Genomic DNA, 72,089 nt, shown 5'->3' with positions numbered 1-72,089 from the left:
AACATCTACTGTGCAAGTTGTGTTTTGCTAATATATCGCGCCTAATACTAATTTTTTATTATTAGCTCACAAGCTTCAGATGAAAATTTTACAATTTTTAGAACTTTTTAAACTCAAACACAATTGAATAGGTTTACAGGTTTTTATTAGTCATGATTTTAATGCATGTATTTCACATTGTAACAACTAAAGGGAAACAATGTTTTTTATGCCAATATTTTACTCATTTTTATTAAGATTTCTCATGTGGTGGAAGATGTGTTATTTTACAAACTGCATCATTCTTCAAATTTTAAGTAATCGTTCTCAGGATTGAGCAGGACGGTTTCTTGGGACGGGCGACCACCCACCCCCCCCCCCTTGGTTCTTCTTCTTTTTTTTTATAATCTGTATGCTTAATGAGTGCAAGGTGTGAGGGGTGACTGCTAGGTTGGTGGGTGCAGTTGTTTGATTTAACGTGCTTATGGTTGTTGGATGAATGAGGAGTGTGCTATGAATGTGAATGTGAATGCTTTTTTTTTTTTTTTTTTTTGTAAGAGATTGTTTGTCGGCCCTATTAATGCATAGCTCCAGTGGGGTTAGCTGACCCTAAGTTCCGCCTGAGCGATGGATTTGAATAACCAATTCCATTGCCCAGGTTGAATTGTGTTGTTGAGGGGTTGGCATTCCCTGGCTGGAGCTGCGCATTGAACTTGACTGCTCGCTCGTCCCCAGACACCCTCCTGTCTTTAGTTCTCTTGTTACTTGCTTAAATCTATGTTTTTATTGTTTGAATTCGAGTGGCGATGTTTGTCAATAAGCATTCTTCCACCACCACCACCTTTCAGTCTTCTATCTGTTCTTTTGTTAAGTTGCATTATATTCTCTTAATCATTTCAAGTTTTGATGTTTTTAAATCACCTATTTATACATGTATATACCTGTAAATTGTACACAATTCAGCCTTTTGGCTGCAACGTGCAATGATTTTGAATAAAACCTTTTCAATTCAATTCAATTCAAATCAATTTCCGCCACGTGAACTTTGAACTCTGTACATATTCAAAGTCCACGTAGCGGAAGCGCCATCTGAACGGTGCATAGAATAGTGACGCAGTAAGGACCTTCTAACAGCTCCATCGACGTAGCATTGACGTAGCGGACATGAAAATAACGTGACAAAACTGTACACATATCTACTGTACAGCCATTACGCGACTATACTCCGCAGCCATCACGCACATCACTTCGGCGCTACGTCCGAATAGACCAAGGTACAAAAATCGTGCAATATGTTGGATGTAGTCAGAACGTAATGGAGACCGTTTCGACGCGCAAAATAAACCTAGTGGAAACTGCACAAGGACGTGGCGCAACAGAGTTGTTACTACGTCTACAAACAGCTCCAACGACGCGTCGTTGGAGCTGTTTGAGTTCCGAAGAAGGTCATTACTATGCACTGTTTAGACGGCGGTCCTACGTGTATTTTCGACATGTATAAAGTCCAGTTATATATTGGTCTCCGGGTGTTATGCAGACTTTGCCAGGTCAATAACATGTTTCGCTACGCTCTTGGTGCGATGTTATACCCCCATTACACCAACGATACGTCCATGCAGTTCTCGCTACGTCAAAGAAAAATTGCCATGACGCAGTGGGAACTGCTGCAGCGTACTGAGAGCGTAGAGAGAACTGTTATTGACGTGGCAAAGTCTGCATGATCTCCGAAAACAAATTTTCCGCTACGTGGACTTTGAACATGTCCAAAGTCCGCGTAGCGGAAGCGCCGTCTAAACCGAGCGTAGTAATGACGCAGTAAAGACCTACCAACAGCTTCATAGACGTAGCGGACACCGAAAGAACGTGGCAACAACTCTGTCCATGTCTACTGTACTGCCACTACGCGGCCACCACGTAAACTCGTTTGGCTCTACGTCCAATTAGACGAAGGTACAGAAAGTCGCGCAATCTGCTGGATGTAGTCGGAACGTAGCGGGAACCGTTTCGACGCAGCATGGACCGGCTCTGCGCGCAGAATGAACTTTGTGGGCACACTACACACGCAGCATAAACGTCACATTAACGTGATGCGGACGTAGCACGCACGTGACAATTTCACATTTTTCGAGAAATTCAAACAAAGTTGGCGCCACGTCCCAGGGTTTCTTCTGAACTTCAAGAACGTAGCGGGAACTTCGTCTGGTGTAAAGGGGGTATAACAGTTCACACTGCATCATGGCCATTTTTTTCGTTGACGTAGTGATAACTGCATGGACGTATTGTTGGTGTAAAGAGGGGTATTAGCCAGAATCTTTTGCGGGCGAAATATACACGGGACGACTTTAAACAAAACAAAAACAATGGAGTTGGCGCTACGACCTGGATTTTTTTTAAATGAATTCCAACGATCTTAGTGGGAACGTATGTTTTAAAGGGGGCATATCTCACGTGTCTTGTTTTCACTTATACAACTCTTGAGCAGTGAGGCTCGTGGGTGCGTACTTCGTGGGATGACCCCTTCAGGAATTGTGGCGTATAGCAAGAAATACAAAACAAAAACAGAGACTAGGTGCCATACTTTGACCTCACTGACCCGAATAAAAACGTAGGCTATGTATAGATAACTGTCTTGAGCAACAAGTGAGAGAAGATTCAAACGAAATCCGATAATGTTCTTGTGATACTGTCCCGTCAATTACCCTTTAATTATTCCCAACTTTCCTTCTAATGAGCATATCATGTTTCAACTTGGCTTGAAAAAGATACGACAAATGGCCGCATTGAGATGCAAAGTAAACGCTGATCTGCACAAAGAAATTCGAGAAATTGGACATCACCCATTTGTGGTAATTGAGGAGTGCAAGGCTAGTACCTGTGGATATTTAAGTCCTCCGGTGTAACGTGAAAGAAAATCCTGAAATGTGGTGACCTGATTTTCGAGGTGATTGGATCGTTTGTTTTTAGAAGTTGTTTGTCTGTTGTGATAATTTTTAAAGATTCCACAGAAAGCCCTGTTGGGTTGGAAGTTAAACTCGATTGATTCTAAGGCTCCGTTCTCTACCACGGTAAAGCTTTCCATCTTTGGTTGAACATCCTCTATACCAGGTGCGAGTGTCTCATCTAGCATTATGGGTCCTCAATATACGGATAAAAAAGGTGAAGGGGAAAGAAATTCGGCAAGCATAGAAACAAAATTAGAATGTGAAAATTAGATGTAAAATCACAAGTAACTCGATTACGTACTATATAATAGTGTGACCACTTCTTACTCGCAAACTGCAGTGTAAGTGCAGCAAGCTTTCTGATAAAGGTTTCTAGCATCCCCGTGGATATTTATTAAGTAATTTTCTATGCTGGTTCTGCAATTTGGGTGCGTACTCTAGACTGTACCGCGGGATAAACTAATTTTCTTCCAATATGAACCTACGCTTTTGTTACTGTCGTCGCTCTTACATTCCTGCATGTCCAAAACATTCTTTTCCCTCAACAGCTTTCCATTGTGCATCACGTATCCTAAGTCTTTTTTCCCCTGCTCCCGTTTCCTTCTTCCATTCTTCACCCCCACTCTCACACACTCTTTAAATGTTATTCAAATACATACGAATGTTCACACACCCTCACAATGTCGTAATGAGCCCAAAATGTAGAGGGGGATATGGCGTATCGGGCAAAATTTTAACAAGTTGCGAGAGAGCGTGCACAAATTTCTATTTCAACATTTTCATACAAAAATACAATTAGCATGTGATAGATTTTGACATAATATTCAGAAAAAAATATATCCTATTTCACCCTTCTCTCTTTCCTTTTCTTTCTTTTTTCTTGGTCGTTATTTTTTTTTGTTCTTTTAGGGAGCAAGCGCCCCCCCCCCCTGCACCTTCACATGCACACACACACACGCGCGCGCGCAAACACAACCGATATCTCTTTATTAACGTGTTAACCCATTCATACTCTACCCTTACTTTGTTTATCAGCCTTGATATGACATATAGGGGGTTAAATATTTATTTTACCATGCTCATGAAGCACAATAAACGGGTTCAACTTGACTTGCCTCTACTCCTGCTTATTTTGGTAGAACTATATATCCTTTTTTCTAATCGAATTGCTTCGAAATGTAGGCAGCTTGCGTCAGAGCTTATCACCCCCCCCCCCCCCCCCCCCCTCCTCCTCCATAATATATTATTTACTAACGTCGTTCTCCCCGTGAAATCGTTCATGCGCCTTTGACCTCTTTATAAATATATATTTTTTCCAAGTTTTCAGCGTTGTCCTGTTTCATCAGTGATTGCATCAATTTATCGAGGTCCCTCCAGTGTTAGTGTTTTGTAGCAATTACCCGATGTTGATCTACCGATCTGTAACGCATTTCTCTTGTGGATTAAATGTGCTTGAGGGAATATTGGTATTTAAAGATGAGAGAGAAATGGCGCGAAACTTTTCATCGAGACATGATTTGGCGAAGGATTCCTGTACGATTTATCATGGAGACCATTATTAGCAAATGAAATCTGGTAGACCTTATCAAGATATCCGGAATTCAATCTAATCGTTTTCATCTTTGTTTAAAACAGTCATGAGTGTGCAGTAAGTACTAACTCTAATTATGAATTGTCAATTGTTTCAGATGACATTCTTTTAGGCTTGAAATTATAGCACTCGTAATTTCATCGTTATGATAGTATATGTATAGGTTTTCATACAACATTAACCTTGTATGTTTCCAAAGTATGGCCTAGTTGACATTTTTATTTCAAACTAGGCCAATGACTAAAAACAATACCTCCCTCAGACACTAAACGGTAAAAGTCCATGAGGAGACACATTTCTGGTTTCTCTTAGATGTGATGTAAGATTTGAATTATAATTATCTTTCTGTGAGTTTATGATGCTATCGCGCCTATGGCTAGCAGTATGGCGACGGTCGCGTTTAAGCACCATTTATTATTCAAATTGGGTTAAATCGATTTGCAATTCGACCGAGATAATGAGATCGTAATAGCTTTCATCACAACAGAAACACTTTTTTTGTACGGACAACTTGCAATGCTCCTTTTCCAAATCCGGCCACGCCTATTGCATCCCAGAAAAAAGAAGATGGCTTAAAGATGATTTGAATTGTACTTCAGTTTTAAGGTCAAGCTGAGTACAAAATCAACTCATGGGCGACTGGATTCTCATATTCAAACAAAATAACGTTACCGAAACCGGAGATCGCTGAAAAGCTCAATAAGCAACTTTTCAAAGACAGTAGCAGTGAATTACTAAATAAACCGTTTTCTACTGCTGTATGCCTTAAGAGGGGAAGTTCACCCTGACTAAAAGTTCATTGTAAAAAAAGCAGAAAAAATAATAAAAAATATTGCCGTAGGTTTGAGAAAAATTCATCAAATAATGAAAAAAGTTATTAGAATTTCAATTATTTGATTTGTGACGTCATATGCGAGCAGCATTCCTACATAGCGAATGGTAAAAAATAAATGAAATGTTATTTTCTCAGAAAATTGAAAATGGTTTTCACTGTAACTTTTGTATATCAATAGACAAATCATTTCACACCCGATCATGAAAAGAAAACAAAATTAAGTCATCAGGAATCATACAAAATTTGAAATTCATACATTTTATATTACATAACACATGGGGCAGCTGCTCGCTTATGACGTCACAAATCCCAAATTTTGAACTGTAATAACTTTCTTACTCTTTAACAGATTTTCCTCAAACCTTCACCAATATTTTTTACTATTTTTTCTGCTATTTTTACAACAAAGTTTTCTTCAGGGTGAACTTCCCCTTTAAGAGGGTTACCCAAAGATAATATCGAATTAAGGATTAACATAGTGGATGAATCAAAGGTTACACTTCGTAATTCCGAAGGTTCTTTATTCCGAAGGTTCGTAATTCCGAAACACGTAAATTGCCTATACCTCGATGTTCGTTAATCCGAAAACGTAAAAGGGTTCGTTAATCCGAACATTTGTGGCGTTATTCCGAAGGATCGTTATTGCGAAGGTTCGATAATCCAAAAACGAAATAAGGTTGTTGTTCCGAATGTTCGTTAATCCGAAAACGAAATAAGGTTCGTTGTTCCGAAGGTTCATTAGTCCGAAAACGAAATAAGGTTCGTTAATCATTACGTTTTCGGACTAACGAACCTTTGGAATTACGAACCTCATTTCGTTTTCGGATTAACGAACCTTCGGAATTACGAACCTCACTTTGTTTTCGGATTAACGAACCTTCGGAATTACGAACCTCATTTCGTTTTCGGACTTACGAACATTCGGAAATACGAACCTTCGGAATAACGAACCTTCGGAATAACGAACCTTCGGAATATCCGAACCTTCGGAATAACGAAGCTTCGGAATTACAAATGTATGCGGAATCAAAATAACCAATAACCATGAATAATAACACAATTTCGAACAAACCCATAGAAATGGAAATGGAAAAGGAATATAATGGAACTATGTCCAACACTCACTTCTGGTGAGATGAGTATTAAAATGGGTCGTTGTCTTATACAGGGAGGCATTTATTCATCAAACATGAATATAATGATATGGAAATGGACTGTATCGCCAACAAATACACATAAATGAACAGTGTGCATTCATTCATTTTATTTTGAATAAAATATTTTGATTTTTAGTGTTAATACAAAGCAAAGACTTAGTTTATTAATGATTACCAAGTTGGTTCAAAAGCTGCGATTTTGTAACTCAAACACGACACGTGCTTGCCATAGTCATGATAGTAATTCCAACTGGCACAAAAGCGAATGGGAATAATTCATGTTGGAGGAGAATTGCAAGAATATATATATATATATGAAGAGTTTTGTTCCAAAGGAGCTAAATCCACTTTTGGTATATATCTGTAAATCAAGTTTTTTTTTTAATTCACCACTTTCCCTTAGCCACTGCTGTTTTATTTTGATATATATGATAGTACTACCATCTTAGATTATAAAATCATGATTTCAAAAATCTAGCATTTATTATCAATTTTTAAACAATTTTGGAAATTTTATTTCTCATGGATTTAGCTCCTTTTGGAACAAAACCCTAGTAAAAGTCAATTTTGCCAATTTGACATGTTTAATATTGGAAATTGAACACGAAACACATAAATATGGTTAGCAGAGTACATTTCACATCTTTTATTATGTTTAACCATTGAAAATTACAAAAAGAAAAGAAAATGATATTTAGTCATCTTTTCTAAGGACGGTGACTTTTCGATATCTAATTCCAAAAGGAGCCAAATTAAAAAATATTCATAATAATTCCAAAATTTGCACTGATGGTGTGAACTTGTATCCACAACATGGCCCTAAAAATTGAATGCATAACTTTACTTAAAATAGGAAAATCAAAAATTTTAAATAACCGCATAGTGGATTTAGCTCCTTTTGGAACAAAACTGTTTTGGATATAGCTCCTTTTGGAATCAAGCTCTTCAATATATATATATATTTGCTCATGAAATAAGTTGTCTGAATCCCCCGACTGCATTCCCAGCAATTCCAAAAGATAGTTACATGTAATCCTTTGTCGCAGTATACAGATAAATATATTCTAGTTTCTGGACAACTTTTTAGTGGAGTCTCTATGAAACAACTCATTAAAAAAGAGTCCGGAAATGGGGAAATGGAGCTCTACTAAAACAAAGCCTTTATACTATCAAATTCTCGATTCGCTACAAAATTATTCCTATATTGATGACGCTTCGAACATGTCAAAAATGTGTATATAGAAACCGAAATGACTGCTCTTGAGCGGTAAAGCTCATGCTGGCGGAACGAAATCAAAGTCTAGCTTGTGATGAAGGTATAATGAAAAGTAATGTACAGATATCAAATCGACCCCATAGAGGTGACTTGTTTACATCGCAATCGAACCAAGGTTGAAATCTAATCTGGGTATTCAAGACCACGATCAATCTAATCATCACTGGATTATTTTTACATGAGAAACAGAATTGGTAAGGACGTTGGTTGACCTTTCATTTGACAAAGGGCTTTCGATAAAATGTGTCGCTCTGTAGGGCTGCATTTCATAGTTATGTCATATCCATATTTTTTTTTTTTTTTTTTTCATATTGTTTTATTCTGATTCCATGAACAAAAATATATAACATTTCAAATTAACATTTCAAAACACATAATATTTTACATTTCATATTTGGACATTTTTCACTAACTTAATACCAGCATAAATCATATATAACTTAAAGGAGAAACAATGAAATCAGTTATAAAAATGTTTGAAACACCACTCCTCCCCCCCCCCCCGCCCCAATCAAAAAGTCTTCCCTTGCACATTTGTGGAGGGCTATTTATACATGGAATACAAAGAAAGAACAAAAACAAAGTAGACCCAAATCCAAAACAAACCAATTAACAAATAGATATACTGACACTAGGATCCCCTTAAAAAAAATACATATAATATGCCTAACACTTTTCCTTTCATGTATCAAATATTCAACAATGATTTAAAACTATATGAGATTACTTGGCTTGCACTCATCAAAGACAAAGCAAATCAAAAAAAGAAATCGACAAGTAAAAAAAAAAAAATAAATAAATAAATAAAAAAACATCCCAAAGAATCACCCATCCCAAAGGAAAACTTCATTATCCCTCCCCCCCAAAACACACATACACACACCCTCACATACACCCTCACACACACCTACACAGTCACTTTCTCCCAAATCACACCTGGATATCGCCCTCAGTCCTGCCATTTCGGTACATTCTCTCCCATTTTAATAAATGCTTGTCTAACTTGTTCCTTTTAATAGCTATTGCTTTTTCTTCATTTCGATATTCTACGACTCTCTGAATACTCTCTTCTTGAGTAGGAACTCTACCTTCTGACCTTGATCTAAAAATGATATATTTCATTAAAAAGATTACCGTGTTACAAAATTTCACTTCAAGATCGGATCCATTAATTCCCACATGTATATCTTTCCACTCTGCATTTTGAAGCTTTATCAAACTAAGTTTTTCAATGACCCTCTGCCATAAAGCTTTAACATCATTACAAAGCCAGAATAAATGTTCATAAGATTCCGGGTTATGTTTACAGAATGAACAGATATTAGTATCTTTAAAACCAAATTTGAACAAATGTTCGTTGGTGTATATTGCACCATGAAGTAATTTATATTGAAATTCTCTTACTTTTGGTAAGATTATTGTGATTCTAGGTCTTATAAATATTCCTGAGATTTCTTTTTTTGAGACATCAAAATAATTGTGGCCATCCCTTATTTGTAAAGTATAGAGATGTTGTAAATTTATTACAAAATTTTCATAAACCTTTCTAGAAGGTACATCTTTCAGTAAAATTATCTTTCCAAACATCTTCAAAGAGATATTGTACTTGTGTACGTCATTCGAGCATAAATGGTGGAAATTCCCATTATATTTTCCGCTTTTCAAAATTACATCAGTTAACTTCCAAATTTCCATGATATTTTCAGCACTCAAACCTAAATTATGAAAATAATCGATTGTTCTCACCTGCTCTTCCTCGAGAATGTGACCTACTAGATAAATATTTTTCTTAAACAAGTCTTCATCAAAAATCATTTTACCTCTCAAAATATAATCTTTATTATTGAAAAAAATTGGATTAGCTTTTCCTGCACTAAAATTCCGATTTTCCTCCATATCTTGCCAAGCCCTTAACATATCAAAATAAAACACTGGTGCTTTTAAATTTAATAATTTAACATCGTAATTACAGAGTGAAATAAACCTACCTCCCACTTTTCTAAAGCTATAGTCAAAATAACGCTTCCAGCCCATATTTCTTTCCCCATAAAGCAACCGTTTTAACCACATTACTCTTTGAGTTTTCACAAATAAATCAAAATCTATCATCCTTAAGCCGCCATTTCCGTAGTCCTGGTAACAAATGTCTCTTTTAATTCTGTCTTTTCCGTTCCATATAAATTCAAAACAAATTTTCTTGATCTCTGTTACTACCCACTTTGGAACAACTAATGATGACGAAACATAATTCAGTTTTGACAAGGCATATGTCTTAAGCAAATGTACTTTCCCCATTATTGTCACGTCTCTCTGTTTCCACCATCCCAGAATCCTTTTTATTTTACTCAAAATCTCCTTATAATTCAGGTTTTCCATCCTCTTAACATCCAAGGAAAAATATACGCCTAAAATTTTCATTTCCGTTACAATATTGCCAAATGGTAGTGTTCCCAGGTCATTCCTGTTTTTTCCTATCCTCATTATATTAGTTTTTTCTATGTTAACCTTTAAACCGCTTAAGTCATGGAAAGCTTGGAATATGTCCTGTATTCTTTTAATTGATGTTTCATTCCTAACAAACAAAGTCATGTCATCGGCATATAAAATTTGTCGAACTTCAGAATCACCAAATTCCACTCCTTTAATAACACTATCATTCCTAAGCGCGTGAGCCATGGTTTCTATAACTACCAAAAACAGATACGGTGAAAGTGGGTCACCCTGCCTTAACCCTTTCTTAATATCAAAATAACCAGTGGAGAAACCTCCATTCATAACACAACTACTAATTCCGTTATACATGGTTTTAACCCAAGAACAAAAATACTGTCCAAACCCAAAAATTTCTAATACTTTAAAAAGAAAGTTATGTGAGACAGAGTCAAAAGCCTTTTGGAAATCGACTGCTATAAGGAAAATCTCTTCCTCACAGTAATTGTTACAGTGAAAAATTACATCATCTATCAAACGTATAGCTTCACCAATGTGTCTGTCATTTATATAGCCAACTTGATCAGGAGAAATAATGTCATTCAAAACGTCCTTTATTCGTTTTGCCATTATTTTTGCGATTATCTTATAGTCAGTGTTTAACAATGTAATTGGTCTATAGTTTTTAGCATATAAAGGATTTTTGCCATCTTTTTCAATTAATGTTATAACACCTTGTTTTTGAGAGGTTGATAAACAACCCTTTTCAAATGCTTCGTTTAAGACATCTACCAGTAACCCTCCTAAAAGCGGCCAAAATGTAAGATAAAATTCTACAGTAAACCCGTCGTTTCCAGGAGATTTGTTAAGTTTCATACTTTGTAGCGCTTTATAACATTCTTCTTTGGTAATTTTTCCGTCACAAGTATTCATACTTTCAACACTTAGGTGCGGTAAGTCTTTACAAAATACACTGTTAGCTTTTAAGTCAGCCTCTATATTTAAATTTCCTGAATACAACTTTCCGTAAAACTCTCTAAGAATTAACTGTATTTCTTTCATTTCTTTCACTACTTCCCCAGTGTCATTGATTAGTTCCCTTATTACAGTTTTCTTTTTATTGGAGCGAAGTAACTGTTCAAAGTATTCCTTATTATGTTCACCCTCTTCATACCAAACCGCTCTAGACCTTACCTTGAGCCCATCTACTGACTCATCATATAATTTCTTTAACTGACCTTTTTTAGATTCTATATTTTTGATAACTGAAGGACTATTAGGAGATTGCACTAGATCTTCCTCGAGTGATGTAATTTCTTTTTCAAGTTTTTGTATATTGAGTCTCCTCTCTTTCGATTTCTTTTTAGAAAAATTCGATGCATAATTTCTCATTTTCATTTTAAGAAAGTCCCAAAAGGAAGATTTGGTATTAAATTCCTTCAACCACTCCGTTTTTACCACTCTGATTTCCTCACACATTCCTTGTACAAAAGCTTTATCTAAACATAAACTATTGTTAAATTTCCAATAAGATTTACCATACCTTTCATTAAATCGAAAAGGTTTCAGTTCTAAAATAATTGCTGAATGATCAGGAGCTATTGAAGTAATAATGTCACATGCACTTATCTTACCCTCTAAAGTTTTTGAAATAAACCAGTAGTCAAGACGACTTTGCACAAGAGGAGTATTCTGTCTAAAGGTAAATTTCTTTGTTGTTGGATTCTGTTTCCTCCATATATCAATTAATTCAAGTTTACTTATAAAAATCTCTAGCTGGTTCGCGAAGTATGTTTTGACATTCACACTAGTCCCCATGTAATCTAGGTCTTTATTAAATATTACGTTAAAATCTCCCCCTAAAATAAGCGAATAATTTTGAGAGTATAAGTTTGAGAGACACTTGTCCAAATTCTCCAAAAAATCAATTTGTTGATGTATTTTATCTCTAGTTGGAAGATAAACATTTCCTAACACCAATTTGTACCCTAATAAATCCCCTTTCAAAAGGACGAAACGTCCATCATCATCTTTAACTACCTGATCAATTTTAAAATTTATTCCTGGTTTAAAAAGAATAAGAACGCCTTTGCTATGATTTGACCCATGGCTAAAAATCATCTGCCCTTCCCATTCCCTTCGCCACTCCCTCTCAACGTCGTAGGTACTGTAAGTTTCCTGCAACAAAACTACATCCCCTTTCCTCATTCTGACCCATCCAAAAATTATGTTCCTTTTACTTCTATCCCTCATACCTCTTACATTTAATGAGATAAAATTCAAACCCTCCATATCCAGTGAGCTTTACACAAAACAAAACTTTCAAACGTATGCCTATGCCATACATACACGCCTGTAGAGAGAAAGGAAGTGCAAAATGAAGAAAAAACAGCATTAATAGTACTCAATGACCCGTAACAGCACAAGCTACATATATGACCCATTCTATGAAAAAACCTCAACCTGATTAAAGAACAGCAGGAATGAAGGCAGTATCCAACACACTTAACATACACCCTCACATACGCACACAAGCCCACCCTCCCATATCCTACCCCTGCCCAAAACCCAAAGGTAGAAAAACGATCTACCATCTCCCAAAACCAGACATGCAAGTTTCGAGGCCCCTCCCATCACCTATTCTAAATGAAAGCTTGATGGCTTTAAAACGCAAAGTATTGATAGTCTTTTTACAGAGGAAAATTATAGTAAGCTCGTCTGCTTAATAGGATACCTCTAAGGAAAGAGAGTAAATGAGAGAAAAAAAAATACGAATGGAAAGAAGAAAAAAAAAAAAAAAAAAATGGGTAAAATTTTCTCTGTATTGGGTAAAAAAAAAAAAAAAAAAAAAAAAAAAAAAAAAAAAAAAAAATGGGTAAAAAACCCAAATTTAAAAAGAGAGTGCCAAAAGAGAGAGCACCTGGCCCACTTTTAGTTCAAATATTTACATGTAAATATACCTTCATTAGCTTCAAAGGGCAATACGAAACTCGGAGTATACATGACTTGTATATCTATATATGTTTAACAGAAGAACAGAAAAAGAAAGTATAAGCATAAAACTAACTATATATTTTTTCCTCAGTGCATAGCTCATAGAAAAAGACCTTAAGTGTAATTGTTTTCCATTCTTTCCTTTCTTTTCTCTTTTGTTTTGCATTCTTTTCACTTAACTTTCCACATTTAACTTGTAACTAAGTCTTTGCATTAACTTTTGAATATCTACTGATAAAATTAACCTGATCTTCTTTCTTGTTTTTTAGTATCAGACAAAAGAAGAAAAGAAAAATAGAGAAAAAAAGTAGGTACGTTGTTATATCGTATTTCTGATATCGTATCATCCTCGAGACATCCAGGGCCTAAGACCGGCTGGGAACGAGTACAGTTTTATAAGCACATCTCGCCCTCCTGCCGTCAAGACCATTCAACCATTCAGCAAATCCAGCTAACTGTGGTGACCACAAAGGGCTGGTGACGAGGTCAAAACACAACCATGTACCCTCGCCTTCCAGCTCTAGCGGACCAATCATAGCTGAGGAAGCTGCACATATCATGGTTCATGACTTCGTCAAACCACTCATGCGAAATCCTTATCTCCTATCCTTAGAAAAAAAAAAAAAAAAAACCCACTAAAACTAAATTCCCTATGCATTGTTTCGCAGACGTGTCAGCTTTTCATCTAAAACATCAAAATCTAGTCCCTGGAATCTATACACACGTTGAGATGCTTTCTATTTTATTATGGGATACTGGACAAATTCTTTTATCCCTCACACCTAATTGCCCCCGACAACACAATGTCATTCATTTATGTAGGAACTCCTCATTTGATTATAAAAGGTGCTTTCAATGACCTAATTTCACTAGGACAGCCTTTCTATGGAATATCAATTAGGCTTGCATTCTTAAAATCAATAAAAATTCATGTTTATAATAGTACGTAATGACTGCTAAAATATGTTCACCTTGCTTTCCTAAATGTTTTGACTATCAAGAAGTACATTTTGTAATACAAAGAATTAGACCAGTGATGGGGGACAAGAGAGTACTGACCTTTTCCTAACAATTAAAAGCAGATTCCATTCTCAAACCCTCCCTCATTTGTTGACGAGGTACTCCTATTCTCCCATAGTATTGTATTTTTGTTTTACTACTGAAACAAATTCTGTAACAAATGAAGGTCAGGAGGAACAAAGGGGTGTATTGACCACTCCCAACATTCAAGGAAACTTCATTCAGACACACCTCCCCTATTAGTTGGTGAAGTATTCCTTTCATATCATAGACTTTTTAGTGACGCAGAAATATCCTAAAGCAGATGAGGGTCAGTGATACGAAACCGAGAGAGTACTGACATCTAATAACATTTTAACAGACTTCATTCAGAAAACATCTCCCTTATTGGTGGGTGAGGTATTCCTATGCCCCCTAGTTTTATAATTACGCAATTCAACAGTGACATTACCATTTAAAAAGTTCACAGGTGTAGTCATATCGTCCATTCTACCCCTTTTCTTTATCGTTGCAAATACCATTTCCTTTCAGTACTAAGTCAACACAAAGCTAACATTTTTTTTTTAAAGGAATGTCCACGCCCATTTCTTAATAGAGATGTATTTCTTTCCTAGTCTTAATCCCAGGAAACTTAACGACGTTGCAATATTTTATCCTTGTCATGTGTTATACCTATGTTCCTTTAAAACCAAATAATGCAGATAAAATAGATTTGTATAATGAGCTGACATTTCCTCCACTTGAAAATTATATACCAAACCAGAGTGATCTTCATCATTCAACCAATAAAATATGTAATGTGTAAAAAGAAACAACAACGATCAATATCTCGTGATCAGTGGTATTACAATTTCCTTCTTTCCTATAGCATTCAATGAACAAATTGCTTATACCTTGAAAGGCAAAAGCCTCTAGCTTTTTTTGACTATCAAGAAGTACATTTTGTAATACAAAGAATTAGAACAGTGATGGGGGACAAGAGAATACTGACCTTTTCCTAACAATTAAAAGCAGATTCCATTCTCAAACCCTCCCTCATTTGTGACAAGGTACTCCTATTCTCCCATAGTTTTATATTTTTGTTTTACTATTAAAACAAATTCTGTAACAAATGAAGGTCAGGAGGAACAAAGGGTGTATTGACCACTCCCAAAATTCAAGCAAACTTCATTCAGACACACCTCCCCTATTAGTTGGTGAAGTATTCCTTTCATACCATAGACCTTTTAGTGACGCAGAAATATCCTAATGCAAATGAGGGTCAGTGATACGAAACCTAGAGTACTGACATCTAATAACATTTTAACAGACTTCATTCAGAAAACATCTCCATTATTGGTGGGTGAGGTATTCCTACGCCCCTAGTTTTATAATTGCACAATTCAACAGTGACATTACCATTTAAAAAGTTCACAGGTGTAGTCATATCGTCCTTCTACCCCTTTTCTTTATCGTTGCAAATACCATTTTCTTTCAGTACTACGTCAACACAAAGCTAACAATTTTTTAAAAGGAATGTCCACGCCCATTTCTTAATAGAGATGTATTTCTTTCCTAGTCTTAATCCCAGGAAACGTAACGACGTTGCAATATTTTATCCTTGTCATGTGTTATACCTATGTTCCTTTAAAACCAAATAATGCAGATAAAATAGATTTGTATAATGACCTGACATTTCCTCCACTTGAAAATTATATACCAAACCAGAGTGATATTCATCATTCAACCAAATAAAATATGTAATGTGTAAAAAGAAACGATCAATATCTCATGATCAGTGGTATTACAATTTCCTTCTTTCCTAAAGCATTCAATGAACAAATTGCTTACACCTTGAAAGGCTAAAGCCTCTAGCTTATTAAAAGGCGAAGGAAAGAGAAAAAAAGTTAAATTTTCGTTCCCCGTCTTAATTTCTTAAAACTCAGGAGTTAAGGACATTGCAATAGCTTTATCGATGCCTCAAATTGAGATGACCAACTTGAAACACAAGTTATAGACAGAATAAGAAAATATCTTAACCTTTACCCAAGTTATACACTGACTCAAAACATTTCTATAGTATAAAATATGCTCAAGACGTGAAACCATTTCTTTTTTTTCTGGGTTGTCGTTTTTCTTCTTCCTTTTTCCTCTTAGTCAAAACGTCATAAGTTTCATTATTTCTTCTTAATCGGTGATATTACAATTTTCTTGATACAGCATCCAATAACATCTCTTTTATCTAATCGGAACAATTTTTTTTTGACAGACTAAAAAAAATATCTTCACATAATTCTCACCTTTACCCAAATTATGCACTAAACAAAAACATTTCTCTAATATAAAATATGCTGAAAACATTTTTAAAAGTATATGTCTCTTGTTTCTATGTTTTTTTTTCTTTTACCTTTTCCCTCTAATTCAAAACGTCATAAGTTTCATGACTTCTTTTTTATCTGTGATATTACAATTTTCTTGATACAGCATCCAATAACATCTCTTTTATCTAATCGGAACAAAATCTTTTTTTGACAGACTAAAAAAATATCTTCACATAATTCTCACCTTTACCCAAATTATGCACTAAACAAAAACATTTCTCTAATATAAAATACGCTGAAAACATTTTTAAAAGTATATGTCTCTTGTTTCTATGTTTTTTTTTCTTTTACCTTTTCCCTCTAATTCAAAACGTCATAAGTTTCATGACTTCTTTTTTATCTGTGATATTACAATTTTCTTCTTGCAGTCTTCAACGGACACATTGCTTATACTTTGAAAGGCTCTCCTCTATCTTGGTAAAGGGAGAAGCAAAGAAAAAAAGAAAACAAGAAAAAAAAACGTAAGATTTTCGTTCCACATCTAAAACTCAGAAATTAAAGGCATTGCAATACTCTTATCGATAACTCAAATTGAAATGACCAACTTGAACAGTTTATAGACAGAATAAAAAAAAAAAAAAAAAAAATCTTTACATAATTCTTCTCCTTTAAAAACAAAGTTATAAAAAAAACACACAAAAAAAGCACAACACGTGGAAGTATGTCTCTTGTTTCTGTTCTGTTCTTTTTCTTCTTCATTTTTCCACCTTGTCTTTCTGTCCTCAGACAAGTTCTTGCCAAACTTTATTACTTTTCTGATGTACGTTTACCTCCATAATTTCTGGTGTGCTTGCAGTATCTTGTTTCTTCAGAAGTACATGTACATGCAAAACCTCAGCTATTGGCATTCCATTCCTTCTAGAGAGCTAATGCTGCTTGTGTAAACTCATAAAAATTCCAAAACAGCCGAATTTCGCATCCATATCCTGCATAATAAAATCACACCATAATTTACCCCCAAAAAGGCAAATCATTCGCCATTTTCCTTATCCACACACGACGACTACATACGCTGACTTGAGCAGACCGATGATACGAACAAAACGGACAAATATCACAACCACACTTTCCTTGGATTTTTCCACATCATCTGATATCGTATGTGACAATATGTGACCAAAATGCTTTCTTCAAAACTTTCCGGCTTAAAAAAAAAGGTGTCAAAACTGCACTTCAGTAATTACCCTAGATGTTTTGTCGCTATTCACACTTCCATTAAATTATGCTCTGCGGCTCCTGCTGTAGCTCCTAATCCATCTTCCTCAGTGGCTGGCCCCGCAGCTCCCTCGGTGATTCTCACTGTGGCTCCCGCTGTAGCTCCTTCACTAAAACTCACTCTGGCTGATGTGACTGGCGATGTGGCTCCGGCATTGGTTGAGGGAGTAGATCTTAGATTCGCTGTCGGGATCCTCGTTGCCGATGACTTCATTCTAGCCCCTTCTCCTTGTCCTAGTATGCGTTCGGCCTCCCGGACAAATGCTTCCTGTTGGTTAGGCGGCATGTACACGTTATTGATAAAGAGCTTTGCTGGGTCAGCCCGTGAGAAAAATGCTAACTTTCCCATACGCCGTGCTACTTTCAAGGCAGCAATTTGTCCCTGCCGTGCCTCTCTCACCCTCTTCGGCAGATCATCTAGAATGAACATATTTGTCCCTTTTAAGTTTTTTGCATGCTGTTGTACTAATACTTTGTCCGTGTATTTGACAAAGCGTGCTTTAATAGCTCGTGGTCTCCCTCTAACTACACTAGCGCTCCCAGACAGACGGTGAACTCGCTGATATTCAAACCTATCTGCAAGCTCGGTTGGGATTTTAAGTTTCTCCACATGTAGGTTTCGGAGAGTCTGCTTAACGTCTTCGTTTGGCACTTCTGGAATCCCATTGTAAATCAAGTTCTCCCTTGCAACATAGGTGCTCAACTTGTCTATTTCCTCCTGTAGCAACTTTTCCTTCACTCTTAGGCTCCCTTCTATGTGATCTACTTTCACTTTCACTTCCTGTGACTCCTCTCTTTGAAATTCTACGCTCTCCTTCAGATCATCTATCGTTTCTTCTATTTTTCTCAAACGCTGTCCAAAAGTATCCTGCATAAGATTTAATCTGGCGTCAATTTTCTCCCATTGGTTATCCAAGAGTATGCGGATCGAAGGTAACAAGCTAGTGTCCGGGCTGGGCGGCGTGCCTGACCTTGCACGTTTCGATGCAGACTTTCATCCTTTACCAACGTGACTGGCCATATTTCTGCACGTGTTACGTAATTGAAGATAAGAGAGGCCTCCAAAACACGTCCTTCTCCTACGAGCTCATGTCTACCAATATATATAATGGTGGAGGAGTTTTATCGCACCCCTCCCCCTTCTCACACACGCCCACATCCACGCACACTCTCCCCCTCCCTCTCTTAATCCAATTCTCCCTCTCTCCCTTCTCTCTCCCATCCTCCATTTCTCATCCCCCTCTCTCTTTCTTTATCTTTATATAATGTATATTATACTATATGGGGTGTGTGTGTGTGTGTGTATAATCCCTATTTCTTTTCGTTTGTCCCCTTCTTCTCTTCTTTTCATGTACACGGTTTTGCTTTTTATATATCAATATTCTCTCCCCAGTGATAAAGATATAGCATAGTGCCAAAAAAAGACTGCGGCTCTTCAACGCTAAAGGTTATAAGACTAAGATATTTTGACATTCTAAAAATATAATGACTAATGGCAGAATGAATTATAAAAAAGCGGATATGACATTTGTAAAATGTCAAAGTTAGGCCTACTTATTAATCCGTCCTACGGGATTAGCCCTAAAGATGAAAATACATGTATTACAAGATTTGGAAAGTAAGATATTGAAAAAAAGAAATCATTGATTGAAAGTCGTATACACAGACGAAAAAAACATATATATACAAAACTAAATGATATATACGAAAACGTAAATAAACTTAGTTTGAAACAAAGTAAACCGAATATAAAATAAATCAATGCACCCTAATAATCCATGATCTTAAGATATATGTATATATATATATATATATATATACATATATACATTTTATTTGAAAATGGGGTGTGTTCTTTGATTTGTCAGGAGTAATCTTAATTTGTCCTTTTAGACAAGTAAAGTCGGCGATCATGAAACATTTTCAGGAATATTTGTTAATTCAATGAATTTGATGTCGGACAAGACATTTTAAAGTTTTCCATTGGACTCCCATGACCTAATTTTGACTACCAAAATAATTGTATTCTTTTCTGCCTGTCATTTCTCATATTTTAGCCATGCATACTCATTCATACCTCCAACGATCTCTCGACATACTTCCTTCAATATTAACGGGTTTTTGCACGACGTATGCAGAAATATGAATATGAGTGCGTTCCTGAATTACTACTACACCCCCCTCCCGAAAAATTACTTTCAAGGACAAAATTATTTTTCCGAAATTTGGATCGTAACTTCTCGTTGTCAGGGCTATCAAGAAGTAATTTAATTCTATCATCATCTGAAGTATTTTTTTTGGGGGGGGGGTGTGCTCAAGCATGGCTACACTATCTGAACGCGTGACCTTATGCTAATTCAAAATACCCATCCTCGGGAAATGGTAATTGCTCTTCGGCGTTAAGATAGATATATAACATATTTTTGAAAACGAATTGATGATTTGCAGACGGCATCTGTCATCTGGGGCCCGTTGCAGAAAGAGTTACGTTTAAACGCAAGTCAAAAAATCAATCGCAAGTCAAAAATGCGCGCTGTTGATTGGTTGAAAATCAAGTTGCGCATGATTTTTGGAGTTGCGATTGATTGCAACTCTTTCTGCAACGCGGGCCTGGAGGATGGCATGATTTATACCATCGTGGTCAGCATCCCTAGCATAGATGAACTTTACTATGCATCCCATTCCTCATCAACATTTGAATGCCCATTTTTGTCATCCATTTATTATTCAAAAACATCATTCTTCGGGTGACTGTGGTCAATACACAGCTTGAATAGTTTGGTTCTAATTCGATATCAATAAAGAGTTTTGCCCTTACTGTAACCATGCAGAAGTCCATGCGCCGTCTGAATATCAACGACTTTGAAAATGTCCACTGTAATATTTTTATCCTTTTTTGTTTAATAAACAATTAAATGACAACTGATTGATTATCATTACTTTAACATGCAAACCTCGCTCATTGCAACTTTGATGAATTAATGAGTATTAAGGTGCATTTATTTGGATTGGTATTGTTCCCTGTGGAACAAAATGCGTTTTGCCTTTGATATTTTTATCGATGTCTTTGTTATTCTCTGAACAGATTTCCAGTTGATGCCACACACTCGGATCACTTTATTTGGATATCTCATATTTGGGGTACAGAGAAGGTACGTATTTTTCATTTAACTTCCTTCATGTTTATAATGATAAATAATACATAGGATTTATATAGCGTCTTTTCCATTTTAATTAAATGCTCAAGGCGCTTAGACCATGTAGAAGAGAGCAAAACATAAACGTAAAGAAAAACTTGGAGAAGTACAAAAAAAGGTACGTTAAAATGAGGAAAATGTCTGATTTCAAACTTTGTACCTGCTGGTGTACAAATGCAATTTAAGGTTGCCGCTTTTTTCTATGAAAGTATGTTTATTTGTAGATTACTCTTCCAACTCAGATTCTTGAAACTAATCTATGCATTCGTATCATTCATCTGAATCAAGTATTCTTCTTCCATCTCTTCTTGTTTTTACTTAACATGTTGAAAATGGATTGACTGCTGCATGGATTTTCCGAAAAATATATTGTTTCTGGATCTATTGAGAAAAAAAAATCACTGCCAATTGCCCTTGTTTAGTGCACGCATGTGACATTAATATCGCTGAGAAAGTGATGGCACGTCCATCATCGACTGGAAGCAAAGATGATAACCATTTTATACTAATTAAAAAAATGAATTTATCACTATTTTCATAAATTATATCTCTGAATTAACATATATTTTCTGAAGTCGAAAACCAGGGGACATCATTTCAAAGATGTTTAAAACTCCACCACACATAAATTCTCCCCTATAGTCGTCAATCCTTGATATGCACGACAGTATGCGCCTATGTTTCTCTTTTTTTCTTTAACACTTTAGCCACACATGCCCAGTGCCAAACTGCTTTCTAGTCCAAATATGATTTAGCACATATTAAATAGCCCATTATCCATGTGGACTATTAAAAAAGCCCAATGAATATTGCTCTGATTGATGAATGTGTATATATGGTAGTTTCAAGTCCTCAATATAAGTAATTTGGTATCATCGCATAGTGCCACCTCAAGTTTCGCCGATTTCTAGACAGTATCATGAGCGATCGCTCAACGGGTCATTAAATAAGCTCCAATAACTCTCATTCGACAGGCGTACATAAAAACAACAACACAAATATGATGATTAATCAACCTGTATGACGATGACCTGTTCATTAGATTTCATACCCTGTTTGACCTCAGTCACAAAGTATGCAATCAATCAATTTCCCTCCTATTTTCTTTCCGAGTATCACCCCTTGTTCTTTTCTTTTTTCTTCGTTGTCATGGTTGCTGTTTACATTTCACCATCATCATCATTATCATTATCATCATCGTCATAATCTTGCTTATGTTCATTATTCATCTACAAAAATTCTTAGAACAATAATTTAGAAAAAAAAATAGTTGTATTTTATTTTGATGACAGGAGAATACCTCACTAAACACTGAGGGTTCAAATGTCCCCACCCCCCCCCCGCCCTATTAACAGGAAATATTTTTAAAAAATGAAATGGAGGGCGTTGACATTTCAGAGTGTGTTCCAAGGGAGAGCAAAAATACCCGAGATCTGTCGATTTGCGAGGGATTAAAATATAAATCATAATCTAATCACGATTATAATTATTACTGAATATAGTGAATAGTTTCAGAGCTGAAATATATAATTCTGGTGCATATTTCACGCTTGGACGATCAATACAAAAATAAAAAGAAACTGTATTAACTAGTCAAGGCAGATAGTATCTGAATTAAAACAGAGTATTTCCAGAAAGATCCGTTATATGAAATATGTACTCAATGATCAGCAAATATGGAACACGACAGTTCACTTTTATCAAAGTCCATAATTAACTAATTGAACATGACAATAAGCATGGTTAGGGGGACATATTTTCTTGTTGCAGGACATGATGAAATTGTGTCTGAAAACCCAGGGATTAGCTATATTTCATGGATATCATCATTGCTTTCTCCCCAAAACAATATTTCAGACCTCATTTTATGTGACTTGATCCTGCATTGTGCGAATATAGACTGTCATTTACAAGATGATTAATGGCTGTATCATTTTAATCATTTTCCTCATGAAATGTCACCAATACGTATTGCTATGCATTTATACGAATGTGAGTCTATATACGATGATTTATTGACTGCTTACATTTCCAAAATTCAATAACCTGTCGCAAATGAGAAGAATCAGAGCAGCAAAATATAATGCGGGAAAATAAGGAAAACACAACTTTGAAATGGCACGCGTACTACTACATGATTCATGGTAATTTGATACTTAAATACTCGGGTCCAGTTCAGAAGAGTACTTTTCATTCAAATGAAGACTTAAGAGACAATACTCTCTTCTTGTATTGTTCAGCTTCATACGACGTGATTACGTAATCTAAGTGTCAATAATGAAACACCTCAAATCTGTGTAACAATTGGACAAGAATCACAATCACTTGTCATGTTAAGAAACATATTAGCAGACGAAGTAATCCTTTACCTCACAAGGTTGAACATCCAGTCTAACTGAAACCGGATTACATTATGTAACCAAATTGTACACATAGGAAACGTAGGCGGATGTGTCTTCAATTGAATAGGGGATTTAGAATCTGTTTGGCTAATATATAACATGTATAGTCCAAACTTGATTTGTCTGTCCCCATGAACGTTTGCTGGGGAAGTTGAAAATGCAATATCTGACTTGCACGCAGTGAATACGATGGCAAATTTGATATGAAAAATAAGCCATGTCTTGGAACCAACGGGATATGAATCCGTCAGCTATGGATAGCGACACTTCCACCATGCCTACTATGTTCCAGGCTGGTACAGTCCGCCACTGGCGTATTATCGTACCTTCCACCATGCCTTGTTCATTGAACACCAGGCCATCACTAGTTCATGCACGGTTATCTACTTTTATTGTATTTATTAAGTCACCGTTAAAAAACCTCATAACAGCTTAAAGGAAAGCTGCTTTTCAGCAAAGCCGTTAACAATACAAGAGAATATTGGATTTACAAAATATTAACAACGAAATCATGAAACAACAAAACTTAAAATAGTACAAAATTATAACAGCAAATGATAGTGAAAAAATACTTCGGAACCTCAGATTTATTTTGTTAGCTGGTTATAGATTTCCACTATTTGAACCCACCCCCTTTTGGGTGCTCATTTCCAATCCTCCTAAATTAAATCATTCTTGGTTGCTCTTGTGCTCCCACCCTTGTCAAGAATTGCCAAACAATAATTGCTTTTTCTTTCTGTGCCCCTCCCCCGATATAAAATCATGTAGGCTCCCCTTAACATTAGCAATTAACCAGTTGGAGGCATGTGAGATTCCTAACCATTATACACTGATAATGATCATGTTAGATTCTCTTTGCGAAAACTCGCAATACAGGTTTAAAAATCTGTGTCGGTTCAATTTTTAATTACCTTCGCTTGGATTGTTCGTTCTCCTGCACGTCATCATATTGAGGGGGAAATGAATGCATGTGCGTGGCTTCCGTATATTGCAATAAACATAATGGTTTTCAATGAGCAATAAAGTGTTACCTCATAGCGTTCATTCAAAGTAATCATAGCCAACAGACATGACAGATGGGGTTCTGTTATATTCTTGAATTTTCTTTTAAATTATCTATAAGCATGTTTTTTAACTTTTATATTCGGTATGGGTATTCCAATGTCGTGCTTAAATCACATGATTTTTTCTTGTGTTTTATGTCGTTTGTGTATGTTTGCAGAAAATTGTATAAATAAATATCAAGGTATATTCCGACGAGATTTATCACAGGGCTAACGAATAAAGAACGATAATTTTAGATTGAGTAGTTGCACGAACAATTCATTTTTTTATGCGAAATCAATATCAAAACGTCTGACATTTAAGACTGCCTTCATCATGTTGACTTGTGTTGATGACCTGAAGTTTACCCTGGTGGCTCTAAATATACGACATTAGTTCATCTCGATCGACGGAGCCGAGTGCTGTTATCAGTCTTTTGAAATGTGAGATATGAAGCCCCCAGATGGGGCATAGCCACCCCTCCCTCCTCCACCACTCCTATTCAGTAAAACGCACATACTCACATCCTCAATTAATGTAACTCCACATAACTACCTCAATACCCCCCACGCACCAAATGACGATGCCATTCTTTGATTTACACGTGCGTGAGGTCACGTGAATGAAATTCAAAAAAGAACATGAATGATGATACGAGTAAAGATTGGTCCCTTCATCCCCTCGTCACATCATCTCCGTTCAGACTGTCACGTATATCTTAATTAACATTACCCGGTGTGTATAGTGTGTGACACGTACCTAGATATATAGTTACTAGTTGATCATATCATAACGCCAACTGGGTCATGTAGGACAATGTCATGGAGGTAAGAGACCTGTTTATTATATGAAGTTCGTATATAATTTGTTGTAAACATTTTTATTTTTGCCCAAATTTGCTGTATGACCTACAAGTACATATGCCAACTTGGGAGCACCAGGTGTACACACTATCCTTTAGCATGTATAATAGCAACATTTCGTATCCGATGTATCCCTCCCTGTATTTTGTTCTTTATATCAAATTATCGTCCTTAAAGTCGTACTATCAACTCTTTGGTTTAGGATGATGTACGAGGATATTGTATCATCAGTTCGAACACATCACTGGATTGTAAATGTATAATGCCCTGTATTCAAATTGAAGAAAGCTAGAAATAAAGGTGTTTTTCAGAAGAGTAGGCATTATGAACTCGGGGACACGTGCTCCAGGCGCCACTGTACTCATAAGGAGGGGCGACAGAAGAACACAAAAAGTGAGGGGGAGGGGGTATTTGGGGAAAAAAAAGTTTGATCTTAAACGAACATACCAAGACCTACACTGCTCTGGGAAGCGGGGATGCTGAAGCACCCCAATGTTGTTTTGCTGGGGAAGCTGCGTATATCACTAACGATAGGCAGTCCCACCCCTGGAGATGAGGTCGGCATGCTAAAATGCATTCATTTTTAAACGAAAATACCGTTTTCTTCTTGTTATTTTTTTTCCTAAACCAGTACCCCTCGCAAGTATTATTTTAATGCTATTTTATTACTATTTGAATGAAGGCACTATATGTAATTTGTGAATAATGAATGAATGAATGAGAGTGAATGTTGCTTAAACAAAAATTGGGAAATAATTGGGATATTATTGATTTCATCTCAACTATAATGCCCCAATACGCGTGTACTTTTCTCCGGTATGTGTATAATCGTGAACAAATTAAAATATTCGTCTTGAAAAATATTTTTCCAGAGCAAAATTATTCTATGATTTATGATTATCATTATTCCATAAACAAATTTGTTTTTAGAAACTAGATTTCTTGTTCTGAGTAAAACAATCAACAAACAAGGATTTGATTTGAGCTGATAGTAATGAAATTAATAATTCATAGGTATTTAGATTAATGGGTAAGATAAATATCGAAATGATTAAAAGTAATCTTTACCCCTGTCTCAGTAGGATGGGAGGGGATGTTGACTCGTATCCTTATGTTACTTCTGATGGTCGAAAATTAATTTTGATAGTTACAAGTTAAGCCCGATACGTAAATATACATAATATCGGGAATTATTTTGTGTTATCTCGGACTGAATTATCATATGAGAATCAAACGAAATTTGCATTTAGAATGATTGGTCCCAGTTTAAGATCTTTAATAACAGATATCTCTGATTCTGTTTCAAATGATTTTTTTTTTACAAATATTCTCGAGTATTTTTCATTGCAATGTTATTCGTCCAGCATTACCGGCTAGGTACTTCTCTCTCTGCGAAAATGTTGATCTACTTGCATGGACTCTGATGAATTGTTTTTAAAACAACTCACAAAAAGAAGTGAGTAATGAGCATGTATTAACTATTCGATTTGTGAAGATTTTAAATTATACAATCCCTGTACAAGATATTAACGATAAATAACCAAATTGTTATTCTTTGTTGGATTATTTTAGATTTGACGATTACTAATAATACAATTTAATTTAAGGATTGGAAATATTTTTCCCAATGATATAATGCGCTACGTTTCACATGTGGTCATCCCTTTCATGCCTTTGTGTCATTCTATCAATACCATTTGCATATAGATGAGCTGAGACTTGATGAATAGTCTGAACTTCTGAAGAAATATTTGGGTTTTTTTCATAAAAATGGTGATTGTGGGGATAAAGTTTCTTTTCAGGGATGTCCCTTGGTACTTTACATTCACAAATCATAATGATGTTCGACAATTGTATTGTTATCTCAAGTTTTCTCTTGAAAATTTAATTTTCTTGGAAATCGTCATTGCCAGTATTATTTTTCATTTATTTGTTTTTCAAGCGTGCAAGTGTAGGCCTACGTTTTTTTAGCCACATACTGGAAAGTGATTATGAGATAACACATTGTTGAACAAAAGATTGCGATCATCCCTGTTTGCAGTGTTTTTTTTTATTTATTCATTTTCCCACACATGGGCTGGATAGCCCTCTTCAGCCTAACGGCTGTTCTTCTGAGGGGTCCAGTGTTTCTTCATCCTATTATCACCAAATACCTATTGCTGTTATTTTAACTCGTAAGAATGATAGAATATAATTGAAAAAATGTAAATATTACGTTATCACAAGCAATATCTATATTGAGTATTAAAATTGCGACTGTTACCATGGTGATAATGGAGTAGTCCAGACACACAACTGCTGATTCTCATTTTAATGTAATCTTTGAACGTACTATGCATAGTCTTACGCATGTGGCTCATCAATATCAAACGAATTCTTTTTGACGCATTCTTAGTATGATGAGGGAATTGTCGGGAAGCTCCAAGACATAGTTTGTTGATTTATGACAGAAGAGAGATCATTATTTCGGTGGTGTAGCAAAGCGTGAGGGAATAGTGCCCACTGGGATGCACAGAGACAGAGCATCACTTTCCATCTTGTCTGAATTCGAGAAATCCCGAAAGGAATAAAGAGAGTGGAAATAATAGAAGAAACGATGTGTTTAAATTTGACATATTATGAACTAATTGTTGATTTAAAGTTTCATTCTTAATTAAATTAGAGTTTCAGCAGTCTGTCAGGTAATGACTACATAGTTAATTTATAATCTTCTGGTCGTCTCATGCGTCTGTCGTATTTCTCATTGATAGTGAATCGCATAGATGCTTGCTTGATAAACTCCTAAAGGCCTCGAATCTATACGTTTGCTACACTAAGGTCAGGTTTCTTCCAAGTATCCGAGTATCTTCCAAGGAAATATTATGGTAGCCTCAGGAAAGTTCCAATAGGTCATGTCCTCGCGATGGTTTCAAGCAAGTTCACGACCTTACTCTGAAAGGAGTATTGGGAATTGTGAGAATGAATTTGTTTTAATATTTTTCACCCATAAACTATAAACATATCGGGGTTTTTGTCATATAATGTTGTATTTACGTGTAAGACAGACAGCTTGAATTCATGCTGATATTATATATATATATATATATATATAAATTTACAGGTATTTCTCACTTATTTTATTCAAATATGATAAAGATAGCCCTGTTCGAATGATTGTATCGCCCTGCTGCTATCTCAGTAAAAGCACATAACAGAGGTACATAATAAAACTTCTGATTTTAAAAAAATAAATTGTAGCATTAAAGCTTTGCTGAAAAAGTAAGAATTGTAATGACTTTATTTTCAAGATACATAGCTCGTGTCACACGGTTAATTTTGTTATGTCATGGGTTTTGTTGGAGTGTGGTAAAAAGTTTTTCCTAGCCAACACCTCCGGACAATTTGGCTGTGACTTTTGGTTGAAATTAGTCCGCAGTTGAAAAAAGAAAATCCCTCCTCCTTATTACTATTCTGATTAGTGTATATAAGAATTAAGATGCAGACATTATGTGATTTTGTTTTAAGTCAAATCAATTGATAAATCATCCAGTCTATAAAGCAACCTTTCAAGGTGGAGCGAATTAATTCTATTTTCTCGTAATTGAATTCGAATATGATCGTTTGCGTTGATTGATGTATCATGGAACTAAACATTCTGCCTAAAAATTCTTTATTAGCCTCCAATGTCGAAATGAATGAGTAGATTATTAACATTTTTCTTGTAGGTTCTCAAGCAAAACGTGTTATTTTACGAGGGAACTTAACGAGTTTTCGATGAGCAAGAAATGTGCTAGACCGTGAAATCTACTTTCCTTCATTTAAACCGAGCTCTGCAATCAGAAGAATTGCAAATAGTGACGTATGCTTCGTCTGTGGATCAATTGAGGAGGTAAAACGTCTAGCAAAGCCGTATACGGTGTAGTTAATGAGACAAACCTCAATCGGTGTATTGGATTTTTTTTGCGGACAGCGCCTCCATACCATATATACATGTTGTTAGGTATTGTTGACTCGATAGTCAATTGTTTATTCAACGGAACAAGTGGCCCCAGAGCGAGTTCGAAAAGCGATGCTAGTCCTCGCTCTTATTTTGTGACGAAAATATTTGGATGTTCAGTATATTTTGCATTCGTTTCGGGAATTAAATTGTTATATACTTCAACACGTCAAGACGTCCACCTGGTATTGAGTTGACTTCTTAAGTAGTTGCGTGAAAATTGAATGACTATCACGATGGATTTTATAATGAGGATTTGCTTTGCTAGCTACATCGATGACCAGCAGTAGCTAATCAGCCTAGAATTGTTCCCGTGGTGGTAAGTTCGTCGAAGCTCACTTCAATGTGAGTGAAATTATTTGCTTCTATTCATTTGTCTGTTAGTCTGTATCTTAAAAAGATACCATTTTTCTGCCTATGACTATTAACCATTAGTCTCTTCTCCTTTCTAATGTTTCACTTTATTTTTTTCTTCCTATTTTTCTTCTTCCTCTCACCCTTCTCATCCTCCTCCTCCTCCTTCTTTTTCTTCTTCTTATTCTTTTCATCCTTCTTTTTCTCCTTCTCCCCTTCTCCTTTTTCCTTTTCGGATCCCTCTTTTCCTTTTTCTTCTTCTCCTTCTTTTTCTTCTTCTCCTTATCCTCCTGTCTCCGTCTGCTTCTCTTGTCCCTGTTCCCCATTTCTAACTCTCGACGTGCGATTTTCATTCCATGATTTCGCCTTTTTTTTTCTTTAGCGAATAAAAATCAAGAAAGCCAATGAGAGTACTGCATGGATAGCTCAGAAACCACGATGTAATATCATGAAGTTGATATGACGTTAAATTACATCCTAAATTGTGTTTTCAAAATGTTTATCATGGTTCTCCTACATACGACCACACCGGCGAAAACGACGCCAGACCGACGTTATCCAATGACATACCGTCGCGAGGCGTCTGTGTGTTTCTGGCGTCGTTTTCGTTGTTGACTGTGGTTGTAGCATTAACGGAATCAATGTTTGGGAGATTTTAAATACTAAACAATTTTTCCTACACTTTATTAACGTACAAAAATAGACCTGTGTTAGCATGGTTGAATAAAGAAAACAATACAAAGCTTTTATATGTTTATGTATTAAAAAGCTGAAATTTACATATTCAGCACTTGCTGATCGAAAATAATAATTATGCAGGAAGAAGTCCCTAATCACATACCGTATACAGACTCGTGACACCGCAAAGTGGCTTATACAGCACTCCCACGATAATCTCATGGAGATTTAAGATTACCGACAGTTAATGCCAAAGTCGCAAAAACGATGCATTTCAAGCCCAACAATTATTTTCTTGTTTGTTTGTTTGTATTCATATCTATTTTTGATGAACTTGGTTAACCTTTTTTTCTTGCTCATGTTACAAACATTCTCCCTGCCATTATCAAATAGTTCTTTACGTGATCATTCTTTCTTTATAAACTGTTTGATGGATGATCATTAACATATCAAATGTCATTCCTATCAATTGTTTGTATCGATCATTTTTTATCTAATTCTGAAATGCTGATTCACTTTTGTCTTTGTTTTAATATTTGGATGAAATTGATTTTTTTTCTGGACAATATTTCTCGGGCTTTAAGGCATTTCGTTCATGGACCAAGTGCTAACATTCAGACTTCTGTCTCTATCGCCCCTGGGCATTTTTATTGATTAACTTATCCTAATGCGAGAGAACGATCGATAATGACTTTTCTCTACAACGTTGGTATTGTTTGAATGTTATCAGTATCAGGAAATACCACCATGCGTTAAACCAAACATTTTAAACTTGGAACTTCGTTTATTTACCAATGAATGATTTTCATTTTAATGAAGTAAAAAAAAAATCTAAAATTTAATAAAGTTTGTTAGATTTTTAACACCATTCCCATTGACAAAAAAGTGTAACATTTGCAAATAAGAATACAGATTAGTTACAATATTCATATTTTTTTCCCTCATTGATAGATTGTGCAATAGTTATCAAGATTTTCAGGACATACACTGTAAAAAAAAATGAAGCGCTAATTTAACGCTTTAAAGTGCTTGTATTGTGATTGCACTACGAGTGCTGATTTTCTAGTTTAAATTTGAACTAAAATCAGCACTCGTAGTGCAGTCACAATGCAAGCACTGTAAGTGCTAAATTAGCACTTCATTTTTGTCTCACCTGCATAGCAGAGTGAGACTATAGGCGCCACTTTCCGACGGCGACGACGGCGGCGGCGTCAACATCAAATCTTAACCTAAGGTTAAGTTTTTGAAATGACATCATAACTTAGAAAGTATATAGACCTAGTTCATGAAACTTGGCCATAAGCTTAATCAAGTACTACTGAATATCCTATTAGAGTTTCATGTCACATGACCAAGGTCAAATGTCATTTAGGGTCAATGAACTTAGATCATGTTGGCGGAATCATCAAAATATTAACCTGAGGTTAAGTTTTTAAAATGTCATCATAATTTAGAAAATATATGGACCTAGGTCATTAAACTTAGACATAAGGTTAATCAAGTATCACCAAACATCCTGCATGAGTTCCACGTCATATGACCAAGGTCAAAGGTCATTTGGGGTCAATGAACTTTGGCCGATTGGGGGTATCTGTTGAATTACAATCAAAACTTAAAAAAGTTTTTGGATCTGATTCATGAAACTTGGACATGATAGTAATCAAGTATCACTGAACATCCCGTGCAAATTTCAGGTCACATGATCAAGGTCAAACGTCATTTAGGGTCAATGAACTTTGGCCGAATTGGGGGTATTTGTTGAATTACCATCATAACTTTTCAAAGTATGTTGGTCTAGTTCATAAAACTTGGACATAAGAGTAATCAAGTATCACTGAACATCTTGTGCGCATCTTAGGTCACATGACCAAGGTCAAAGGTCAATGAACTTTGGCCATAATGGGGTATCTGTTGAATTACCATCATAACTTTGCAAGTTTATTGATCTGACTTTTGAAACTTGGACCATAAAAGTAATCAAGTATCACTGAATATCCTGTGCAAGTTTCAGGTCATGTGAGGTCAATGAATTTTGGCCACATTGGGGGTATTTGTTGAATTACCATCCTACAGTGTATCTCTAGTTGGTCTAGTTCATATTGGTCTAGTTCATAAAACGTGGAAATAGAGTAACCAAGTATCACTGAACATCTTGTGCGAGTTATAGTAGTTTTCAAAGTCAGCACTGCTCCTATGTTGAATCGCGTGATGCAGGTGAGACGGCCAGAGCCATTCCACTTGTTTACAGTGTATAAGTTCCAACAACTAGCGCCATGGCCCCACTATACGCTTTTCTTGCCGCGATTTGACAAACCCATCAGATCGGAACATGGTGTATACATAAAAAATAGTTCATAAGAGTATTAACAATGCGCTAGTGAGACCAATTCCTTGTCAAGTTTATTTCACATTCTCGTGCCACTGACTGTTAAACCGTACGTGTAAGTTTAAAGAGAAATTCCAGTAGTTGCAGTAAACACTGATTTCATGAGAAAGTCTGTAAAACAAGGCGTAATTGTCAGTATATCATCGAGGATCTAGATCTGGTACAGTTACATTAACTGAACTTTGTGAAATCTTGAAATCTGTGCTGAAAAATGTTCACACCGAAGATCCCCAACACAGAGAAGCGCACGTGGGACAATGTATTATTATTGCTTAGAGCGTCGGGCCCGACGCCCTCCGGGGACGCCCTACCCGAATCCTGTGCTTATTTGCTGATTTGTCAGCAATTACAAAATTTATTCTAGAATCCTTTGGCACATGCGTTTTATTTATACAAACAGACACTTTAGTGGTCATTTCATTGGATTCTGTACGAACTCATTTTGATGTCGTTACCACAAAACTAGCATTTACCTTTAAAGAAAATGAAAACCACAACTAAACATTAATTCCGCGGCGACTGCGTGCCGTATCTTTTACCTGTCCTCATTTTCCTTACGATCAGTGGCGTACAGATGGGAGCCCCCCCCCCTCCCTCACCAAAATGAAGAGAAAGGGACAAGCCCCTCCCCCCCCCAAAAAAAAAAAAATAATAATAAATAAGTAAATAAATAAATAACAAGTGAAAGGCAAGCGGAAATTTTTAACGCAAAATTATATTTTCATTTTTAAAAAAGTTCCTTTTTATTGCTCGCTGGCTTCGCTCACTGGTGACTTTTAAGTCATGTTTTTACACATGCCTTGTTGTGTGCCCCACAATTATCATGACTCATTACGCCACTGCTCACGATTTAAAAAATTGGGGGGTGTTCTGAATGATCGGTAAAATCGGCAAGAAACTACATAGCGTAAAGAAATTCTCTGGAGTAAAAACTGCCCCTTGCCCGCCCAATCGCTTTCTTAATTGCGGTTTCAACCAACGGAAATATGACTTGAGATATATCGTAGACGACTTGGTTTGAAACTGATAGATCATGTAGATGCGGTGTCTCTGACGTTTAAGTAAACCGGAAAAGGGAGAATCCCTCTTCTTTCACTGTATGCCATACAAATCTGAATGGTAATGATGGATAACCGTAACCCCTTCACTTAAGGTAACGGCAATAAATATTTCATGCAACTTTTTGGTGAAATTCACACAACCAAAATATTAGGCAAAATAGAGAAAAACAATCAGACATAAGAGCATGGTATTTTCTTCTTTTTTTAAATACTTAAATACATTTTCTTCATTCTTAAAGGCTAAAGTCAAGCCGAAAATTTTAATTACAAAAAAATGTTTGTTATATACGATAATATTTAATATCATACAAGATTGATCAAAATAATGAAGTTTTATGCAGACGCAGAATGTGATATACAGAAGGCATTCTAGCATTTTAAAACTCCAAACAAAACTTAAACATGCACAACACTGACGGAACATAATATAAGTAGGCAAATGATGTCGTCACACACTCACTATTAATTGTTAATTCATTATATGAGAATAGTGAAAAAAATTGAATTCGCGACCTTAAATGAAGAACGTGGTATGATGCCACCCTGAGCACGTTGATTGCCATTATTCATTATATAATATGATATTCATTATGTAATGTAAAAGTTTTTGCAATTGAATGAAATTTGAAAATCTCATCTTGATATTTTTTTATCTTAAGCCATTTTTTATGTGATTTTCCGTTTTATACTTGTTTAATTTTACTTGATTTAGTGAAACTTCGTGGTGAAGGGACCTTACCATTTTAAAAGGAGCAATCTAAAAGCGAACACAAAAAAAATAACGTTGTTGTGATAATGCATTATTATGCATAAAGTAAAGTCATCGACGGATGAACTTTTATATAGCACCCATCTTGATCTCTTATGCATGTTTTTCGAAGCAGATTGTCATTGTAAAAGCTGATTAAGTCGAATGCGTTTTCTTATATGGTTCATCAATCAAATTTAAAAAAAGTATTGATCACCAAGACATTTCGACATTGAACGTAAAATAACCAAAAGGCATAGAAGAATGTAAATAGTGTTCACGTATTATTCTTGCGAAGGACAACGTACCTGACAACGATAGAACGGAACCGTTGCGGTTGATGATTATAATAGGCTCATAATCAATATCGATAGCCCAATGTAATGTTACGATAAATTGCATCTCATGCGAAATGTAATCGCTATAGAAAGCGTATTCAAAAAATGCCTGTAATTGTGCATTATGTGTAAGCCCACAGTAGCTCTTTGGGTGTATTATACTAAAAGATAAATAAATCCCAAGACATATAAAAGAGAAATAAATCCCAAGACATATAAAAGAGAAATAAATCCCAAGACATATAAAAGAGAAATAAATCCCAGGACATATAAAAGAGAAATAAATCCCAAGACATATTATATAAAGAGAAATAGATCCTAATACATATATCATCATGATCTGGGGACGCGAAGCGGTTTCGTAGTGGGGGGGGGGTGAACATGAACGCCAACGAAACCGACCTTACAATGACCAATAATTGTATAACGCAAAAGTTTTGATTGATCTGGGGAGTGTTTCATCAACATTTTCATCCGACAAGTTGTCAGATCTGACATCTTTCTCTGATGTTGATTGGCTGAGAGGTACTGTTACTATGGTAACTGTCGGATAAAATGGGACTTGCCGGATAAAACGTCCGACAAGTCCTTTCATGAAACGCCCCCAGGAGTCAGTTTCGTTGGTGTGACCAGGCCCTGGTGTGACTACAGACGACGACAGACGACCAGTTGTCAGTTCAGTTTAATTGTCATGAAATTATATTGTACATTAATAAAGTACAAAGATATCTCGTCAGTCTGTGTCTGGAAGGCAGTTACGGAACTCTCACCTACTACAGGAACCCAAATGTAGGACTGCTAGGTATTATCAATCTTGTATTCCATCTGTCGTCCTCCTGCTTAACAATGATATAAAGCCCAATGTCTAATTTTTATCATCCCGAATGACACTTAATGACGATTTTCGTGAAACTTTTAATGAGACATTTCAATGCAAGTAATATTCATATAACAATATCTACATGTAATATACTGACATATAATTCCTCTGGGTGTAATGGGTTCAGGTGTGAATATAAATTTGAGAATATTTCCCCATTCTATTTATTGTCTGTTTAATTTTGTATTTATATTACTAGATTATAATGAATTTTTATACTTTAATATTGACTAATCTGTTCAAAATTGCATTAATAACTCGTTTACTTGCGCAAAAATTTAATATATAATACTTCAACTTTGTATTGATTACTGAATTTTGTATTTATTGCACTGGTGTTTAATTGGCATTTCCTTTTGAACGATTTGTGGCAAATTATGATTAATCTATTCACTACTTTCAACGGACCCAACATTGTCATCATATCAAAATTTTAAGTCTATGAGGTCTAATACATGTATCCTTTCAAATTTGTATCTTTTTTATATGTATATATATATATGTGAACCATTTGTAAACACATTTTTTTTCAGTCATTGGCTGCCAAATGTGTATTGTTTTTGGAATAAATAAACCATGAATATATGTGGAACGCACTTACTTTATTGCCTTTTTATTAATATTTTGGAGGCAGTATACAAGTCGTATGAAATTATTCTAGCCGGAATATGCCCCTTCTGTCAGTATGCTTACATTTATCACGTTTATGGGGTCAGGATTGATAGATTTCAGCTGCTGTGATTCCTGAACCTTAACTGAAGAACAAGCTGCCCCGAAATACGGAATAAAAGGTTTAAAATAGCATCTTCTCGGCCGTATAACCTTCTCCGGTCAGTGAAATTCATTTGCATTTAGTTATTACAAACTAAATTGTAAAGGTGTATGTCAATCCAAAGTGTTTTATGTGTTGCGAGTAGCCCCCATTAGAAAAATGGGCTAACGATTAAAATATATAACTTCTTTCCCAGGGTACTATCAAAATGCATCTACAAATGAAAAGGATTTTAGATTGAACTCCGGTTAATAATTATATATGATTATTAGTTGCAGAGAATACCATAATGACCACGCCGACACGGTCTTATCATTATCATTACCCCGCCCCTTCCCCGCCGGTTTATTTCCAATTCGTCTAATGCCATTCTGTCTACTAACCAGTTGGTCCAATAGCCATTTAGTCCATTTACCATTTTGTCTTATTACACTAAAGTGTTATTTGTGCAAAGTGAATGAAAAGAAAATGGGTATTAGACCAATTGGTTATTAGACGAAACGGTAATAGACGAACTGGTGATTAGACGAATTGATGATTGGACCAAGTGGTTATTGGACCAAATGGTTGTTAGACGAAATGTTGATGGACGGAATGGCATTAGACTAAATGAAGGTAGACTATGTGGTGAGTAGACGAATTGGCAATTTACATCCCCCCCCCCCCGCCTTCTCCGGTTTTCCCAAAATGTATACGTTATGATAAGGTTTAAAAATACGTCTCATTACCTCCGTCTTACGGAGTGGGATGCAAATTATTATTCAGTAATTGTTCGATTTGTAATTGTACAATTAGTGGTTGGATAATAGTACTAAAAAAACCAATACAAGAGTCTCTGTCCTGCAGCAAAATAATGCATTGTTCATAGTACTGACTTAACTTTTACTAAATCTGTCAAAGCCAATAGATCTTCAGTATAATTATTTTTTAGGTATTGTGATGCCATGATGTCTTGGTATAGGCGTATATAATATATTTAGCACCCTGTCATCTATCTCTCCTCACTTTCTCTTGTTCCCAATACCACTCATACAGCTTTTTATGACACCCCATTATGAACACATTCTCATCTTCCAATTCGAGACTAATTCGAGCTATTTAGGCACAACTTGAAACTAATTCGAACCGTTTAACACACACAATCCAGACCCAAACCATAACGTAAGGATTTGCGAACAGTTACATTTATATCGTTTTGTTGGTGTGTTTGACGCTCCATTAAATCAATTTAATGTTCCCAGAGATAGACCATATTCAGAGAGAGCAATTCAATGAATGAATTGTCTGATTTCGGTATGGTAATGTAACAGTAACCAGCTGTGATTCACGACGTTTCATGGGGGAATCAGTATGGGGGTCTATATAATCATAGTAATTGTTATTTCTTTGCATGGGGTGGGTGTCACATATCGTGTGTTGCAGGGCCTATTTTGTGACATTGAATCCGTACGTGACATTTCGTACTTGGTTTCGAAAGAGCGGCGATGTTGTCTCTAAACACTCAGAAAGGAACATTTTGTCAACGGAGGGATAAGCGTATAAGTCAAGGGGTCACGTCCACGCAATGGTAGCTGTTTATATACGTTGCCATCGTTACCATATCATCTTACAACATATAAACACGATATATACAAACAAGAGGTAAATCGTGTTCTTGGAGAACACGAATACAAACAACTGTTATGAATACTGAACGATTTCTATTCGGGTTTTACTGTATATTGGTGCCAACTCTTTATTGAGTTGCACACATGCTTTGATATTTATAGTCACTTGCCATATTTAAGGGAGTAGAGAGCTGTTTGAACATTTTAGTGGATCAATATTTAGCAAAGCATGATTCCCTCTTACTGGTGTTAGTTTTTGAGAATGATGCAAATTAATTTGAGATTTTATTCAATTTACCCATCATCTCTGACTACTATCTCTGTATGTTAGTCATTACCAAAATATCGAATATGTCTTAGCGATGTTATGTCACCCATGAATAATTTCAATGCTGTAGCTGTTTGGAAATTGACGTCAAAAGTTAAAGAAAACGCGCATCATCCTAAAACAAAAAACAAACAAAAAAAGTGTATACCTACCGTGTGAGTAAAAAAAGTGACAATTCACTAATCCGCAATTCAAGGGGAAAATGTCATGAATGCAGAATTATTATATATGGCTTCTCCAAATTAAGTTGATATCATATTTATGTGGTTTGTCTTCACGCTTGAATAATTCAGTATGTATTATTTGCAGTGATGTAAATTTTGACTCGCGCCAAAGTCGGTCATGAGTGCAATGAATGAATCCAGATGCCAATGATGTCAAATCCTATGTGAGATAGTAAACATTATCTGCTAATCCATTTTCTATGAAATTAGCTTGATACCAAAATGTGTTTATTAAACAATGATAATATAAATTATATACTGAAAAGGTGTTTTGAAATTGATTTTATTGCAACCCGTGTAGGATTATGACATTGACATAATGGATTCATTCCTTTCAGTCATGCCTTAATTTGGTGCAAATCAAAGTTTACATCACTGTATTAAAATAAAACCGCACGTAGAATAGATCTTCCACAGCACTGTACATACTCCTGTACAATTCTACAAGTACGATGATACAATAACCTGGTGGACTGTACTTTCACGGATGATGATGATGATGGTGATGGTCATTCAAGCGTTAACACATACCACAAATTATTTGGGAGAACATACTCTTTCAGGCCATTCAGAGCATACAAATTTATTGTCAAATGCACTTTAAGACATCTTTGTCGAAAATTGGTGAATCAAATTAGGAGTTTCCTCCTGGACTCTGGAAAGAAAAACGAATTTGCAATTTTTTCGTCAGATACGAATATCGGGACGAAACTGCTGTTCGGCGTTCACCATTTTTTTTTTACAAAGACCTCCCAGTTGTTCATTGTCATTTTGGCGGGAATTTTTAAGGCATTCACTGCGATTCATTTGTCGTGTGTCATGCACGGAATTAGCGAAAACTTGACAAGAAGATGATCTTCATTCATAAAAAGGGTATTTTACAATACATTCCAAAATCATGTTCACTTTTTATCAATATTGATATTTTCAATATTATACTAAAATTCGGAGAGCTAATTCAGCTCTTAAAGAGCGTGTATACAGTGACTTCACTTCGGAGTGCTGATTTTTCTCGTACAAAATAATTTCAATCAGCACATCGAAGTGCAGTTACTATACACGCTCTCTTAATCAGCTTAATCAGCTCTTCGTTTTTTAGTGTATATGATTCTTTCCTTTTCATCCTATTCATCCGTTTTCTATTTCAGAGCGCAATTAAACATAGTAAATCGTTATCTGCGCTTTACAAAATGTGAGTATTAATACTGATATTAATTTTGCACACTAGCGTACCTACGGGGGGCAGGCTGCCCCCCCCCCTGACGAGCCACAACCCATGCAAAGGACGTATCCCTCCCCCCCGCCCTTGACGAGCTTGAAAGACCTCCCCCCCCCTGACGAGCTTGAAGCCCTTTTTTTTTTTGCTTGTCAATTTTTTTTCTCGTGCGAAATCCTTCATTTGTGATTGAAGACTTTTTTTTTTTGCTTGTCTATTTTTTTTGGGACGTTTTTGCCCCCCTCCCCACCCCCCCCTGTGGAAAATCCTAGGTACGCCACTGATTTTGCATCTGTAATATGGTTTCAACCATCATGCCCATGACAACAGTATCAATGTCAATTCTTGTCATACTTTTGGAATTATTTAACAAGTTTTCATTTCTTGTAGACGGAGGAAATGTCATCATTTAACCTCTACATCGCCTTAAAAGTAAAATAATGACCGCAATGATCGGGTCACTATGGTTCAAGGAAATGTAATTAATAAAAAAATTACTAAATACCTGTAGGTTTTATAGGCAATAGATAATAAGTCATTGTAGAGGTATGAAAGTACATGATGTCGTAACAGAGAAACTACGGTCGTGTATCTTTAAACTCTCATGTGGGTCGTATCCTTGTTCGAATGGGAGATTGATGTCCTCAGACAACCTAGGGTGACATCGTTCTCCAACCTTAGATCATCACAGCATCTTCTCTCCTTCTGTGTTCATTCCTTCCTCATTCTCTATTTCTTTCAGGGCCCCTGTCTGAAATTTCGACCGTCAACCTTTATCACTTAAAGTCACCCTTCTCACTTTACTATAATCCCCTTTCTCCTCATCTCATTCTGTTTTCCTCTTGTCTTTCATTTTTCATTTTTTATACAATTTCATACCATTAGTCATCTGTCCCAAACTCTTTTCTTACCCTTATTCATTCTCCTTTCTCATCCCACCCCCCCCCCACATCTTTATCTTTCTTTTGACATTTTCAATCCGGCTGATTGCCTACACTTTATTTCCGAATTGTAGCTTTTATTTAGTAAACAGACTGTCTCCATTACTCGTAAAACTGCAGATAGGCCTATCTCTCCTAAATTCTTAATACTTTATTCTAAAATTATTTTGGTGAGGCCTAACCATTATTCTTTTTATTTGTTTATCTATGTCTCTCCTTCTCCCTTTCTCTATTTTCTCTCTATCAATATATCATGATAGTGATCCTCCTTTTTGTTAATTTTGGGTACACTCCTAGTGTGATAATTGATGACAACGAGCATTGAAGGGATGATGATTTTCTACCCCTTTCGTGAAAGAAAATAGGGAGGAAATGTTAAAGAAACTCGGCCCCGCCAAAGTTAAGACCCAGTCATAAAACTCATCCACAGCTATGGCATTCAAAGTTGTATTCATAAAGTTAATGAGCAAAGAAATCACGACAACGATACTTCATACATTGTACATAAACACAAGTTTCAACCAATTAAGTTGACACGAGTGTCTCTACAACCGCGGACTAAAGTGTTCGTAAAATCTCAATAATGATGAACATGTATGTTGTAAGTGAGCACGCTTATTGGACCAAATTGTCACTAAAAAGTTATATGGTTCTTTTATAAAATACCAGTAAATAGCAATCATTCTTTCTTTTTTATGTTTATACGACCTCTCGTGCTCATACATTGTGTGGTGATTGATCTGCAGACTAATATCTGATATGATTCATTTGCAATTGATATGCAATTTATTCAAAACTCTGAAAATCTCTGTCGAGAGACCTGCAAGGGGTCAAAGGAACAATGAAGAACATCCATACATCATGAATAAAGATTGTCAAAATCTCTGGATCTTTTCTGTATATATATATATCATATATATATATATATATATATATATATATATATATATATATAAATCATTTCGCTTACAACTGTTATAAGCTAGGGAAATCTCCCCATGTGATTGGCTCAGAACAAATTAGTCGATGCAACATCACTAATTGGTTCATGAAACAAGATGCATTTTCATGGTCTTGAGTGATGCACTCAAGACCAGGAAAACGCACCTTGTCAGAAAACATGGCAAGAGAGTATTAAACGCATGCATCATGTTAAGGTTACATGAACATGATGGGAAACATAAAAACATGCAAGCAGCACAACAAAATGTGCAATTCAATACCACTCGCGTTCTATTTATGCTTTCCCTGTAAATAATTTGTCATGTGGGGGAGTGTTTCGGATCGGCGCCCATGCATCGCAAGAAGCAAACTCGATACAATCGGGTATTGAATTGTCAACACAAGAGGAATAACATTTCCAAGGAAGTATCGTGTACTCCCCTTTGGACTTCAGGTCTTACTTTGTTGCTATGGATACGGTTTTATTTTGATTGCTTACTGTGGAGCCATTTTGTTTTTTATTAAACACTAATGTTGCAAGTAAGACAAGGAGAATGTAGAGAGTGGATTCTTATTAGCATGGCTGTGTTTTCTTGCTATTTCGCCGAGCCATTATATAAGAACATTATTAAACGCGTAGATCGAATGTGATATTCAATGACTGTTTTACTTCAGGTTTCAAAAATTGCACGTGATGAATAGAATGATCGAAGGAATGTCTTAAAACTCCTTGCTTTAGTATTGAAATTGAGATCTAAGACGGACAGGTAAGTCGCGCTGATGAAACAGTGCAAATAAGACCGAATCAGACAATATGGCATGACATCCACATTTACATTAAAGATCTAAGCCTACTTGTAAGTAGGTCAAGTGACTTCACTTTGTTTCACCTTGTGAAACTTGTGCGCGAGGGAAAATTTCTCTTGATATTTGTCTGGCAGCTTAACCGTCTTTTAAACTCCTCTCACACCTGCGTTTTTCGAAGATAACCTCGTTAGGTTTTGTGTTCCGATAACAACCCATATTCCCAGTTGAGGACCCTTATTCTCAAGGCCCGCCCTCTTCAGTAACGGATTCTCCAACTATATCCGATCCGTTCTTATTAAAGATCACACGTGACAAAAGAGGACGTTTCAAGGGTGTTAAGTGTGTTTGTCAAAATATGACAAACTGTTTTTTACTTCGCCTTGTTAGTCTGCCCTATGTATCGAAACGTCCATTAATTGACTTGGAGATTGGATATAGCAATGCCTTATGTATTTTGCGATAAAGTCTTCAAAATAGGACTTTTTGGGGGTCTCGTGTATTAAAATGCTTTATTTCACGCCAGGAACTAAAATCAATTTATAAACCTTGTAGCTAATTTTTAGAGAACAAAAATGTCATCCTGTCATGGCTTATTTGTTTTTTTAATACATCCATGATATATAACATAAATGCACCTCTTCATTTGACTTTGAGTTCTACCCTTTCAATTAGCATACCCTTATTTTCGTAACTATGCTGCATAAATATATAGACCCTTAAAAGGCAGTGATGCCTTCCTTGTTTGACATTAACTCTTTTACCAGGTGTGCTCGACCTTAATACTATAGATAGATAGATGCCCGGTATTATGTCGATGCCTTGCAGCAATATGAATCAAATCTCCTGCCGATGCCGTAACGCCGTTCGACCGACATCTAAATGTGTTATCTGCTCCATTTATTTTGTCATTTCCAGAGCAGCAAGAGTGCGTGGCAATCTCCAAGCGGACGAGATGTCCCCTAAAAGACTGATGCGTTTAAGATCCCAACATGCTCAAGAAATTTATCAATGATGACTTCCTTACCCTCTAAGGCCTGAACCGTCGTAGATCATCCTGAGGTCACTTTCACAGATCGCAAAAGACAAACGAACAAACTGTTTGGAGTTATGATACATTTAGAATAATTATGATATCAACCCTGGTTTGGGGGGCTTTCCTTCTAAGCTACCATTATTTGCCATCGGGCTGCATGATGGTTGCTTCACCATGTTCACTGCAGGTACAGAATAAGGAATAGAAAACCCAGCTAAAAACACAATCACGATCTTAAATAAGAATCTAAGTGTGAGCGATCGTAATCGTCATATAATTTCCCCTTAACATGCTTAATGAAGGCCTTTATTATATAATTATATAACTGTACTGTTAATCATGCTGATGCCATTATCTTAAATGAATACATTGAGGTTCGTTGTTCTTCAATTTATTTACCCATCTGAATATATCATTTGCTGCAGACATCTCATTTAAAATATATATGTATACATTTGAACCACCTTCAACTGTTTCCCCGCAAAATCAAACTCTTATTCAATTAGCAAACAATATGATTAGCCCATGGATCACACTGGAGTCATGTTTAATTGCATAATTTCGACAAAAGATCATTAAACCTTCCTCAAATCATTGAAACGGTTCGACGATTTAATGGTCAATTTTATTTATTTATTCATTCATTACACATTTAAAAGGGTAGCCCTATCAGCAGAAATACTGGTTTTCATTGGGGCCCTTTGTAAAAATACAATGTAAAATATGCATGTATAAAGATGTATATCATGCGTGGGTGCATAAAGACACGCTACTGTATAGGGGTAACATGAATTATTCAAGTTTCACCTATTTAAAACGAGAGGCCACATGGTGTGGTTCAAATGGTTCTATCATGTTTATGATTCGACAGAAACGTTGCCTTCAAATTAACATAGACGATTGAAATAAATGTGTATACATCGATACTTCGTGGGTGTCAAAAATCTGTCATTATTAATCCAAATTCAACAGCAAATGGATTGCATGAATTGAGGAATCATGAACGTGGCTCCATGTTAACTGTATGTTGACTTAACTGTTTCAATTGTCCCCATTCACCTCCCCAAGCCGGTAAAGGTTACGAACCGTAATGTACTTGAGTTTCCACGAAGGGATATGTAGTCATTAATGCTCCCTCAAATGTTAACTGCTCTGTCAGATACCATTCGGTTAATGATAACTGAAATCTTGAACAAACTAATGTATTATTTTCTTTTTATTCACTGCACAACAAGATGAAAGTAAACCTGAAAAAGGGAAACGAGAAAGATTACAATGAGCTTGATTTAACTTTATCTCTCGTAACACAACACTGACCTCTATTTCGTTCCATTGACATTTTACGGGTTCTTCAAAAAACTACATTTATGATCGATCAACGCACTTTCATTTATTACATTCCATGATTTAGATGAGGGATGATATAGCATACATCATATTGGTTATGACATTGTTCTATAATATTATGTCAAGATAGCAGTTCTGTGATCCCCGGCACGGGCCGGGGGGGGGGGGCGAATGAAGGCCCCGCCCACTCTTTTCTCTCTGTCCTTACATTTGTTACATCTAAGACATTGTTATAATCATGTAATCACACTGACTGCATCTGGAATGAAACTAAAGTGAATTTCAGGTCCCATGACCAAGGTCAAATGTCATTTAGGCTTAATGAAGCTTGACCATGTTAGGGGAATCAACTTTAAGATCTTAACCAAGGTTAGGTTTTTGAAATGCTATCATAACTTGTATTCAAGTATCTCATCTTGCAGTTTCAGGTCAGGTCACATGATCAAGGTCAAAGGTCATTTACAATTAATGAACTTTGACCATGTTGTGGTGTCAACGTTGGGATCTTAAGTAAGGTTAATTTCTTGAAATGTTTTCAGATTAACTTTGAAAGTAAATTGAGTGTGCATAAATAACTTGAGCATAAGGGCAATCAAGTATCACTAAACATTTTGCACGAGTTTCAGGTCACATTTTTAAGATCAAAAGTAATTTAGGGTCAATTAACATAGTATTTTATAATCATATGCATTTTTTGTAAATATTCATTCATCTTGGTTGTTTTAAAAACCAGCAATGCTGCTGCATTTATATTGAATCTCGTATTAATGCAACCGAGACCGTCAGAAGCGATCCATATTTTTTAACTTAAAACGAGATGTAAATGGGTTGCAGCGAAACCGACCCAAAACCGACGTTATTGGAAGAGACAGTCAGAGGCGTCGATCCTGGGGGGGGGCAGGGGGCGAAAATATTGGGGGGACAAACATATCGTTTTGCTCCCCCCCCCCAATAATTCGGCATGTGCAAAAAATAAAATAAGATTGTAATGTCACACAGAAATCAGCAAGCGGGATTGAGGTACACAACTCGTTCTTTAATCGTGCTCAAAATGTCCGCTTTTCAGATTAGAATATAACAAAAAATTCAGCTTGCGCTTCGCGCTCGCATCTATTTTTTTTAGATACCCATCTTAGCTATTAGTACCAAAAATGCTTAGAATATCAAGCTTTTAGGTCAGAATATAAAGAAATTTCAGCTCGCGCTTCGCGCTCGCATTAATTTGTTGGTGACTGAGATATGTGTCTCCGTCTCATGAATCATATATATATATATATGCCTTGCCTGGATTATTTAACGCCTATATATATATATAAATATATATATATATATAGGCATATGTGTGAGTTTGTTTGTTTGTGTGATCCAGCGCCTTTGGAAAGTTGGTTCATAATTTGGCCCCCCCCCCCCATCTGAAAAATAGATCGACGCCCCTGGGAAGAGTTGATAACTTTTAGAGGTCGGTCTGACCAGTGTGTCTGTACCATAAATGTGATCTCAGAGAAAAACGTGTACCTACACCTCGCTAGAGATATTTATTACAAACGTTGACAAAATGGAAAGTTGGGGAATGTTAATCATTAACCAAATCCATCCGTACCATCTAAGCTACTTTTATACTGTTGATAAGCCAGCTTATGATTCAAAATGCAATTACCTGATCGTGTCTTGGCCTTATGCGTAACTTCAGGGCCATTACAAGAAAAAAAATCCTTACCACTTCATGTACTGTTATGTTCTGAACTGTTACCACTGCCTAGAATCATAGATATGCAGAATTTAATCTTGTTATCAGAATGTTTCAGCAATGATTCGCAAGCTTGTAATCTCTATAGGTTAACGTACTTCACTGTCTTGTGTACTGTACTGTACTCATGTGGTCGATGGAGGCGTTGGCTGCTGTACGCCATTTGACGAGGTTTGCAGACGAAAGCGACGGTCGTCGCCTTAGGTTTGTAGGATCCGTTCATTAGCTCTGCTGGCTCAGGCAAATTGGAGTACAGCTATCGTACCTGATCTCGTTCCTCCCTTCTCTCTTCCCGAGTCCTTCTCATCAGTACTGTTCTCCATCTCCATTCATGGTCCCCATCCTGCTAATGATTAGTATACATATTTGAAGAGCAACATACTGGATTACGACGAAGTACATTTTTCATGTATACCTGAAGTCGTGTAGAATTATCAAAGAGGTTCTCCCTCTTAGAGAAAGGTGCCTCTGGTGATATGGCACCCTCTTGCCCACCGATCCGACGAGGTAGTATTAAGTGTGCCACGCAGATATCTGGTTTTCTTTTGCTTTTGTTTTCTGAAAGCATGATCGTGATGATAATGGTGTGGATTTTTTGTTACATATTCCGCATTACTTATTTGGGTTTATACGATAGTGACATTTTTTTAAAATTACTTATGTAATCGAATTGAGAGTTGCATGTAGCTTTACCTGATTTTGTTTCATCATCATTGAAATTTGACTCTAAAAAAACACATTCTCAACTGGATCCACCATTGATATAACTCTGTGTGGCTTAAGATGGAGATGGTATATAAATAAACTGGATATGGTGGTAGGAGAATGAGTTACAGGCGGCTTAAAGGGGAAGTTCATCCTGAATAACATTTTGTTCTTAAAAGATAACAGAAAATGATAAAAGTATCGATGAAGGTTTGAGTAAAATCCATTAAAGATTAAGAAAATAATTATAATTTTAAGTTTTGGATTTGTGACGTCATAAATGAGCCGCCAACCCTTCTTTCGTGTCAATTGTTTGAACCCAAGTTGACATGGAATCTTACTTGAAGAACATTTTCTTGGAAACGATGTACTATTTGAATATAATTTAGCATTTATGGTCATTAGGCAAGTAGGAGTGAATGATTTGCGATTCATAACTGCTTTACTTTGAAAACCTGCACGATCTATATACCCTGGATAAAGCATACGTTTTCTATAATTATTCATTGAGATAATGGCTTTCAAAAAAAGCGAGAGCTAAAAATAGTGGCAGCATATAATGGACGAGAAGAGTTTATACAATAATTACTTCAACTGTCAGAGACGTATTCCATTTAAGGAAAAACCCGTATAACTTTTAGAAATTGAATCTCATGTATGATTGTCAAAAATCAACTATATTCAATTGAACTAAAATCAATGAGAGAAACAGCCCATTACTATTTGTCGAATCGAAAGAAAAAAAAATATAATTAATAATGTTTAGAACATGATAACTAATACGAATTCTTTCTAAGCAGCTAAGGATATCAACAGTATCCTATGCATTTTTTGTATACGTATGGATAAATGCCCTTACTATTTAAACTTCTTAACAGCCCATTCATAATACATGTTTTCCGCTCCTGTGACCTCTGTTTACTCCCAAATTTGTTCTGACTTCTGAGAAATTTCTATATAAGTTCTGATTCATCCTCTCCATTAGGTACATCAATTGAAACGTCTTCTCGATGGAAAAAGAAGATCGGTCCATCTATATTCAACAAAATTCCCAAGCTAAATTTACCTGTCGAAGTTTACCAATGCTGTGACAGAAGTTAATCACGACGCACTGTCCATCAGCTTATAATATGATTAAAGATGAAAAGAGGACATTTATCATATATTCTTGCTTTTAACGTTCTGACGTGGGTTGAACGATTAGGTTATCTGATCATACGACTCTGCTTAAAATCTTGAGTGCCCTGATAACGGTATTACCGTATCGAGATAAGTCATTATGAATATAAAAATATCATACAAATAAGCGCTGACGTTGGAAGGAGGACTGGTAAATATGATTATCATGGTATATTTTAGACCTTGTTTAAAAATACATGTGCATTGAAAGGAGACCGAAAGGGGAGTTGTAATATATAATTTAGCTGTGTTTTACTTCAAGTGGGATAGTCATGAAATAATGTTGCATCAGTAGTAGCACTGCTCCTTCACGTTCTACTTCCATTCTTCTCTTACTGTTACCTTTTATTGTTACTACTAATGATGATTGTCATTGTCGGCGGCGACGATGGCGTTTAAAGGATCAATATCCAGATAGAGCAAACATTACAAAGGCATCTGGAATAATAAAGCAATACACTGAGAACTATCATGACTATAGGAGGCATGATAATTAGGTTTATTTAGTCATGATTGTTGGTTATGGTATTTCATGATTTTTTTTCTTTATTCAGGAAGTTGAAAAGCGTAGGAATTACGATACACTCCGAAAGTGGCACTTAGAGGTCAAGTCCATCACAGAAAATTGTTGATTTGAATTAATAGACACAAATCAAGCAAGCATAACACTGAAAATTGCATCAAAATTGGATGTAAAATAAGTAAGTTATGACATTTTTAAAGTTTTGTTTATTTATTTCACAAAACAGAAAATATGCAGTACTTATTGGCATGCAAGTGAAAGGGTCGATGGTGTCCCTCACTCACTATTTTTTTTTATTATGCAATATTTAAATTTTTACATATTTGACAATAAGGAGCAATTTGATTTAACCATACACTGTTAAAATAATGGTAATTCCACATGTTCAAGGAGGAATACAATTTTGCTTCACTGACAATGAGGATAAAATTAGAATTGTTCATATTTCATAAGAACAAAAGAACTAGTGACTGGGCGAGGTCATCAGTCTGCTCACTTGCACACCGACTACGATATGCATAATTTTAACTGTTTTGTGAAATTAGACGAAACTTTAAAATGTCATAACTTTCTTATTTTACATCCGATTTGATGAAATTTTAAGGGTTACGCTTGTTTTTTTTCTCCTTTTATTCGACTCAACATTTTGTTAGGGTAGACTTCTCCTTCAAATGACATATTTGTTTTCCCGTTGTAGTTTTAGAAGATGCATATCGAATGAATGGAAAAATCTTCTGGATCATGTCCTTATATCGATGCCTTGTCAATCGCACACATCATCTTATTTCCCATGCGTTGTAACGCTATCAACCAAGAGCCAATTAGGCGTTACGAACGTCTTGTTCGTTACATCCCATGGGTTATATCGGTAATACAGACGTGAAAAAGGATCAAACTAGATTCATTGATTTGGAACGCCGAACACAGAGATATCGGGTTAGATGTTGCTGAAAACCTCTAGTATGATGATGTCCATACCAGTCTGATGATAATTGAGATTACGACTCGATGCCAATGCCAGTCGATGCTAGTTTTGTAGTAATCCCTTTTCGCTTTTGCGTATATAGAATACTATACTGTCAAGGCTTATTAAAGTTATCCATTTACCTACATTATAAACAATTCGAAAACTGTTAAGGTTATCTGTCTGAAGAAATTGAATAGAAAATTCCCTCATCAGTCTCCTTAAGGCAATTAATCACATTTACACCTGCAAAATCTCGTTTTTGTACCCCACGCTTCATCATTCCGGTCAAGCCGACTTAATAACAAACTTTTTCTGTAACACATGTATCTCCTTCAAGTCATCCTTTTGGACTCCCTTGGTACACTTTCCAAGAAAAAAAGGATGACCAGAGAGATTTCAGATGTGATTGATTCATCAATTAATTTACGGTTTAAACAATAAGTCTTGGCTACGCATTTGAGATGATGAATGTATTTTTCGAACTTCTCTATCAAAAACAAATTATAACTTTGCAAACCCTGAAGAACCGGTAGTAGTTTGTCCACACTGATTTATTTACTATACTTGATAAAATGCTTGAAGACATGATCAGAATGGCAAACATCAAATCGAGTAAATCTAATGTGAACTTTCAAGTCTTATCTAGGTTACCCATCATCGTGATCATCTCTCCTTGTTATCGACACCACACTGGACATTGACCACTCGCCCGAGGACTAGAATATGGGTCTCTTGTCTTGACCTGTCTGGTGTAATTATGGCAAATGGGCGGAAGATTGGTGTTACTTGAATGAAAACGAAACTCCTTCTCTTCGTCTACATCTTCTACCCATTGCTACCTCTCCGTTCACTCCCTCCCTTCTTTCTCTCCGATTCTCAGTGGCCATGCTCGCAATTTCAACAAAAATGGCAAAAAAAGTCACATTATTTTGATATTATACAGAAACAATATTTTATTCGTCCCCGTATTTTCACAATATCGAATGTCAAACTCTTTATCTTGCGCATTCTTGCCTCTTACTCACCATATCCATTTCCTCACTATTGATATTTCTCTGAATGATATTGACTCGTCCCTCCTTTGTTCAAGAAAAGGTTTCATGTATCCTTGTTCGCTATCATAGTAATAGTGAAAATTTCTGTAGCGTTTTCTTATTCCATTATAAGGACCGTTGGTTTCACGAACAATTTTCCTAAACAGAAAAAATAAAATATTGAACAAATATATATTGGCATATTTTTGTCCTTCACGCAGAATACATGATAAGTGATGTGGAGTATATTTTCTTTTCTTTCATTTCAGATACCACGACGTCACGAGGAGCGACCCCTCTTCGCTGATACTACATGGAAGAATAACTATGCCATTCCGATGAAACTTTAAACTAGCTATAATTCAGATTGTAAGACGGTTAAGAAACGATAATCGCGTTTCATTAAGTGGCTAGAATGACTGAAGTTGCCATGTCGATGTGATTCGCATATGAAATGGATACACGCTGATGCGAGTTCTCTTGTGGCAACCCCGTAAGAGAAACGTCCAAAATGGCGTCTGGATTAGGAAATATAGGCGAAACCTATCTGAACATCGACCATGCTAGTAATTCTCCTCTGCTGTTCGGGGAGGAGGACTACAGTGGTTATTCTGGGTTCCCCATGAACGAGAGCAACTTTAACGAAAGCACGGTGTCATCTGGCGCCGTCAAGCTCCCTCTGGAAGTGATCATACCGATAGCTACTGCCATGTCGTTCGTAAGCCTTATCACATGTATCGGCAACGCCCTTGTAATTGTTGCGGTGCGGACGGACAGAAGACTTCGAACTGTAAGCAATTACTTTATTCTCAGTCTAGCTGTTGCTGACCTACTCATTGGAACCCTCGTGATGCCGCTAAGTATTATCTACTTCGTGGAAGGTCAATGGCTACTTGGACTCATCGTGTGCCAAACATGGTTAACCACCGACTACGTCACCTGTACGGCTTCCATTTTCAATCTATTTATTCTCAGTCTCGATCGGTACTGGTCCATCAGCTCGCCGTTGAAATACATGAAGAAAAGAACGCCACGCCGTGCTATGCTCATGATAAGTTTGGCGTGGTGTCTCTCTTGCGCATGGATCGTACCGGTCTGGGGATGGCATTACTTTGAACGGGATGGAAAACCAAGGGCTGTTCCGTCCAACGAGTGCGACACGGAATTCCATGCAAATATAATATTCAAAGTCCTGACAGCAATACTTAATTTTTACATTCCGCTAGTATCCATGCTATTCGTTTACGGGAAGATATTTTATGAAATCAAGACAAGATCAAAGATGTGCGTAGGGCAGAGGTCGAGTGGAAATAAGAAGTATTCGATCAGACACTCTGCTCACATGATTCCGTTACCTGTAGCGGTAGATGTTTGTCCAAACACCCCTTCGAATGAGGAGCCAGAAGAAGTGGAAGAACAAAATGCTTCATGGATACCTGACTTCGATTCATTAAGTACGAGTAAAGACACCTCGCAAGAATATGCCGACCAGAGCGAGTCGTGTCCGCCAAACATCGCTGCTAAACGAATAAAGAAAGGAGAGGTTGATCATCAGTTGAAAAATATCTCACATTTAACATTGGCAACAATGGGTCTTGCTGGTATAGTAGGTCCCAGTATGATGGGAGGAGTTCCTCCTGGGCAGCGGATACTTAAGAGAAAAAGAGCAGAAAAAGATTCACTTGCCATTAAACAAGTAAAAAGAATTCTACCTGACGAGAATAACAAACATAGGATAGAAACAATTGTTCCAATGATAAAAGAACCGTCTATTAGTACTTCCAGTGGTCCTGGAGATATCCAGACGGATGGAGAGGTCATTCAAATGAAAGAAATCAATGGTAATGTATCAGATAATAAGTCTATATTGAGACAAGGAGAAACGTATTTATGTCCCGATCGTGCTCCAAATGGGACGACAAAAAGGAGGATATCATTTACTGTTGATTCTGTCGCATCCAAAGAAGAACTTGAACCATTGCGTAGAAACTCTTACGATGAGAGGAAAACAACAAGTCCAAAGTATAGGGGCGTTAGGTACAACAAAGAGAGTTCAAGTCCTACTCATCTACTTCCAACTGATAATGTCAGCCCGGATAATTTATCTCCTAGTCGAGCAAAACCTAAACCTCAAGTAAAGAACGGTGGAATCGCGGGTCGATTTTCATTTGCAAGATTTAGTATTAGACATGGAAAGACGAGCGAGTTCTTACGGGACCGAATCCGACGTTTCTCGTTGAACAAAGAAAGAAAAGCTGCTAAGCAATTGGGTATTATTGTCAGTTGTTTCATCACCTGTTGGCTACCGTACTTCATCTCATTCATGGTCATTGCTTACTGTCCAAATTGTGTTGACCCGAATGTTCACTATGCTCTGATATGGCTGGGCTACTTGAACTCAACCATGAATCCCTTTATATATCCAATGTGCAACAGTAACTTTAGGAAAGCCTTCAAGAAAATTTTTGGCATCACTTCCTGTAGATCTTCGACTAAACCCAAACCCCAGACTAGATCAATGTACAGAAGACCGAAAAACAAATAGCTGCTTGCAATCTTGTTCAGAATTGTTTTTTCCGCATTGAAGTGCCAGTAAAAATATACATAGACATATATTTTGCAAGGTAATTTGATTCATTACTATTATGACATACAATTGAATCGGGTATAGTCTTGTATGTAACACATGTATAGGAGTAACAAAATTTTACATTAATTTCGACTGGAAATCCTCATAAAACGAATGCCACTATGAAAGGTAATACAGATGATATAGTTAAGATGCAAATTATTGTTTGACAGTTACACAACATTTTCAAGTAATTTCTACTGTGATCATGGAATTCACTGTTCCTCAATACCTGTCATAATTCTAAATGTATTTTATTTATCAATTCGCTCGTGTGTGTTTTTTTTGTTTTCTTTTTAGTTTAGTATTTATTGTATAGCTTGCCAACTGGAAATCGGTTATTAAACCTGTCGATTTTGAAGTCTAGATATACTTTTATAGAATATTATTAAAATATCCTATATCTTCACAATCATGCAAATAGCATGTTATCAAATTCAATGTTAATCAACTTTGAGAATGTGTTGGATTAATGTAATGCTAAATTTCACAGATATGTTACATGGAACGACAGTGTATTCAACTTCCAATCAATTCATCAGAATCCTATTCAACTGACTGAGAGGTGCTTTGAAGAAAATTATCATTAATCACTCGATATGAAGTTCTCGAAAAATATGATTGCCTTTACCAGTAATTCCATTAACCGAGCTCCTACATTTATATGATTTTCTTATAAAAGACTCCCAAATAATCACTAATATGCATAGATCGTTAAAAAATAAATTTGAATTATAAAAACGACTTTGAAAAAATATATATGCATTCTTCAGCAAAATATGTTCAACATTACAAATTAGGAGACCAACAATTATTTGAAGTACCACGTTTCGAACCACAAACAAGACTGAAGTGTCATTGAACGATTTTCAGTGATTTTCACCCTAGACTTCCTCTTTATTAAGATATATCAGTATAGCTTACAAATGCTGTAACTAACGAATTGCTTCGCGAAATAGTCCAAAATAACCATAAACCTGAGGTGCTAAAGATAAAGGCGCAATGGAATTGAGGGCATAAGGGAGACACGACATCGTCTCCAATCAAAAGAATTGACTACGAACAAGACAGACTTTCCTAGTTCCACGATCCTTTTTGGTGAATGACGGAAGTATCATTGACTGTTATCAAACAAGTAAGATTTTTTTCTACTGACCATTAACGAGATACCCCTGACCTGTATGAAGCACGAAGAGACCTACTATAACAACATTGTTATGTCTGTAATGTCGTATAGGAATTAGTTCAGATTTGACAGAAAGTGCTGTGGCGCAGTGGGCAGGTTTTCGAATTTTGAACCACAGAGTTTTGGGTTAAAATTCTACCACAGCGCTCGTGTTCTCTGGCATGGTGTTTCTCTACATTTTCCACTTTCCAGTTGTAGTAAATAGATACCTGGTAGGCAAAAGTTCCTTGACAAATAGAGCGCCTGGTCTAGGTATGCGTGCTAAAGCCGGGGTAATGGTATACAGCTAGCGCTTCTTATATTAAAAAAAATGCATTTAACTAGCGCTAAACAGTTATTGCATGTCATTATCGTTACCAACAAATCGGACGGCCGGGCATCTTTCTTAGATACATATGGCAAAGAATGGATGACTCCGAGACTATGAGACGGACGCTCTCGAGAGTTTTCTCTGATATGACAAAACAGGGTGATATTCATCTATATACTAATAAGAAGATGTTTCTGATCTATGGTCTAACTGAAAATGAGTGAGATACTCATAGACTCAATAATTTTCTCTGAGTTTACAAAGAAATATATGAGATTTACTGCGAATGAGACAGACGTTCTTGATCTCAAGACGACTATTGTCCAAGCTAGCCCATCTGGGGTGAAATGACACACTTTATAGGATTAAAACTACCATTTAGTACCAAGTAACTCGAGTGCTATACCACGCACTTGAATGTGACATAACTCATTACCTCGTCACACAAAGATATTCCGCATGCTATGTGACACGAATAAATAAAAAAAAAACATTAACCTATTATCTAAAATATTTAGGTCCACATGTATCATTTAAGGTTACCTGGGAGTCCCTCGACCCAAAATGACCCGTGGGTGGGACGGATGTTTCCATGGTTTCCGAACCAAAGAATTCCATCTGTCTTCACAAAAGCACTATTGACTCTGAGACAGGATAAGACTGACTACGAATGAGACGGATGTTCCTGGGTTTTTTTTTTTCAGATTTTACCAAGACTTATTATTTTAATCACGACTGATTACAAATGAGACCAACATTTGCTATCCGATGAACTATTTGAGTACAATGAAGTCAAAGACAGGACTACCAAAGACCTAGACGTTCCTTACACCCAACTTCTTGTCTATTGACGGATGTTAGTCGACTGCTGACGATACAAACGTCCCCACTTCATACAATTTCACGATCGATTTGACAGAAGCATTAATGAGACTGACTTCCATTGGGACTGATGTTTCTTGGCTCTCAAACATTCATGACAATTACATGAAGATGTGTGAATACTATAATAGCATAGAGCTCCGTAATAGCTCTATGATAATAGCAACTTTGACGCTGTTTGTATCACACAGATTTTATTTAATGCAGAACAATCACGAGGCCGATACCAATAAAACTGACACACCTGGGGCTGTGATTCTTTTTAAGCCATAAGCAATCTGGTATAGACTGACGGCTATAGTGAATAACTTCACTGATGACTTTCTGTGTGGGTGTGTGTGTTCATGTGCTTTTTAACCCATCGAATTACAATGAGTAGGCAACGTTATTAACCAAAACCACGAACGAGAAAACCCGGAATTGCATCTGTAGGATACTGGTGGCTTCTTGTGACCGACGCTCTGTACATATCTCTTTAACAGACGGAACAGAGCTGATGGCAATATTACATAAGACCGAGTTGCTGTTGGTGTCGACCATTTTACCATTCGTAAGACCTGACTTTGAACACGTTACTCTATACTGAGATTTGAACACTTAGTAAGGTTTCAACATGGTAATAAGTCAGACGGCTGACGCTACATGACACAACGAGGAGAGAAGGTAAACATAATTATCATTAATTGAAAAAAAAACATAATTATGATCAGTCTTTTTCCAATCACAATATACATGATATAGTATCATGCATGTTAAAAATGTTTTTTTTTTGAACGATGTCCAAACTGTTATATTACCATATTCCACTAAAACTAAACTTCTTACACACCAACAAAAAATAATGTTTGTATTTTTGATAAAATAAACTTTGGCCAATGTCAAAGACACGGCACAAAGTTGTATTTCTCATAGAATGTTATGATGACAATGTGGCCGACCATAATGACAAGTCGACTTGTACATGGAGTAAAAGAACAATGTAAATGGAAGGACAAGGACCATTAATACTGCCTTTAAAATGATGTTGCAATTTGGGAGCACTTAAACATTATACGAGATACTAGACGGGTAAGATTTGTCTGGTTTTAGATTATTTTCCTGACTTTTAGACGACCAGTTCCCATTCGACGACATTAAATTGACCAAACGCTGATTCTCGGTGATATGAAAATCGAGGCGGACAAACTGAACAATATAGATTCTGCTGCATTAGCATGGTTAAGCTTTCAGATTCACGACGGTCGAGAATGGAGCCTATATAAGAGATGAAGGGTGATCAAAGTTAACAGGTTAAAATATACATAGACCACCATGACCACGTAGACCTAATGCAGAGTTTCTATATACGATGAACGATTACTTCATAAAGACTGATCCATATGTATACATTTGTTTCAACTAAACTATCGCCAATTAGAGTAACTGGACGACGACGAGACATTATTACCGTGCTTATCGAACAAGTTTGCTTTGTCATGATGTGTATGTTAACATTAACACATTTGAGGATGCCTTTACACTCCTTAGACATGTTAGAAGACCCGTACATGACTTTGCGCCCAATTTTTTTTATAGTTTATCATTGGATAGCCGTTTGTTGTATGGGATTGTACCCTTTGACATCCATTCCATATTAATCCCACTACGTGGCCGTTAACTTGTTTGCATAATAAGAAAACTATTCACCTTTGATGTAAGCGAGGATTTTCCGCCAATCGTCTACACATTATTCATAGCTAAATGTCATCGCTGATGAGTTCATGTTTTCAAACTTTTATTTTGTCTCGATCATCGGGAAGATGGGCACCTGCGGCTCGTAAAATGGCATTAGAATATTGATAAAATGTCTATCAAGACTTGGCATTATAAGAACAAAGTATATTGCAATAACCAAGTAACAATAACATGAATAGGATAAAGAATAAATTGGGAAATCTAACCTGACCTACATGTAGACATAAACGGCAAAACAGCACGGTAAACATTCATTATTCGACTGACTTGCGCTACGTCACACTTTCCCTAGAAAATAGCAGTAGTATCCATGACCAGTAATCGACGCTTACAATATTGATGGATTGTACTGTATTGTAATTGATATACATTAAAATACGGTATAATACTTTCGGATATAATCATGCAGATAGTCTTCACTGGTTCTCCGACTGACGATAGAACTTTAGTACGAAATTTGATGGAGACTCTCGCAAAATGACCACTAGAAAGTCCCTCGAGAAGCTAGAGACGCTAGAATTAAACTAAAGGAAGATTCTTTTATAACATGACCACCGACATAATTATGACCCGATACACACAAATATGACAATGAAATGTGACGAGACGATGCTACAATGACTTAAAGTTTGACTGAAGTACTACCAGCCAATGAACCAACGGCTTTTGAGTCAGATACCTAGTTGGGGTCAACATGACCGATGCCCCTTATATGGCATCGATATGATTCAACAACGAAAACAACTGTGAAGGACGTATTAATTATTGATATATATTTAAATGTGACATGTCTACATTGACGAGTCATATAAAATATATGTATTAAATACTAAATCATTTTGTTAAGCAAGAAGGCAATTTAAATTCCATATACCAATGCACAAAATATTATTCTCACATTAATTTCATATGGTACACAGGACTTTAGTCAGGAATATAATAGCAATACGACCTTAAACAGGACACAATGGCTTTAAACTTTTAAGAGTAATCACGTAAAAAGATAATTGCCTTGCATTTCAAGCTAAACCTTGAAATCAACCCCAAGTTACTGCCAATAATATACTAATGAGAACCCTTTGGGAAAACGACAAAACTATAACGAGACGAAGCGACGATCCCAGTGAGAAAAATTACAATGAGCCCACCTAAATCGCATGTGCAGGACGCTTGGAAATACATTGGGTTCGGCGACAAGTCAGAGACGTTATGTCAACTAACAATAAATTATTCGACACAGTAATACAAAAATCTGGATAAGTTGACCGAAAAGGACACGGGTCTGTATTCAAACCTCTAGAATGCCCCCCCCCAAAACCAAAAAAAAGTCAAATTTCCCAAAAGGTTGTAGTTGGGATTGAAGCTGACCATGGACATACGAAGAAAGACTTTACCCGAGTTCCAGACTACCCCTCATGAGACCATGGATCGCAAAACTGGACAGAATACTCTTCGATTGTTTCTTGGCCAAAAATAATAGCCCATTACACATGTCATACATAACGGTTTACTTCATCATTTGACTCCTCATCCCATGTTATTTTGATGTAATTTAGTTTTTAAGACTCCTAAGGAACTATTTGTTCTACGTATATTACGCATGTTAGGGAATGCTCTACTCACCATCAATGCCAAAACATTCAAACCTACTAAATAAGTGGGGACTATGCATCAACACCACCACCACCACCATGTCACCAACAGCAACCACTATTTATACTACAGCTTTTAATTATCGTAACTACTACTACCACTAGTTGTACTTCTACTACTAGTAGTACTACTACTACCGCTAATTTTACTATACTACTACTACTACTACAACGACGACGACTATTACTACTACTACCACCACCACTTCTACTACTGATATTACTACTTGTACTACTACAACGACGAAAAAGACTGATAACAACATTACTAATACTCATACTAATACTGCACTTCTACGACTACTACTATTACTACTAGAACTACTACTACTGCTAGCACTAGAACTAATCCTAATTCTACTTCTACCACTACCACTGCTACTTCAACTTATCCTACTACTATTTTACTATTGTTACTACTACTACTACTACTGCTGCTACTACTACTACTACTACTACTACTGCTGCTGCTGCTGCTCCTATTACTACCGACTACATGTACTATTAAGACAACGACGATTGTCATGTTTTGCTGCCCCAACCCATGTGAAGTAAATGGGTACCTTCTTTGAATGAACCCGATTCGAAACTTGAGTATTTATTAAAAAGTACATATCGGAATACATATACAAATGTACATTATTACTCCTCCTACTACTACTACTACTACTACTACTACTACTACTACTACTATTACTACTACTACTACTACTACTACTGCTGCTGCTGCTGCTCCTATTACTACTACTACAACTTCTACTACTACTACTACTACTACTACTACTGCTGCTGCTTCTACTCCTACTTCTACTATGCCTGCTACCACTTATAATACTACTACTACTACCACTACTACTATCACTATACTATTATTTCTACTGCCGAGACAACTTCTACCACTACTTATGTTAACAACGCCTTACTGAAAACTATACTTCCGTAAAATACAAAGCTCCCTTTATTCTAAAATAGTACAAAAACCCAAGAACGTCAAAAGTTATGCCGCATACCACAGGCATGCCCTTTTTGATGTACGATGTCTTCAGGTTTAATTTTCCAAGTCTTGTGATTGTCTCCGTCAATCTTTTTTTTTTTATCTTTTTGCATCACCTTGGCAACCATTATGTTCGGACCACCACCATCATCATGAACATTCATTCAATTTGGGGACTGCATAATAATGTTCTATTGATGTTTACATGCAGAAGGTCATTTCTTAAATCACACAATTATAGATAATGCCAAAATGCTTCCCGCATTGTCACAAATGGAGAAAATATTCAATACATCAAAACAGAAGATATTGTTTAATTCGACGCTTGTTGTTGTTCTTCCGAAGCTATTGTTTCCTTTGATTTTTAATTGATTGGTTCTTACGTTTTGATAAATAGAACTATTACCTCTCTCCATCTCCATGAACATATTTTTTTAAGTTATTCATCACTTTGCATATCTATCTTTTTTTTCATTTTATCTAGAACGATCATTCTCGTCCTATGTCTTTCAATTCTTTTTGTAATAAATTTTACGTGATTCACCAATACAAATTGGAATAATAATAATGAAAACGGCTGCTGCGTTCTATATACATGGGTTTCCGGTTGTTAAAAATAGAAGACAACCGCTTGAGTACTTTTCTAGAGCATAAATATGCCTCCCATTCTGAGTAAACCATATTTACTTTGTACTTACCAAGTATGTTTTTGTGCATTAAACTCCTTGCCACCGCCCCGAGATAGACTAGTGGTTGACATTTATCAACCATGAGTATGTGAGAGTATGAAGTGCTCGACTCTTATAAAGTTAGCATACATTTGGTCAATATAAGGTTTAATTCAAATATGTCTCAGTGCTCGAGGGCGAGCAGTATCCATTTTCGAGGATAATCTCAAAATATTTGTTAAGTAAAGTGGATACTACGAGTGGGAGACGGAAAGAGAAAGTCATATATTGCGTGTTATCCCTACTTTGTATCATCAAATTTACATGACCGGCGATCCATAGGTTTGTGTTTGTCTTTAATTTATTGCGTCTGTATTATTTTGTATGATATAGAAAGATGTTTGTGATGTGTTTCATTTGAACGTGTTTATCATATCGAAATGGCATGCAAATATGAAAAATAAAAGACTAAAGAAGATACGTTTTATATTAAATTCAAGTAATTCAGATGCGTTTTTTGTATGTGTCAGTTGTGTATGATTTTACATATACTATGTCTATATTTATACTAGGAAATTGACTTACATTTTAATTATGTAATAATACAACTTCCGTGTTAATGGCGTACATGTCACCTGATAACAGAATGACAAGTGGAATGCCTCTGGCCGTCTCAACTGCATCATGCGATTCAACATAGCAGCAGTGCCGACTTTGAAAACTACTATAGCTCGCACAAGATGTATTCAGTGATACTTGGTTACTCTTATTTCCACGTTTTATGAACTAGACCAGTACACTTTACAGAGATAGGATGGTAATTCAACAAATACCCCCAATGTGGCCGAAGTTCATTGACCTCACATGACCTTTGACCTTGATCATGTGACCTGAAACTTGCACAGGATATTCAGTGATACTTGATTACTCTTATGTCCAAGTTTCAAAATTCAGATTAATAAACTTGCAAAGTTATGATGGTAATTCAACAGATACCCCATTATTGACAAAGTTCATTGACCTTTGACCTTGGTCTTGTGACCTAAAATGCGCACAGGATGTTCAGTGCTACTTGATTACTCTTATGTCCAAGTTTTATGAACTAGACCAACATACTTTCAAAGTTATGATGGTAATTCAACAAATACCCCCATTCGGCCAAAGTTCATTGATCCTAAATGGCCCTTTACCTTGATCATGTGACCTGAAACTTGCACAGGATGTTCAGTGATACTTGATTACTATTATGTCCAGGTTTCATGAATCAGATCCAAAAACTCTTAAAGTTTTGATTGTAATTCAACAAATACCCCCAAATTGGCCAAAGTTCATTGACCCTAAATGACCTTTTACCTTAATCATGTGACGTGAAACTCATGCAGGATGTTTGGTGATATTTGATTAACCTTATGTCCAAGTTTAATGAACTAGGTCCATATATTTTCTAAGTTATGAAGACATTTTAAAAACTTAACCTCGGGTTAAATTTTGATGTTGATTCCCCCAACATGGTCTAAGTTCATTTACCCTAAATGACCTCTGACCTTGGTCATGTGACAGGAAACTCTAATAGGATGTTCAGTAATACTTGATTAACCTTATGGCCAAGTTTCACGAATTAGGTCCATATACTTTCTAAGTTATGATGTCATTTCAAAAACTTAACCTTAGGTTAAGATTTGATGTTGACGCCGCCGTCGGAAAAGCGGCGCCTATAGTCTCACTCTGCTATGCAGGTGAGACAAAAATGATCTGTTTCGCCTGCATTGATTTATTCCTGAATTAATTTTTCTAAGTTACGCCATAGATTTTATCAATGATTGGCAGAATAAAAAATAGTTTTTAAAGTACAATCGAAATGAAAATTGGCAAGTAAGAAAAGGGTGAGAAGAGTAAAAATAATGAAAAGTGAAAAAAAAATATATTGACGCAGGTGCAATAGATTGAAAAAAAAGCTAATTCAATATATTTTTGTGCCGATTAATCCATCTAAACCCATTGCATGAGGTTGAACAAATGCGCTATTATAAATTCCACATAACCTATACCGGATAAATGAGGCCTACCGGAATTCATGAGGACAAATAGCGTGCGCTCCCTTCAAGGCGACGACCATTCCGACTTCCCAGAGTGGTCCTTTCAGCAACGATGAGCCGTTACCCTGCTGTCACCCACAACAGAGTTAATATCTACAAAATATGCCTGTCAAATCACAACGAACAGCGTAGAGGTCTTTGTAGAAATTGGTGAACCATGACAGCAGATCGTCCTAAGATTTGGAGCTAACGAACAATTGCAAATAGGTCGTTTGTCCAGAGTCCAGGACCACACTGCTGTTTTTCGCCAATTTTCAACAAAGACTGCCATGTCAAGAAGGGCTTTTGAGAATAAGTTCTCTGCGTTCGTAAATACATGTACGTAGTGCTTTAAAAAAGTTCGTAATATCAGGTACGTCTTAAACACGTCGTAATAACGTCGAGACGGAAAATATTCGCAACATAAACTGCACGTCTCGCTATATTCCGCATTCCGCAGAGTAAAAGTTATTGGTGAACTATTGGTGAACAACAGAAGTCTGCTTCAAATAATTGGGTTGCTAATTATTTGAAATATCTGGGTTTATTTCGTGGGCAATCCCCCCCCCCCCCCATCATATTCCTCAGTTGACATAGCTTTTTTTAATGAATACTTTAATGATTGGTCCAATTAACTGTCAAGGCGTTACTATGCTTTAATGGTATGCATTAAATTATGTTGCGAGTAACTATGATTAAGACAAATGATTTTCATTTCATTTCATTTCATTTATTTTTTTCCATTTCCAACAATCATTTACATTTACAATAGTTTTGTTACATACATCTTGATATAATTATAATCAATAAAACAAAGAAACTTATTATGTATAATACTCAAGATAACAGGTTGGAAACGGAGGAGGCTGCTAAAAAGCGAAGCTTGTAGGATGCAGCCTCCTATAACATACGTATGAAGAATATAAACAAAACACAAACACAACATGGTAGAAAATTGAACGTAAAACTATCTGAATGAAAAGTTTAAAAGAAATAAAAAGTAAGAAATAGAAATGAGAGAAAATAGCAAGATCAGTGGTCTCCAGATTCTTGCCCCAACACTCACAGCGAATTTACGGATCAACAGGAAAACGAAAAATATCATATTTCACAGCTCGTAGTGCTGAGTATATATGAAAAATATAATGTATGAGTGATGAAGAGTTAAAAAAAACTAACGAGTATCTTGGAGAAACTTTTTCAACTTAAATTTAAAAGAATTTAGGCTTGGGGAATCTTTGATAGTATTATCAAGAGTGCCCCAAAGTCGAGGGCCTTCGAAAGTGAAGATGGATTTGGCAAGAATTGTCCGGGGTAGAGGAAAATGAAATTCCTCGGATTGACGTGTAAGATATTTATGAATAGTTTTGTTTTTATTAAATGAAGAATCAAAGATTGATGGTAGCATATTATTATTTAATTGATACATAAATTGACCCAAGTTATATTGATATAATGTTTTTACTTTTAAGATTTTATTGTCAATAAACAATTGGTCTGTGTGGGATCTCCAGGACATATTAAAAATAACGCGCAATGCCTTTTTCTGTAAAAGTAATATTCGTTCTAGATATGATGTATGTGTATTTCCCCAGACAATTATCCCGTAGTTTAGATAGGGTAAAATTAATGTTGAATAAAGCATTTTTAGGGAGGAAGTTGGAAGAAAAAACTTGACCTTATTTATAACACCAATATTGCGTGAAATTGTACGGCATATAAAATCAATGTGTGTTTTCCAAGATAAATTGTTGTCTACTATCAGACCTAAAAATTTTGTTGTAGTGACCACTTCAATGTCAGCGTTGTCCAATTTAATATCGTATGGTAATTTATCTAAAGAATTGCTGAAAAGCATACATTTCGTTTTTTTTACATTGATTGACAATTTATTAGATCTTATCCATTGTACTAGCTTCTCCAGTTCAATGTTCAATATATTGACTAAAATATCGGGATTAGGATGAGAATAAAGTACATTTGAATCATCTGCAAAAAGAATATAAGATAACATTGTCGAAGAATTGTGAATGTCATTTATATAGATCGAAAATAAAAGTGGGCCCAGTATGCTGCCTTGAGGAACACCCCAATTAACCTTTAGTGGAGAAGAATTTTGTTCGTTTATGTTAACAAACTGTTTACGGTTTATTAGGTAATTCCTGAACCACTCCAAGGCCTTTCCACGGATTCCGTAATTTTCAAGTTTGTATAGTAGTATTTCATGATTTATAGTGTCAAAGGCCTTGGAGAGGTCCAGAAAAACACCTACTGTATGTTCAAAGTTATCAATAGCATTTGTGATTTTTTCAACAAATGAAAGAGTGGCATGAGAAGTACTATGCTTTTGGCGGAATCCAAATTGAAAATCAGAAATTATGTTATATTTATTCAAAAATTCTAATAGTCTTGTATATATCACTCTTTCTAGAATCTTTGATAGAGTAGGCAATAAAGATATCGGTCTATAGTTACATACATTATTCTTATCTCCTTTTTTGTACACTGGTATTACCTTAGATATTTTCATATTGTCGGGCACGACGCCATTAATTAAGGATAGATTAAATATGTGTACTAAAGGATCAACAATATATTCAATGACATTTTTTAATAAAATATTATCAATACCATCATGACCACAACTCTTTTTGTTTTTTAAGTTATTCACTGTATCTATTATTTCATTCCTATGTACTGGTAATAGAAAAAGAGAATTAGGATTTGGTCGGTGAGTGAAATCGGTAAATTTCTTTTGTGTTAATGGTATATTGTCGGCTAGATTTTTTCCGATCTGTGAAAAATATTGATTGAATATGTCAGCTATCCGGGCAGAATCATGAATTTCGATATCATTGTGTTTTATTGTTTTTATGTTCGATTTTACGCTATACTTATTCAAGGCATTGTTTATAGTTTGCCATGTTTTTCTTATATCATGCTTGAAATGAATTAATTGGTTTGTGAAGTATTTTCGTTTTTCGCTGCGCAAAATTTTTGTGAGGGTATTTTTATACATGGTGTATTTGCGATGCGACTTCTCTGAACGATTTATTTTGTCGGCATAGTATAAGTTGTTTTTACGATTTATTGACCGTAATATTGATTTCGATATCCAAGGAAGTCTTGGACTCTTTTTATAATTGTAGCATTTATTGACTAGTGGTACGTGTCTATCTAAGTGTGTGGTTAAATTTTTAATGAATATATTATATGCAGTATTGGTATCTTGCGAACCGAACACCTCAGACCAGTCGGTGTCTTCTAGACCTTCTTTCAACCTCGCTATATTATTTGGCGTTACTTTTCGGAACTTGTGCTGCGGGGAATGATTTTTTGTTAACCTAAACGGGACTCTTGAAAATATCGGAAAATGGTCTGAGATATCAGATAAAATAATTCCCGACTCGGGTAAAGGAGTAACATTACAAAAAATATTATCAATAAGGGTTGCAGATTGGTTAGTAACCCGGGTTGGTTTTGTAATTAATGGTAAAAAAGATGAGGATATCATTAAGTCCAAAAATTCTTGCGAGGCATTATGGTTAGTATTAGATATGTCTATGTTGAAATCTCCTGCTATATAACAATCTTTATTTATAAAAACTGGATTTCGTAGAAAATCTTGTAAGTATTCTAGAAAAATATGTGAATTGGAGTTGGGAGGTCTATAAAATACCGCTATAATAATGTTGTTAGTATACGAAGAACAAAATATTTATTTCAGATTAAAAACACAAATGAAAAATGAAAATATTTTGAAATAACATCCATCAGGAGCGGAGTAGTTAGGAAACAATCCTTTCCATATAAAATGTTGATGTGACAATAGGTGGCAAACAGCAAAGGAAGATCTATATAAGAGTTGACGTGACGTACGGTTAACATGAAATTGCATTTGGTCTTCGGAAAATCGGGTCAGGGGCGGCACCACATGAGGGGACAGGGAGCGATCCTTATAATTTTTCAAGTAATGAAAAAAGAAAGAAATAGGGAAGGAAAGGAAAGAAGGGAGACGAGTACAAACAGGGGAAGTATTTTGTGCTTAACTCTCTAACACCTTTATGATTATCTTAAAAACAGAAATACGTCACTCTAGGTCGTCAGGTTGCCTCCTCCTCCATTAAAAATGTTCTTGCCCCGCCCCTGTTGATATTTCATGCATGCTTATTGATCTATTTCACCTCCCACTGTTCTTCTATTAATCCATCATCACATCCAGATGTAAGAATTTAGTTCATTTACTGAATTAGGCCACGATATGTTTCGGGTTTGAAAGGTTTGGTGAACGTGGGTGTTGGAGTTTATTCAGACTTTGTCTGGGTTTGCTAGGTTACAATTACTTTGAATACATTTATATAATATCCTTACCTTAGATTATAATGATTGCTCAGAGATTATGATTGGAAAATCCAAATGATGATCCCTTCCTGGCCATCATCGGTCTGATCTCCCTTTTCTACATATTATAGTTTCATAAGAATGCCTGATTCGTGACATTTCTTTTTTTCTGGGTTATGGCTGTAATATTTGGTTAACTTGAAACATCTGTACCTCCCACATGTATTCTCTTATTTCATATTTGGAACAATATGACTTTGCTTTTGCACATGCGTAAAGCAAGTCTGGTATAGGTTTCAACAGGTTTAGCCCCCTACCCGTCCCTCAACCCATTTGACAAAGTGGCTGCGGGTATTTGCGTGGGTGGTTTCCTATCGTACCTCTCAAAATAAAGAGGGCGGTCTCATAATTACGGGTCTGAAGACTATGCTGTAAGTAGTCTATTTATCGCAAATGCAACATTTTTATTGGGGTAATGAATCTAATGCAAGGGAGTTTGAAGGGAGAGGTGTTTGAGTCAGTGTTTTAACTGGGTCACGAGGACAGGAGGCTAGCTCACAACGTTGATCGATATGATTTGATTAATGGTCCCATTACCTACATGGCAAATAGTCTTGCCATGCTATCATGTTCGGGATATGAAAAAAAATCTATCAATTATTTTTTTACCATTTACCAGTTTATAGAATTACAGCCAAAATGGCTACGTATATATGTAAAACATAGAAGATGGAGATACCAAGTATATCTAATGAGTAATTGCCGTATGAACGTTCGAAAACCTTTGCGGGATTAAAGGTCTGAAATTGTAGACTCGCGGTCTCAATGGTAGTTTCGAGCATTGCTACGCGACAATCTTAAGTAGATTCAGAATGACTTTGCAAGAACAGGATTAGATTCATTTTCCTATTCTTCAGTTTTAAGTATGAACTATTGAAAAGTTCATACAGTTCATGGGGTCAATGGACATGATAGACAAATGAACAGAAAGTGATGAATGAAGGATTAAAAGTCAGGATGGAAGAATGACTGCTTGTATATGTTTTTTCTATATAACAACCGTAATCAGTAGAAAATAATAGTTACTTATTTTTTAATAAGAAAATAATGTTGTTTTTATTATATAAGCAGATAATGGTCATTAAAATATCGTCAGTTGAATATTAGACATCAATACATTGCTTTACAGTGAAAAATATGCATGCATACGCAATATTTAAAACAATGATTGTTACCCACAATTAGTGAGTAAAATCTGTCCAAATTTGGTAATAAAAACCCATAATTGGGTAATAAATTTACTCAGTTGGATAATGATAGCCAATAACAATAATAATAATATATATATATATATATATATTTACCATCATAAATTACCCAACACAGTGGACAGTTGTTGCCCAACATTTTAAGTGTGTGAGAGTATATAAATAATTCTGAAATTGTAAGTCGAAGGTATTCTGAAATAAGTTCACTTAAACATGTTAAAACCCTGCAATTCCAAGAATGTCAGATATACACTCATAACAATGACGTAGATCCTCGTTTTCTGCATTCTCTTCATAAAACAATCATGAATTAACATTTTCATACAATTACAATGATGTAAATTAAGCCATTTCAAATGTCATTGAATGTAACATTGGAAAAGATAAATAAAGATTTCAAATAAAACATGTAAAACAGTAAGTCCGGTAAAATGCAGGCCCCAGCTATAATGAACATGAAAATGCTTGCAACACCAGTCAGGTGGGAGAGGGAGGATCTAGGAAAAGATTGGGTAAATCATTTCACTTTTGGACGAGGAGGATAAGGTGTTCTGTATAGAATGTATCCTGCTTCAAGATCAAGAGAAGGTATTATTAGCACTTATATTGAAAAAAAACATTAACCTCAATTGGCAATCGTAGATATATGATAAAATACGAGATAGATGGGCGGTAATGTTGGAATTGCTGCATTAGTTATGTATAATTGTTTTCCTTATTTTAACCAAGAGTTCTGCAGATAGCCATTTTAAATTTCTACCACTGTAAACCCGGTGGATAGCCCTCTTGAAATAAAGCTGTTAACTCAGATCCCCCACCCCCTCTCTCTCTCTCTGAAAGTATTTGATTTGTTTTCAAGAAGGTCCTTCAATCACTCCTCTCATCGTCAATCCGCTTTATATGAAGGCTATATTATGCAAACTTTGTCCCTTTTCTTGCTCGAAAATTGTTTTATATTAGAGAGAAATAATATGAACAATTTATCGCAGACACATTCTTTTTATTATTTTATGTCAATAGTTTTATCACTTTCAAGATGTACTACACTGTTAAAAAAAACCTGATTTTACAGAAAAATAAAAGAAGATTTTGCAGAAAGCAATACCAGAATCATTCTTTAAATTCATGAAACAGGAATTTTTCTGCAATTTAACAGAACAGGTCTGTTAGAAAAAGGGGAAAAGAGTGTTTTATTTAAGGAAATTTGTAAGATTACACACACCAAATACCAATTTCCTGTAAGATTACGCAATCTGGTAAGATTACAGGTGTTCTCGAGACTCTGCTGCAGGAACTTCTTTTAGTTTAAGGATAAATTTTCTAACAGTGTAAAACCTATAAGTGTTTTGAATTTTGATATCTGAAATCAGATTTCGTTAAATTATGACAAAAAGAGTATTACGTGATCTTTCACATGAGATTAATTGACACAGTTATCGCTTCGCGCATATCTACATGGTAGAATAATGGCCTATTAAAATAAAATTGAAAAATAAAAATGAAAACAAAGCAAGTTGACAACTATCACAAACGTTCCAATCATCATCCCATCGATGTTGGGATTCCCTAGCCTGTGGTTAAATACAATACCTTTGGTAATTTCTTGCAAAATGTATTTTTCGTTTATTCTCATGTTCTTTACCAAGTTTATTAATATGTCGAAATGGTTGTGTTTCCACCACATTCATAACCAACATAATATAGGGGGAAAAGGCGCCACAATAACTTCACTGCAGACGGACGTATATGCTTGTTGAATATGCAAACAACTGCGCAACTCAAGAACCGAGAACGTGCCCATTTGTCCAAATCAATGAAACATAAACCTCGGACAACATCGCGAAAGTCAAGAAGAGTTCACTTCAAATGAGTTTGTAAATGATGCCAGGTCTTCTCTCCATTTCGGATTCTCGTAGATATGGTATCCGCCAAGGAAAAAAAAGAGCATAGCGGCAAAATGGGATCAAGATGATGTAAGATGATAACAGGGAGATTTGCAAATAGAAGTGTTGATAGTTTATTGTCTCCATGCATAGTTTGTGGCAGTTACACTTGTATAACCCTGAATTGATTCGGGAAAGTTGAAAATTTCTTAAAGAAATGAAAAAGTGAATTGACAAAAAGGAATTTTAAAAGAGGGGAATCGTAATTTCGCACCAACTTATTCATAAACGAAGCTTTGGAAACTATCATATTTAAGATGATATACTTATTATTACGGGGTACACCCTAAGAAATAAAGGTTAGAATTTGAACCCTTGGGGTTGGTACAATAGCAGCACAACAAGGAGTGCTAATGAGTGCAAATTTGCTAATTTGTGCACCTTTAAGGGTGCAATTTATGTATCCGATAAGGTGCAGAAATGGACCGTGATATTAAGTGTTAAAATTTGAAACTTTTTATTGTTAAGTATTATACAATTTAAAAGGCTTACATTTGCATCTTTTAGGATGTAAATGAGCATTTTTGGTGCAGATAATAATAAAAATGTGCATTTTACACCTTCTTACACTTAGGTTGCAAGATTACAGCTCTAAAGGTTGGTACAAGTATTCCATTTAGGGTTTAAAAGTCTCTTAGTGTTAAGCGCTGATATCAATGATTCCTTGTGTTTGCAGTTAAGGCTCCATTATGCTACATGAGCCCTTTGCACGTTTCTAACTTTAAACGAAACTACCATAATAAAGGGATAGTCGACCCATGTCAACCAAATGCTGCCTTCGTATCGGATGAGATAGATAAATCTAGGAATAGACAGAATGGTGGAAAGCACCTCTGTTCAATGTCATACTCCAACGAATGAATGAGTAAACGAATGGAGGAATTAATGAATAAAATGAATGAATGAATGATTGATTGATTGAATGAATGAATGAATAAATGAATGAATGAATTACATGAAAAGTGAAAAGACGCAAGGGACAGGTTATTAAAGTGAAACAAAAAAATCAATTGTACGAATCTGGACCTTTGGCATTCTGATTGTCAACCATAATGGTTTTATCTTTAGCATTTTCTTCAACTAATTTTTCTAAAAATTGTTATAAGTGAAAATTGAATGTAATTGAACAACACAGGCCTATTTAAAAAAAATAAAATGTATTATTACAGACAATTTGTAAGGTTTCATACGCCAATTACAATTTTTTGGTAATTTTACCAAAATTGTATTACACAGTGAATTAAGATTTTAGGTGTTCTCGAGTCTCCGCTGCCTGAACATTTTTTGTATTTTGATTTAAAAATTATAG

The 72,089-nt window shown here is 35.9% G+C and overlaps 1 protein-coding gene and 1 long non-coding RNA gene across 2 annotated transcripts; one reads left to right on the top strand and one right to left on the bottom strand.

Moving 5' to 3' along the window:
- Positions 1-23,296: 23,296 nt before the first annotated feature.
- Positions 23,297-23,950, bottom strand: LOC121412216. Its single transcript, XR_005969572.1, has 2 exons — positions 23,725-23,950; positions 23,297-23,664 (listed from the first exon to the last, which is right to left on the bottom strand). It is a non-coding gene; the product is annotated as an uncharacterized LOC121412216 (long non-coding RNA).
- A 5,225-nt stretch (positions 23,951-29,175) lies between these two features.
- LOC121411207 (histamine H1 receptor-like) lies at positions 29,176-59,652 on the top strand. The gene is made up of 2 exons (XM_041603786.1): positions 29,176-29,600; positions 51,368-59,652. The coding sequence occupies exon 2, from the start codon at positions 51,610-51,612 to the stop codon at positions 53,641-53,643; it is 2,034 nt and encodes a 677-aa protein (XP_041459720.1). The 5' UTR covers positions 29,176-29,600; positions 51,368-51,609; the 3' UTR covers positions 53,644-59,652.
- Positions 59,653-72,089: the final 12,437 nt, after the last annotated feature.

The sequence above is a fragment of the Lytechinus variegatus genome, chromosome 3, assembly GCF_018143015.1.
Source record: "Lytechinus variegatus isolate NC3 chromosome 3, Lvar_3.0, whole genome shotgun sequence".
NCBI lineage: Eukaryota > Metazoa > Echinodermata > Echinoidea > Temnopleuroida > Toxopneustidae > Lytechinus > Lytechinus variegatus.
This window is presented reverse-complemented; position numbering and strand designations above follow the sequence as displayed.

Bases quoted from the DNA above. Each gene is read 5' to 3' on its own strand.
- LOC121411207 (XM_041603786.1), top strand. From the start codon at position 51,610: ATGGCGTCTGGATTAGGAAATATAGGCGAAACCTATCTGAACATCGAC.